At 41.4% G+C, this 72,089-nt stretch overlaps 5 protein-coding genes and 3 pseudogenes across 5 annotated transcripts; all 8 read right to left on the bottom strand.

Moving 5' to 3' along the window:
• Positions 1 to 4,006: 4,006 nt before the first annotated feature.
• Positions 4,007 to 5,097, bottom strand: LOC149452531 (olfactory receptor 5P81-like). The gene has a single exon (XM_089689189.1). It carries the CDS (start codon positions 5,095 to 5,097, stop codon positions 4,156 to 4,158), a length of 942 nt encoding a protein of 313 aa, XP_089545315.1. The 3' UTR covers positions 4,007 to 4,155.
• An 8,244-nt stretch (positions 5,098 to 13,341) lies between these two features.
• Positions 13,342 to 13,457, bottom strand: LOC149452530 (U2 spliceosomal RNA; annotated as a pseudogene).
• Positions 13,458 to 18,440: 4,983 nt separating this feature from the next.
• On the bottom strand, positions 18,441 to 19,571 carry LOC149452529 (olfactory receptor 5P81-like). The gene has a single exon (XM_089689188.1). It carries the CDS (start codon positions 19,529 to 19,531, stop codon positions 18,590 to 18,592), a length of 942 nt encoding a protein of 313 aa, XP_089545314.1. The 5' UTR covers positions 19,532 to 19,571; the 3' UTR covers positions 18,441 to 18,589.
• An 8,204-nt stretch (positions 19,572 to 27,775) lies between these two features.
• LOC149452528 (U2 spliceosomal RNA) lies at positions 27,776 to 27,891 on the bottom strand (annotated as a pseudogene).
• A 4,983-nt stretch (positions 27,892 to 32,874) lies between these two features.
• LOC149452527 (olfactory receptor 5P81-like) lies at positions 32,875 to 33,965 on the bottom strand. The gene has a single exon (XM_089689187.1). It carries the CDS (start codon positions 33,963 to 33,965, stop codon positions 33,024 to 33,026), a length of 942 nt encoding a protein of 313 aa, XP_089545313.1. The 3' UTR covers positions 32,875 to 33,023.
• Positions 33,966 to 42,209: 8,244 nt separating this feature from the next.
• LOC149452526 (U2 spliceosomal RNA) lies at positions 42,210 to 42,325 on the bottom strand (annotated as a pseudogene).
• A 5,746-nt stretch (positions 42,326 to 48,071) lies between these two features.
• Positions 48,072 to 49,013, bottom strand: LOC149452525 (olfactory receptor 5P81-like). The gene has a single exon (XM_089689252.1). It carries the CDS (start codon positions 49,011 to 49,013, stop codon positions 48,072 to 48,074), a length of 942 nt encoding a protein of 313 aa, XP_089545378.1.
• Positions 49,014 to 61,034: 12,021 nt separating this feature from the next.
• LOC149452524 (olfactory receptor 5P81-like) lies at positions 61,035 to 61,976 on the bottom strand. Its single transcript, XM_089689251.1, has one exon. It carries the CDS (start codon positions 61,974 to 61,976, stop codon positions 61,035 to 61,037), a length of 942 nt encoding a protein of 313 aa, XP_089545377.1.
• Positions 61,977 to 72,089: the final 10,113 nt, after the last annotated feature.

Here is a 72,089-nt window from a genome sequence, read left to right as displayed (position 1 = left end):
AATGAGCATTCACACCTCAAATTCATCATGAAGACCCCCTGCCAGGTGGCCTTAATGACTCCCTCCACCAGACACCTTTCACATCCTTGGAAACAAAAGAAATGTTAATGAGCAACTCACACCTAGCTAATGTCAACACATAATGCCATCTCTGCATCTACTCTCTGTATTTCTCTGAAACAGTCTGAAATAGTTAATAATTTACCACTTTTAAGTGCATTCTGGGCATTTGGGAGCTTCTCCTGTGCTTATCTTTAAAAAATGCTTCTAAACTCAAACGCACATAAACGCATTATGCAAACGTGGCTAAACAGACTTTTTTTACCTATGTTTTCCAGCAGTCAGTTTCCATTGTTCAGAACTGTCCCATGTACATGGGGCCTTATAATTAATTGTTTTGACACATTTCTTTTGAATGGGGAGGTCATAGTTCTATTTTAAGTGCATATGATGCAAGAAACGCATGTAAGGCAGCCCATACATTATACACTTTTTTTCTTTCAACCAACATGTTGATGTGCATGAGGAAATTCCTCCTGCTGTGGAATTGTATTCTGACACCGGGGTGACTTACCCACCATCGGGAATACAATGATCAATATTGCTGACTATAGGTACTGATCATTTGGGAAATACCCAGCAGGCTGGTTGTACGTAAGTCAATTGATAGATCTACTTGTGTACAACCAGCCTGCCCATACATGGATCAAAATTCAGCCAGTCCCTGCTGAACCAGATGCATTTTGATTTATCTATTGCAATATATGTTCTGATCTAAGAACATCAATGGCAGTAGATGTTCTTAGATGTTCTAAATTCTTAAATAATTTATCAGTGATATATGTAGGTAGGTAGGTAGGTTTCTAGGGTGTATTTTGTCTAGTTTTGTATAGTGTGGTCACAAGCTTAACAGGAGACTGATAGGAAAAACATAGCAGCTTTTCTGCTTAACATAAAGCTACAATTGCAAAATGAGAGATCCTGTGTGGCTCAAGTGATTCTGCTGCTGTGATTGGCTCCTCTGTATCCAGGTGACCTTGAAAGATTCTTGGTGAACAGGAATGACCAATGCAGATCAGCAGCATGAAAATGGATGCAGTTCCAGCCAATTACAGGGAGAGGTGGCCCTGAGAATGCTGGGTGCTAGTATTTATATTCAGTGAGCATATGTCATCTGGGTTCCTCTTCCTTAGAAAAGGGAGTTACAGCCAGGGGAGGCAGCTATCTCCATGTCTCATGCTGCCAGGAGACCTCAGGTGGGCTCAGGAGGGCCAGAATGCTTAAACCCAGGGTGTTTCTGAGAGCTGACTGAGGGTGATGTCTACAGATTCTGTCTGACATTACGAAGGAAGTTAACCTGCAGCAAGGACCTTGTGAGTACGGACTGTTCTATATGGTGCTGGGACTTCTGCTGTTTATCCCCCCTTAATACCCATATAGTCAGCTGAGGGGTGTAAGCTACAGTGGGGCAAAAAAGTATTTAGTTAGCCACCAATTGTGCAAGTTCTCCCACTTAAAAAGATGAGAGAGGCCTGTAATTGGCATCATAGGTAGACCTCAACTTTGAGAGACAAAATGAGAAAAACAAATCCAGACAATCACATTGGCTGATGTTGAAAGAATTTATTTGCAAAATATGGTGGAAAATAAGTATTTGGTCAATATCAAAGTTCATCTCAATACTTTGTTATATATCCTTTGTTGGCAATGACAGAGGTCAAATGTTTCCTGTAAGTCTTCACAAGGTTGGCACACACTGTTGCTGGTATGTTGGCCCATTCCTCCTCCATGCAGATCTCCTCTAGAGCAGTGATGTTTTGGGGCTGTCGCTGGGCAACACGGACTTTCAACTCCCTCCAAAGGTTTTCTATGGGGTTGAGATCTGGAGACTGGCTAGGCCACTCCAGGACCTTGAAATGCTTCTTACGAAGCCACTCTTTCGTTGACCGGGCGGTATGTTTGGGATCATTGTCATGTTGGAAGACCCAGCCACGTTTCATCTTCAATGCCCTTGCTGATGGAAGGAGGTTTGCACTCAAAATCTCACGATACATGGCACCATTCATTCTGTCCTGTACCCCTTTTTCCTGGTCCCTTTGCGGAGAAACAGCCCCAAAGCATGATGTTGCCACCCCATGCTTCACAGTAGGTATGGTGTTCTTTGGATGCAACTCAGCATTCTCTCTCCTCCAAACATGACGAGTTGTGTTTCTACCAAACAGTTCTATTTTGGTTTAATCTGACCATATGACATTCTCCCAATCCTCTTCTGGATCATCCAAATGCTCTCTAGCAAACTTCAGACGGGCCCGGACATGTACTGGCTTAAGCAGGGGGACACGTCTGGCACTGAGTCCCTGGCGGCGTAGTGTGTTACTGGTGGTAGCCTTTGTTACGTTGGTCCCAGCTCTCTGCAGGTCATTCACTAGGTCCCCCCGTGTGGTCCTGGGATTTTTGCTCACCATTCTTGTGATCATTTTGACCCCACAGGGTGAGATCTTGCGTGGAGCCCCAGATCGAGGGAGATTATCAGTGGTCTTGTATGTCTTCCATTTTCTAATTATTGCTCCCACAGTTGATTTGTTCACACCAAGCTGCTTGCCTATTGCAGATTCAGTCTTCCCAGCCTTGTGCAGGTCTACAATTTTGTTTCTGGTGTCCTTCGACAGCTCTTTGGTCTTCACCATAGTGGAGTTTGGAGTGTGACTGTTTGAGGTTGTGGACAGGTGTCTTTTATACTGATAACAAGTTCAAACAGGTGCCATTGATACAGGTAATGAGTGCAGAACAGAGGAGCCTCTCAAAGAAGAAGGTACAGGTCTGTGAGAGCCAGAAATCTTGCTTGTTTGTAGGTGACCAAATACTTATTTTCCACCATAATTTGCAAATAAATTCTTTCCAAATCAGTCAATGTGATTGTCTGGATTTTTTTTCTCATTTTGTCTTTCATAGTTGAGGTCTACCTATGATGCCAATTACAGGCCTCTCTCATCTTTGTAAGTGGGAGAACTTGCACAATTGGTGGCTGACTAAATACTTTTTTGCCCCACTGTAGATGGTACATCCACTGGTATTCAGAAGAGAAACTGTTCACTAAGTTTGCATATCTACAGAGGGACTTTGTTCCATTCTTGTATAGTCTGCTACACAGTTCCACTTTAAGAAAGCTGTCCTCAATTGTGAATAATTTGCTTAAGATTATCCATATCCCTTCCCCGTCCCAGTTCCAAAGCAAAATAAAACCACAAAAAAAGACAACCCCTAGACTGATCATTGGAGTAACGAGCAAAAGTTGTGTGCACCTGGCTATAGGAAAAGTGGTGTGCTTGGCTGCGGGAGAAGATCTAGGGGAAGCCTAGGCAAGATACAAGAGGCTCCTACGGGGGTAACACTACACACATCATATCTTTCTTGGAGCCATAATGGGGTTTACTAAAGTCTAAAACTTTGGAGACCATGGTGTTTATTCACTCAAGGAAAACAAGCCATTTTTAGTTTGTAAGGGAAGTTGTGTGGTGCAAGGCTCTTGCACATGATTGGATGATGGAAGCCAGCAGAGTGTCATCCCATTCTCTAAAATCCCTCCCTTGGACAGTTTCAACTCCCTTGAGCAGTTGATTTCCCTTTTGTAAATTAACCACAAAATCTCTCCTCCCCCAGGTAAAGCTATTCAGTGTTTTAGTACCTACAAGAAAGAACGTAAGATGCAGGAAGTATATTGAAAGTAAGACATAGACCTTCAAGTCAAAACAATTTACCTAGAGATGTCTGTTCATGGACCACAGGCTAGGATGGGAATATTGAAAGAGTTTGGAACAGAGGGAATAGAAGGAAAGTTGCGCTGAAAATTATATTTGGTTAATTCTATAATTATAACAAAAATATCTACTAATTGAAAACACACATCTAGTCTTTGCAATACATGTACAGTATAAAATGATTTATTCAAACATAACTATAGATCTGACTCCTCAGTAGACTTGGCAGCCAGTTATAGTTGGCCTGTAGTATGGACCTCCAAAACATTTCCAAGTCAAAGCATGAATATGTGTCAGGCAGTCTTTATTACCCACATGTGGTCTACCATCATTCCAGAAGGGTGACCTTATAGTATTTCTATTTCTGTGTCTGTTCCTTAAATATACAATTGCTTTATTACATAAAAAAAGTCCTAAAAGTAGAAATCATTTTTTGCAGAGCTCTCTTGATCTCATGGTTTCTCAGGCTATATATGATTGGATTCATCAATGGAGACACCACCATGTACAGGAGAGACCTATATTTGTTCATGCTGGTTGAACTGTCATCAGATGGTGCCACATAAACAATGATCAATGTTCCATAATAAGCACAAACCATGGCCAAATGTGAACTACAAGTGGAGAAGGCTTTCCTTCGCCCAGAAGTTGACGATATCTTCAGAATAGTGACTGAAATACAAATGTAAGTTATAATAATAAAAGCAAATGGTAAAAATATTGTAACAATGGAAACAAAAAAGTCTTGGAGCATCAAAGCAGAAATGTCGGATGTGGACAATTCAACCAGTGGTCCAAAATCACAGAAATAGTGGTCTATAGAATTTAAACCACAGTAATTGAATTGAAATACCACAACTATTTCACTTGACACTAAAATAATAACCAAGAAACAAAAGCCGATGATCAACTGGGAAAAAACATGAGAGTTCATAATGGATGAATAGCGTAAGGGATTGCAGATAGCCAAATACCGATCGTAGGACATGACAGCAATAAGAAAACTTTGTGAACAGCTGCAAGTAGCAATAAAATAAAGTTGAGTAATGCAACCAGCCAGTGATACTCTTCCTTCATCTTTAATAATGACCTCCAGAGTCATCGGGACCACACACGTGGTCACTAGGACATCAGATGTAGCCAAGTGCTTGAGAAGGAAAAACATCGGAATTTTTAGGTGGTCAACAGTTGCCACTAATGTTATTATTAATAAATTCCCACTTAGTATCATTATGTATGCTAGAAGAAACACCATAAACAGCAGAATCCTAAATTTATAAAGACCTCGAAATCCAAGTAGTTTAATTTGTGTGACCTGAGTCTGGTTGATCTCACACATTCTTTAATTTGAAGAATATTTAAAGACACCAACAATATTTTCTTTTTTTGTTTTTTAAAAGTCCCAAAATAGAATATTACTACAGTATTTTCACGTTTCTAAATGCACACTCTCCTATTATTTGGCAAAGTATTAAAAGATAAAGGTAATGGGTTTTCCCCCTGAAAAATAGGTAATAAAAGATTTTTAGGATAATTTGACTTAAAACAAAACACAGAATAATTAAGCCTCTTGACCTTACTTAATAAAAAAAAAAAATAAATAAAAAAATAAATAATTATAGTTTTAAACTAATAAAATACTGACTTTGAAAATAACAAAAAAAGTTTTAAATTTAAACCAGAGGAAAAAAATAAACATGACATTTTTTTTACTGTTGATAACACTGGTAAACATATCTGATATAAATGTTTTTCAATGTGTGACATAATGTTAGACCAGACTTCAGGTGTTATACACATGGGTATGGCTTAAAGATAAAAGTAATACCCAACTATTGTAGTGGTAGAGTAGTGAGGGGTGAAACACCCGTCAGATCTTTGCCCACACTGGGACGGTCACCCTTTCTATTTGTCCTGGTGAGTAAAATTGATGGAAAAATTCAAAATGTTGAGTTGCCACCAGAACAGGAATAGAGGAGAAATCATCCACTGGGGGACACTTGTTCAGGTGACAACTAAGAGAAGTTTTCCTTAATATATAGATATTTTCTCTAACGTACTGTTGTGTCTATAAGAAAGGAATTAAAATTTCTTGAATGGGAGACAGCATAAAAATCTGACCGTGGTTTTACCATTCTGTACTCTATTGAAAATGGAAAAATGGCTTTTGATATACTTCAGTCTTGTCTGGATAGAAAAATTCAATTCCAGAGAGCAGAGAGTCTTGGGACAAGCCTTGGCTGTAAGATTATAAGGCAGGATAGGAGTAAGGTGTTTTCAGAGCAGATATTGTGCTGGAAGTATTATGTGGAATAACTAAGTTTTTGGGAGGCTTTGTAGGCTAGATGCTTATCATAGTCACACTAAAGCTGGCCATAGACAATGTTATTTTCTGTCCTGCAGGAAAGAAGATAGCTCAATTCTCCCATCAACACAGTCAATGCTAATGGGGGAATGCCTCCCGTGGAGTTATTGTGTTCTCCAAGAAGGGGAGGGTGGGGAGCCATTCCTGCCATGAGAACACAGTGATTATCCCCAGTAGTTATAGTCACTGGAAATATATAACAATGAAAAGTTTGCACCGCAGGCAAAAACAAAATAAACCAAAGATAAGGAAACACAGAGCTTCCTGAAGATGTTCAGTTACAGACTAAACTAGTTGAGGCAGTGTTCCCCGGCCAGCTGATACATCACATTCCATCCCTGGAGCCCAAGCCAGCTTCTGGTCATGGGACATCTTAACCATAAGCGCTGTATGTACCTAGTGCTGGTCCTTAGGCACATATACATGTGAGTGCAGTGTAATTGTTAGGTTTTATATGTTTTAATAAAGTCAGCTGCTTTGTGCAATAAACCTAATCCCTGATACGGCTTTTTTGAGTGGCGGTGTATTGCATTGGAAAGAATCGCATCCTGGTACATGTGAATGGTCAAGTTGGTGACAAGACATGCAGTGGGTCCAACCAAAAAAAGCACAGTAAGACCTATCTAATTGTCAGGAATGGACTTGCCAATAGTGGTGGGACTTACCTGCCTTGTGGGCTGCAGTACCAGGGCTGGCCAGCGGGTGCTCTCAACAACCAAAGGTTCACTTCGGCAATTAGCCATCACTTGGGGCTTATTGCAGGTGTATTTAAGGGATGGCCAGACCTGCAGTCTGTGCCTTGGTGTGTGTTTTTCCATGGGCCCCTGTACCTTGTAACCTGCATTCCTTTTCCTGTTCCTGTTTCTGCCTGACTTGTTGCCGACCCTGCCTGATCCTGACCTCTGCTGACTTCTCCTGTTTTATCCTTGGCTTGTGACCCTGACCATTCTCTCCACCTGCTCCTCCTGTACCTACCTGCCCGATAGTTATCGACCCGGCCTGCCTGACTACGTTGTGCTCTATATGTGTATGTACCTGGGTATCTATACCAGTTTAGGTTTGGGTTTGTTTCACCTTGTTGTATGTATTTGTGTTAGCTTGGGGTTTGGTGCACTGTGTTTGTTTGTATTGTTAGTCTTAATAAATTGTCTTATTTCTACCATATCTGGAGCCTGTGTTTCCCTGTGTCAGTCCACACACTTCTGGTCACACCCGCATCCCTGACACTAGTAATAGAAGGTCCATCCATTGTGATCAGTGCAAACATATGTGAGGTCACCTGGAGCACCTGAAAGTGATCACCAGTTTATCTGTTACTAATGGCACCAGCACCTGCTCACCTGTCTTTTGGTTTTAAGCAACTGTTATTTGAATAGGACTTATCGATACATCGGACATTAGTTGTATTTTCTGGTGCTGTTTATTTATTTATTTATTGCACTTTTACATGTGGAAACTCTATAGTAACCTTGATTCACATTATTGGCATATGCTCATTCATAGGAGTCATTGGTAATAATCTTATGAAAAATTCAAAAGGCTGGTTGTACCCAGGTTGTAGATTGAATTGGGTACAATCAGCCTGCCCATAGATGGTTCAAATCTCGGCAGGTCCCTGCTGGACCAGCTAAGATCAAAATCATCTATGGCCAGCTTAAACCACTAGTAATCAAATTATTCTGCTAGTGCTCTGTAGTTTATATTCAGATCCCTAGATTTTTTTTAGAATTCTTGAGTTACATAACAAATACAATTCTAGAGGAGGAATAGATGAGAAGTTGAGTCCCTTAGCAATACCAAAAACTTTACTTACGGTACAATATGTTTCTCCTAAAACAGATGAGGATGACAGTAAACATTTTTCAGTCCTAGTTGCATTAATCTGCAATCTGTGCCATCAAACTATAGAATTGCCTGATCTTTACCCTTATTTATAGTGATAGACGTGACAGGGGAAATAATACTCTCCATATCCCTTGAGTATACAAATGAAGGAAATACATGCCTGTTCTTACTTATAATTAACATTTGTTCCCTGTAAACTGTTTTATCAAGCAGATCATTATTTTGTGAGTTTAATGAAAAGTATTTTCATCCAAGATCCTGTCAGTAACAGCCCATTCTGTTACAGGCCAATCTCAGAATTAGCTGCAACATTGTCAGTAAGCCAACTGGCCAGGAATTGTCCTTGACAATAGGATGTCACCTACAGAAAAGCAGGAAAGAAAGTCTCAGGCAGAGTTTGAGTTTGCACATTGTCTTCATTTAGTTAATGCATTGTCTTTACTGTAGTTATTCTTTGAGTTCTCCCAATTAGATTCAAAGCTGCTGGTAAGGTTGAATCAGATTAGTGGCTAAGAGTTAGTAACAGGGGCGGACTGACCATTTGGAAACTTGGGTACTGCCCAAGGGCCTGGGGTCAGTAAGGGGCCCCATGAGATGCCCCTGGTACCCTTTTCATAGGCTTTTTTGAGTTTGGGCAAGGACACAGGGGCCCCATGATTCCCTATTGCCCGGAGGCCCCATGAGTTGTCAGTCCACCCCTGGTTAGTAAGTACAGTTTTTTAGTAAGAGTGCGTTGATACATCAAGTATAAGTGGTAGGAGCTAGTTGAGACCAACTCCGTAGATTAAAAATGATGCATGTTTCCAAATGCACAGAATATAACAAGCTATTACTATTCACATCTATGGTAAAAAACACCATAGATTGTTTATCTAGGAAATGTTGCCTAGTGCAGGGATGAACAACACTGGAGATCTACCTGAACAACATGGAGGTGATCAAAGATCACCAGGGTACAATTCTATTTTTTTGTTAAGGAGATATACTAACATAATCTCAAAGTAAGGAATGTTTGAAGAAAACTTAGAAAGTTATAATAATAAAAGCGTCACTGTAAAAATATAGATGTGTCCTACATGTTTAGCTTCAGTGAGAAACTTGACTTTATTTCATTTACAATAATGCTAGATTTGGCTTGGATCTGAACTGGCTAGCTTGGCAGATTTCTGACCTGGCTGGCTGGGCTAAGTTCTGGGTTTTCTGGTTGGCTGTTCTGAGTTCTGCCCTGGCGCACTGGTTTGAGTTCTGTCCTGGTTGGCTGCACTATGTTTGCGTTTTGTCCTAGTTGACTGGTTTGAATCTCAGCTTGGCTAGCTGGCTGGGATGTGTCCTGGCCTGGCTGGCTGCACTGCAATCTGGTCTGGTTGGCTGGGCTGAGTTCTGACCAGACTGGCTAGCTAGCTGGGCTGTATTTTCACTGGGCTGTCTTGATGAAGTTCTGGCCTGGCTGGCTAAGCTGCATTGTTATTATTATTACTCAGGATTTATATAGGGGCAACAGTTTGAGCAGTGCTTTATGACATGACTGGACTGAGTTCTGGCCTGGCTGGCTGTCTGTTTTGTGTTCTGGTCTGGCTCACTGGTTTAAGTTCTGTCCTGGCTCACTGATTTCAGTTTTGGCCTGTCTGGTTAGGCTGAGTTCTGGCTTGGCTGGCTGTTTTGTGTTCTGATTTGGCTGATTGGTTTGAGTTACGGCCTTGTTAACTGGTTTCAATTTTGGTTTGACTGGCTAGACTGAGTTCTGTCTTGTCTCGCTGGGCTGGATTCTGGTCTGGCTGACTGACTGGACTGAGTTCTGGCTTGGCTGTCTGGTTGGCTGTTTTTGGTTCTGGTCTGGCCTGGCTCACTGGTTTGAGTTCTGTATTGGTTGGCTGGACTGTGTTCTAGCCTGGCTGATTGGTTTGAGTTGTGGCTTGGTTAACTGGTTTCAGTTTTGGCCTGGCTAGCTGAGTTGCTTTCTGGCTCGGCTGGCTGGGCTGAATTCTAGCTATACTAACTGGTTGGACTGAAATCTGACTTGTCTAGCTGGGCTATGTTCTGGCTGGACTGAATTCTGGCCTGGCTGGCTGAGCTGAGTTCTGGTCTCACAGGCTGGGCAGAATTCTGTCCTGTATGGCTGGCTGTTTTGAGTTCTGGCCTGGCTCACTGGTTTGAGGTCTGACCTGGTTGGCTGGGATGTGTTCTCGCTTGGCTAATTGGTTTGAGTTCTGGTATAGTTAACTGGTTTTAATTTTGGCTTGGTTGGATGGGATGAGGCCTGGCCTGGCTGGAGGGGCTGAGTTCTGGCCAGCCAAGCCTGCCAATTGACTTCTGTACAACCAACCAGTTATAACTGGAAGCATTGATCAGTGTATTCTGATGTCTTGGAAGTCTCCCCACTCTCAGGGGATCAGCAGGAGTGATTCCCCAATCCACCTTGAATGTGTGGATGGGGGAATCAGGTCGTTCTTTTCATTTATCTTCTGGATGAACAAAAAAAAAGGACTGTACGGACTGCCTTAGTCAGTGATGTCCCCGGCTGGTTTATTTCCAATACGATTCATCTCTTCTTTGCTTGTTATGGAACAATCTTTATAATGCATTATCTATAATATAATATATAGAGTCAGAGGTTAATCGACAGCCCCTTGATGGCATCCCTTGTGATAAAACATGTCAGCCAGGAGTAGCCTCTGATGTCATTCAGCCCACTCAGAGAAGCAACAGCACCATTGAATTTGTTGGATACTTTTTCTTTCTTTGTGAATACCTCTTTTTTTTTTTTTTTATAAAATAGTGGTTTTATACAGTACTTTTACTAGAGAGCCTCTTTTTCTTTCTAACTGTTGCTGGGCAAATTCTCACATATTTGCTGAGATTGATGTGAATTTTCAAGGAAAACTAGCCCACACCTCTGTAGTTGATTTCTGGTTTCTAGCCTATTGAATACACTGAAGACCTCATATTTACAGGGGTCAGACACATCTGGCAAGAACCTGGTGCATGTATAGATGGCAGTGTACTGGAGTGAGCACAAGTGTGGAAGATATTGTGGCACAATTTTCACCTACAATTTTCAAAGCTATTTCACAGAACTAATGAACATTTTTGGTGGTTTAATCTTGATGGAATATTTGTTTGTTGATCTGTTCATTTGAGTCACAGGTCAACAGGAATGATTCTGTTTATGGATTTAAAATGATAGCAGAATACTATAATTAAAGGAATTTGTCTAAGGTGTTGTGTTTACTCACTTTAACCTCTTTATAGTAAGGAGTGTCAGGAATTGGATCACCTGTTGGTGGCACTGTGGTTCCCAGTACTGAACAGAGTAGTCTTGGTGTCCACAAGTGGGTGTCTCCCACTAGCCAGCAGATCCCGTCAATTAGTACCCTCCTTATTCTGGTTGCTGAGAGGGTATTTAGCCCCTTTTCTGGCTCCCCATAGCATATCTGCATATTACACTGTGTGCCAATCTTCCTGACACTGTTCCTGTACCAGACAAATGCCTCAAATGCCTGAACTTTTGCGTGATCAGCCCCCTGTTCAGCAGGAGGCAGAAATCACACTAGCCAGCAGATCCCGTCAATTAGTACCCTTCTTATTCTGGTTGTTGAGAGGGTATTTAGCCCCTTTTCTAGCTCTTCATGGCATATCTGCATATTACACGGTGTGCCAATCTTTCTGACACTGTTTCTGTACCAGACAAATGCCTCAAATGCCTGAACTTTTGCGTGATCAGCCCCCTGTTCACCAGGAAGGAAGAAATCACATGTAGAAGAAGCATTTTTCCTGCTTCTACATAGGACAGCTTCTCATTGTCACTTGTTTGCTAAGGAAGCAGCAGATGTAGACAGTTTTCGAAATTGGAGGTTAATAATGGCAGCTTTTGAATTCTCATAACACAGCTTTTCTCCGCAGGCAGGTAAGGTGAAGGCAGAAAAAAAGTGTTATGGTTAGCAAGCAGGGGCGGACTGACAACTCATGGGGCCCCTGTGCAATAGGGGATCATGGGGCCCCTGTGTTTTCGCCCACACCCAAAAAAGCCTATGAAAAAGCCAATGAAAGATACTAGGGGCATCTCATGGGGCCCCCTACTGACCCGGGCCCTCGGGCAGTGCCCGAGTGCACGAATGGTCAGTCCGCCCCTGTTAGCAAGTATTTAGCAGACTTCATTTATACAACTTGGCTTGGAGATGGGGGATCGCTATATAGTCAAATGTTTATTATGTTGTCCAATTAAGTGTGTCGCTAAACTTTAATGGCAGACTAAAGGATTTACCTAAAGTATCTGCAGACCTGAAAGGCTTAAAGGCCAAATACAGAAGAGAGCCCAACAGGCAGTGCCTTATCATTGTCAGCTTGCAACAAGAAGTGCAGTTACCGACAGGATCTCCAGCTAAGAATTGTTTTTGCAAAAGAGTCACAAATTTTGATTTAGAAAACTGTATAAAGTGAGCCATTATGTCTTGTTTTCTTTGGTTAGGACAAATTGCATTGGCGGACAGTGGTTTTGGGAGTACACCTAATAGAGGTTCTTTGATGTATTTAATTTTTTTTTTTTAAGTCCGCAAACGTGCAAACCAGAACGAAAAACCCGTAAGTGATAAGTGATCACAAAAAAAGTGCAAGTGCGAACACCACACGAAAAAGTGCACTTAGGGGTGTGCTTTTGCCCTTCCCCCGAAGGGGATGGACCACTACCCTGATTCCCCGGGGCACGAAGCTCCTGACAGGGACAAGGTTCCCATTTGGTCCTCCTGGCCAAAAGGCCTGGTGGACCACCGTTCCTTGTGTCCAGCCGAAGCCGGACACCCAGTACTTGGTCAGGAGGCTCTCCCGAAGAGAAAACTCCCTAGGGATCAGGGGAGGAAGGAACCAAAAGGCCACACATCCTCCCCCTAGACTTCAGGGAAGGCCCGAGGACCCACACCCTCCATCCTGTGAAAAACACACACAAAAGCAAGAAAAAGTGACAAAGAGTGAATAAATTGAATAAATAGAAAATAAAAAAGTGGTACCGTGCCAAATTGTGCACAGACCAGGCCCTGAGGCCTGTAGCAAAAATTGCCCTGGTCCTAGCCAAAAGGCCTGGTCCTGAGGGCGCTGTGCAAAAAGAGTGTAAAAACAGTGACCTTGTGCCATCTTCACACAGTGGGGTCCCACACCCAGGTGTTACTAGTGGCACCCCTGAGGGTGTCTACTCAGGGGGCACTGAGTTTGCGGACTTTCTGCCTTCCCAGCCCCTGGCCAGACAAGGTAGATCCGTCCAAATCAGGAGGCACTGGGTCCTTCCGGTCTCCTTGGGGGAATTACTCCCAGGACCCCAGCTACGTGTGGGCATCCCGGTTTCTGTCCCCCCGGTACTAGCCTTCCAGGCCCCCATCATAACAGTGAGGGTACTATACAACAGACATCCCCGCAAAGCTAGAATGGCCGGGAGCACCCCCACTGGACACTGATAAGAACAGATACTACACTTGATCTTAGCCAAAAGGCAGAGAAGCGATGATGTATTTAATTGTTAGGGCAGATGGTGGTAACAGGGTCTCTTTAACTCTTTCCCACCCAGCCCCAGCCCCAACCTGAGACCCAGCAATCTTTTAACAGGGTCTATACTTGCACTCTTAATACAGAAACCTCGGCTACCAAACCAAAGTGATGGGGACAGGTTAAAAGTTAAAAAAGAGTAAGGAGTATTATGTGATGCAAAAGCCTCATAAAGTACTGGCTGGGCCAAGTCCCCCATCATTTGTGCTTCACATCTTAACTCTCCCAGGCACTGCAGATCACAAAAGCAGCATTGCTAATCCAGGAAACAGTGGGCAGGATTAGGTGTGGCCAGGTGCTGATTAACAAGCTACAGGCTTGTGAAGCATTAGTGACAGTGCTGATAGCCATGGCCCCAGCAACATCTTCTTATCTGACTATAGTGCAATCATGCATAGCCTACACAAATGTGGCAACTGTGCTCTGAACATAGTTGCAGTGCAGCATCATTCCCACACCATCGTAGGAAGCTATATACTTAGGGCCCATGTACACTGAAGCTGATAAACTCACTTTTGGAGCTGTTCAGCATTTTTTTTCAGCAGCCCCTGAACTCTCCCTAATGTGTTCCTGTGTGTCCATGTACAAATCGTTGTTTACAGTTGTTTACAGGCAGTTGAGTTTACAGTCATTTTTTTTAACACAACAAACTTGCGTTCAGACGTCGATTTTATCAGCGTTTCAAATGCGAAACGCTTGTAAATGCTAGTAAACGCGGCAAATCGCGATTATAAGCGTTTGAATTTTTTTTTTACTCTTTTAGTTCCCGATGCTGTCCAGAACCTTTTTTATCATGAAAAAATGCATGCAAAGCATTTTCAATGTGCTCAGATGGACAAAACACTGAACACAGGATGTTCCTACCAAGCTTGTCACACATTGTAATGACCAATTCACACCTCAGACCTCTCCCACCCTTGGAAACACAAGATATGTTAATGAGCATTCACACCTCAAATTTATCATGAAGACCCCCTGCCAGGTGGCCTTAATGACTCCCTCCACCAGACACCTTTCCCATCCTTGGAAACAAAAGAAATGTTAATGAGCAACTCACACCTAGCTAATGTCAACACATAATGCCATCTCTGCATCTACTCTCTGTATTTCTCTGAAACAGTCTGAAATAGTTAATAATTTACCACTTTTAAGTGCATTCTGGGCATTTGGGAGCTTCTCCTGTGCTTATCTTTAAAAAATGCTTCTAAACTCAAACGCACATAAACGCATTATGCAAACGTGGCTAAACAGACTTTTTTTACCTATGTTTTCCAGCAGTCAGTTTCCATTGTTCAGAACTGTCCCATGTACATGGGGCCTTATAATTAATTGTTTTGACACATTTCTTTTGAATGGGGAGGTCATAGTTCTATTTTAAGTGCATATGATGCAAGAAACGCATGTAAGGCAGCCCATACATTATACACTTTTTTTCTTTCAACCAACATGTTGATGTGCATGAGGAAATTCCTCCTGCTGTGGAATTGTATTCTGACACCGGGGTGACTTACCCACCATCGGGAATACAATGATCAATATTGCTGACTATAGGTACTGATCATTTGGGAAATACCCAGCAGGCTGGTTGTACGTAAGTCAATTGATAGATCTACTTGTGTACAACCAGCCTGCCCATACATGGATCAAAATTCAGCCAGTCCCTGCTGAACCAGATGCATTTTGATTTATCTATTGCAATATATGTTCTGATCTAAGAACATCAATGGCAGTAGATGTTCTTAGATGTTCTAAATTCTTAAATAATTTATCAGTGATATATGTAGGTAGGTAGGTAGGTTTCTAGGGTGTATTTTGTCTAGTTTTGTATAGTGTGGTCACAAGCTTAACAGGAGACTGATAGGAAAAACATAGCAGCTTTTCTGCTTAACATAAAGCTACAATTGCAAAATGAGAGATCCTGTGTGGCTCACAGTGATTCTGCTGCTGTGATTGGCTCCTCTGTATCCAGGTGACCTTGAAAGATTCTTGGTGAACAGGAATGACCAATGCAGATCAGCAGCATGAAAATGGATGCAGTTCCAGCCAATTACAGGGAGAGGTGGCCCTGAGAATGCTGGGTGCTAGTATTTATATTCAGTGAGCATATGTCATCTGGGTTCCTCTTCCTTAGAAAAGGGAGTTACAGCCAGGGGAGGCAGCTATCTCCATGTCTCATGCTGCCAGGAGACCTCAGGTGGGCTCAGGAGGGCCAGAATGCTTAAACCCAGGGTGTTTCTGAGAGCTGACTGAGGGTGATGTCTACAGATCCTGTCTGACATTACGAAGGAAGTTAACCTGCAGCAAGGACCTTGTGAGTACGGACTGTTCTATATGGTGCTGGGACTTCTGCTGTTTATCCCCCCTTAATACCCATATAGTCAGCTGAGGGGTGTAAGCTACAGTGGGGCAAAAAAGTATTTAGTTAGCCACCAATTGTGCAAGTTCTCCCACTTAAAAAGATGAGAGAGGCCTGTAATTGGCATCATAGGTAGACCTCAACTTTGAGAGACAAAATGAGAAAAACAAATCCAGACAATCACATTGGCTGATGTTGAAAGAATTTATTTGCAAAATATGGTGGAAAATAAGTATTTGGTCAATATCAAAGTTCATCTCAATACTTTGTTATATATCCTTTGTTGGCAATGACAGAGGTCAAATGTTTCCTGTAAGTCTTCACAAGGTTGGCACACACTGTTGCTGGTATGTTGGCCCATTCCTCCTCCATGCAGATCTCCTCTAGAGCAGTGATGTTTTGGGGCTGTCGCTGGGCAACACGGACTTTCAACTCCCTCCAAAGGTTTTCTATGGGGTTGAGATCTGGAGACTGGCTAGGCCACTCCAGGACCTTGAAATGCTTCTTACGAAGCCACTCTTTCGTTGACCGGGCGGTATGTTTGGGATCATTGTCATGTTGGAAGACCCAGCCACGTTTCATCTTCAATGCCCTTGCTGATGGAAGGAGGTTTGCACTCAAAATCTCACGATACATGGCCCATTCATTCTGTCCTGTACCCCTTTTTCCTGGTCCCTTTGCGGAGAAACAGCCCCAAAGCATGATGTTGCCACCCCATGCTTCACAGTAGGTATGGTGTTCTTTGGATGCAACTCAGCATTCTCTCTCCTCCAAACATGACGAGTTGTGTTTCTACCAAACAGTTCTATTTTGGTTTAATCTGACCATATGACATTCTCCCAATCCTCTTCTGGATCATCCAAATGCTCTCTAGCAAACTTCAGACGGGCCCGGACATGTACTGGCTTAAGCAGGGGGACACGTCTGGCACTGAGTCCCTGGCGGCGTAGTGTGTTACTGGTGGTAGCCTTTGTTACGTTGGTCCCAGCTCTCTGCAGGTCATTCACTAGGTCCCCCCGTGTGGTCCTGGGATTTTTGCTCACCATTCTTGTGATCATTTTGACCCCACAGGGTGAGATCTTGCGTGGAGCCCCAGATCGAGGGAGATTATCAGTGGTCTTGTATGTCTTCCATTTTCTAATTATTGCTCCCACAGTTGATTTGTTCACACCAAGCTGCTTGCCTATTGCAGATTCAGTCTTCCCAGCCTTGTGCAGGTCTACAATTTTGTTTCTGGTGTCCTTCGACAGCTCTTTGGTCTTCACCATAGTGGAGTTTGGAGTGTGACTGTTTGAGGTTGTGGACAGGTGTCTTTTATACTGATAACAAGTTCAAACAGGTGCCATTGATACAGGTAATGAGTGCAGAACAGAGGAGCCTCTCAAAGAAGAAGGTACAGGTCTGTGAGAGCCAGAAATCTTGCTTGTTTGTAGGTGACCAAATACTTATTTTCCACCATAATTTGCAAATAAATTCTTTCCAAATCAGTCAATGTGATTGTCTGGATTTTTTTTCTCATTTTGTCTTTCATAGTTGAGGTCTACCTATGATGCCAATTACAGGCCTCTCTCATCTTTGTAAGTGGGAGAACTTGCACAATTGGTGGCTGACTAAATACTTTTTTGCCCCACTGTAGATGGTACATCCACTGGTATTCAGAAGAGAAACTGTTCACTAAGTTTGCATATCTACAGAGGGACTTTGTTCCATTCTTGTATAGTCTGCTACACAGTTCCACTTTAAGAAAGCTGTCCTCAATTGTGAATAATTTGCTTAAGATTATCCATATCCCTTCCCCGTCCCAGTTCCAAAGCAAAATAAAACCACAAAAAAAGACAACCCCTAGACTGATCATTGGAGTAACGAGCAAAAGTTGTGTGCACCTGGCTATAGGAAAAGTGGTGTGCTTGGCTGCGGGAGAAGATCTAGGGGAAGCCTAGGCAAGATACAAGAGGCTCCTACGGGGGTAACACTACACACATCATATCTTTCTTGGAGCCATAATGGGGTTTACTAAAGTCTAAAACTTTGGAGACCATGGTGTTTATTCACTCAAGGAAAACAAGCCATTTTTAGTTTGTAAGGGAAGTTGTGTGGTGCAAGGCTCTTGCACATGATTGGATGATGGAAGCCAGCAGAGTGTCATCCCATTCTCTAAAATCCCTCCCTTGGACAGTTTCAACTCCCTTGAGCAGTTGATTTCCCTTTTGTAAATTAACCACAAAATCTCTCCTCCCCCAGGTAAAGCTATTCAGTGTTTTAGTACCTACAAGAAAGAACGTAAGATGCAGGAAGTATATTGAAAGTAAGACATAGACCTTCAAGTCAAAACAATGTACCTAGAGATGTCTGTTCATGGACCACAGGCTAGGATGGGAATATTGAAAGAGTTTGGAACAGAGGGAATAGAAGGAAAGTTGCGCTGAAAATTATATTTGGTTAATTCTATAATTATAACAAAAATATCTACTAATTGAAAACACACATCTAGTCTTTGCAATACATGTACAGTATAAAATGATTTATTCAAACATAACTATAGATCTGACTCCTCAGTAGACTTGGCAGCCAGTTATAGTTGGCCTGTAGTATGGACCTCCAAAACATTTCCAAGTCAAAGCATGAATATGTGTCAGGCAGTCTTTATTACCCACATGTGGTCTACCATCATTCCAGAAGGGTGACCTTATAGTATTTCTATTTCTGTGTCTGTTCCTTAAATATACAATTGCTTTATTACATAAAAAAAGTCCTAAAAGTAGAAATCATTTTTTGCAGAGCTCTCTTGATCTCATGGTTTCTCAGGCTATATATGATTGGATTCATCAATGGAGACACCACCATGTACAGGAGAGACCTATATTTGTTCATGCTGGTTGAACTGTCATCAGATGGTGCCACATAAACAATGATCAATGTTCCATAATAAGCACAAACCATGGCCAAATGTGAACTACAAGTGGAGAAGGCTTTCCTTCGCCCAGAAGTTGACGATATCTTCAGAATAGTGACTGAAATACAAATGTAAGTTATAATAATAAAAGCAAATGGTAAAAATATTGTAACAATGGAAACAAAAAAGTCTTGGAGCATCAAAGCAGAAATGTCGGATGTGGACAATTCAACCAGTGGTCCAAAATCACAGAAATAGTGATCTATAGAATTTAAACCACAGTAATTGAATTGAAATACCACAACTATTTCACTTGACACTAAAATAATAACCAAGAAACAAAAGCCGATGATCAACTGGGAAAAAACATGAGAGTTCATAATGGATGAATAGCGTAAGGGATTGCAGATAGCCAAATACCGATCGTAGGACATGACAGCAATAAGAAAACTTTGTGAACAGCTGCAAGTAGCAATAAAATAAAGTTGAGTAATGCAACCAGCCAGTGATACTCTTCCTTCATCTTTAATAATGACCTCCAGAGTCATCGGGACCACACACGTGGTCAGTAGGACATCAGATGTAGCCAAGTGCTTGAGAAGGAAGAACATCGGAATTTTTAGGTGGTCAACAGTTGCCACTAATGTTATTATTAATAAATTCCCACTTAGTATCATTATGTATGCCAGAAGAAACACCATAAACAGCAGAATCCTAAATTTATAAAGACCTCGAAATCCAAGTAGTTTAATTTGTGTGACCTGAGTCTGGTTGATCTCACACATTCTTTAATTTGAAGAATATTTAAAGACACCAACAATATTTTCTTTTTTTGTTTTTTAAAAGTCCCAAAATAGAATATTACTACAGTATTTTCACGTTTCTAAATGCACACTCTCCTATTATTTGGCAAAGTATTAAAAGATAAAGGTAATGGGTTTTCCCCCTGAAAAATAGGTAATAAAAGATTTTTAGGATAATTTGACTTAAAACAAAACACAGAATAATTAAGCCTCTTGACCTTACTTAATAAAAAAAAAAAATAAATAAAAAAATAAATAATTATAGTTTTAAACTAATAAAATACTGACTTTGAAAATAACAAAAAAAGTTTTAAATTTAAACCAGAGGAAAAAAATAAACATGACATTTTTTTTACTGTTGATAACACTGGTAAACATATCTGATATAAATGTTTTTCAATGTGTGACATAATGTTAGACCAGACTTCAGGTGTTATACACATGGGTATGGCTTAAAGATAAAAGTAATACCCAACTATTGTAGTGGTAGAGTAGTGAGGGGTGAAACACCCGTCAGATCTTTGCCCACACTGGGACGGTCACCCTTTCTATTTGTCCTGGTGAGTAAAATTGATGGAAAAATTCAAAATGTTGAGTTGCCACCAGAACAGGAATAGAGGAGAAATCATCCACTGGGGGACACTTGTTCAGGTGACAACTAAGAGAAGTTTTCCTTAATATATAGATATTTTCTCTAACGTACTGTTGTGTCTATAAGAAAGGAATTAAAATTTCTTGAATGGGAGACAGCATAAAAATCTGACCGTGGTTTTACCATTCTGTACTCTATTGAAAATGGAAAAATGGCTTTTGATATACTTCAGTCTTGTCTGGATAGAAAAATTCAATTCCAGAGAGCAGAGAGTCTTGGGACAAGCCTTGGCTGTAAGATTATAAGGCAGGATAGGAGTAAGGTGTTTTCAGAGCAGATATTGTGCTGGAAGTATTATGTGGAATAACTAAGTTTTTGGGAGGCTTTGTAGGCTAGATGCTTATCATAGTCACACTAAAGCTGGCCATAGACAATGTTATTTTCTGTCCTGCAGGAAAGAAGATAGCTCAATTCTCCCATCAACACAGTCAATGCTAATGGGGGAATGCCTCCCGTGGAGTTATTGTGTTCTCCAAGAAGGGGAGGGTGGGGAGCCATTCCTGCCATGAGAACACAGTGTTTATCCCCAGTAGTTATAGTCACTGGAAATATATAACAATGAAAAGTTTGCACCGCAGGCAAAAACAAAATAAACCAAAGATAAGGAAACACAGAGCTTCCTGAAGATGTTCAGTTACAGACTAAACTAGTTGAGGCAGTGTTCCCCGGCCAGCTGATACATCACATTCCATCCCTGGAGCCCAAGCCAGCTTCTGGTCATGGGACATCTTAACCATAAGCGCTGTATGTACCTAGTGCTGGTCCTTAGGCACATATACATGTGAGTGCAGTGTAATTGTTAGGTTTTATATGTTTTAATAAAGTCAGCTGCTTTGTGCAATAAACCTAATCCCTGATACGGCTTTTTTGAGTGGCGGTGTATTGCATTGGAAAGAATCGCATCCTGGTACATGTGAATGGTCAAGTTGGTGACAAGACATGCAGTGGGTCCAACCAAAAAAAGCACAGTAAGACCTATCTAATTGTCAGGAATGGACTTGCCAATAGTGGTGGGACTTACCTGCCTTGTGGGCTGCAGTACCAGGGCTGGCCAGCGGGTGCTCTCAACAACCAAAGGTTCACTTCGGCAATTAGCCATCACTTGGGGCTTATTGCAGGTGTATTTAAGGGATGGCCAGACCTGCAGTCTGTGCCTTGGTGTGTGTTTTTCCATGGGCCCCTGTACCTTGTAACCTGCATTCCTTTTCCTGTTCCTGTTTCTGCCTGACTTGTTGCCGACCCTGCCTGATCCTGACCTCTGCTGACTTCTCCTGTTTTATCCTTGGCTTGTGACCCTGACCATTCTCTCCACCTGCTCCTCCTGTACCTACCTGCCCGATAGTTATCGACCCGGCCTGCCTGACTACGTTGTGCTCTATATGTGTATGTACCTGGGTATCTATACCAGTTTAGGTTTGGGTTTGTTTCACCTTGTTGTATGTATTTGTGTTAGCTTGGGGTTTGGTGCACTGTGTTTGTTTGTATTGTTAGTCTTAATAAATTGTCTTATTTCTACCATATCTGGAGCCTGTGTTTCCCTGTGTCAGTCCACACACTTCTGGTCACACCTGCATCCCTGACACTAGTAATAGAAGGTCCATCCATTGTGATCAGTGCAAACATATGTGAGGTCACCTGGAGCACCTGAAAGTGATCACCAGTTTATCTGTTACTAATGGCACCAGCACCTGCTCACCTGTCTTTTGGTTTTAAGCAACTGTTATTTGAATAGGACTTATCGATACATCGGACATTAGTTGTATTTTCTGGTGCTGTTTATTTATTTATTTATTGCACTTTTACATGTGGAAACTCTATAGTAACCTTGATTCACATTATTGGCATATGCTCATTCATAGGAGTCATTGGTAATAATCTTATGAAAAATTCAACAGGCTGGTTGTACCCAGGTTGTAGATTGAATTGGGTACAATCAGCCTGCCCATAGATGGTTCAAATCTCGGCAGGTCCCTGCTGGACCAGCTAAGATCAAAATCATCTATGGCCAGCTTAAACCACTAGTAATCAAATTATTCTGCTAGTGCTCTGTAGTTTATATTCAGATCCCTAGATTTTTTTTAGAATTCTTGAGTTACATAACAAATACAATTCTAGAGGAGGAATAGATGAGAAGTTGAGTCCCTTAGCAATACCAAAAACTTTACTTACGGTACAATATGTTTCTCCTAAAACAGATGAGGATGACAGTAAACATTTTTCAGTCCTAGTTGCATTAATCTGCAATCTGTGCCATCAAACTATAGAATTGCCTGATCTTTACCCTTATTTATAGTGATAGACGTGACAGGGGAAATAATACTCTCCATATCCCTTGAGTATACAAATGAAGGAAATACATGCCTGTTCTTACTTATAATTAACATTTGTTCCCTGTAAACTGTTTTATCAAGCAGATCATTATTTTGTGAGTTTAATGAAAAGTATTTTCATCCAAGATCCTGTCAGTAACAGCCCATTCTGTTACAGGCCAATCTCAGAATTAGCTGCAACATTGTCAGTAAGCCAACTGGCCAGGAATTGTCCTTGACAATAGGATGTCACCTACAGAAAAGCAGGAAAGAAAGTCTCAGGCAGAGTTTGAGTTTGCACATTGTCTTCATTTAGTTAATGCATTGTCTTTACTGTAGTTATTCTTTGAGTTCTCCCAATTAGATTCAAAGCTGCTGGTAAGGTTGAATCAGATTAGTGGCTAAGAGTTAGTAACAGGGGCGGACTGACCATTTGGAAACTTGGGTACTGCCCAAGGGCCTGGGGTCAGTAAGGGGCCCCATGAGATGCCCCTGGTACCCTTTTCATAGGCTTTTTTGAGTTTGGGCAAGGACACAGGGGCCCCATGATTCCCTATTGCCCGGAGGCCCCATGAGTTGTCAGTCCACCCCTGGTTAGTAAGTACAGTTTTTTAGTAAGAGTGCGTTGATACATCAAGTATAAGTGGTAGGAGCTAGTTGAGACCAACTCCGTAGATTAAAAATGATGCATGTTTCCAAATGCACAGAATATAACAAGCTATTACTATTCACATCTATGGTAAAAAACACCATAGATTGTTTATCTAGGAAATGTTGCCTAGTGCAGGGATGAACAACACTGGAGATCTACCTGAACAACATGGAGGTGATCAAAGATCACCAGGGTACAATTCTATTTTTTTGTTAAGGAGATATACTAACATAATCTCAAAGTAAGGAATGTTTGAAGAAAACTTAGAAAGTTATAATAATAAAAGCGTCACTGTAAAAATATAGATGTGTCCTACATGTTTAGCTTCAGTGAGAAACTTGACTTTATTTCATTTACAATAATGCTAGATTTGGCTTGGATCTGAACTGGCTAGCTTGGCAGATTTCTGACCTGGCTGGCTGGGCTAAGTTCTGGGTTTTCTGGTTGGCTGTTCTGAGTTCTGCCCTGGCGCACTGGTTTGAGTTCTGTCCTGGTTGGCTGCACTATGTTTGCGTTTTGTCCTAGTTGACTGGTTTGAATCTCAGCTTGGCTAGCTGGCTGGGATGTGTCCTGGCCTGGCTGGCTGCACTGCAATCTGGTCTGGTTGGCTGGGCTGAGTTCTGACCAGACTGGCTAGCTAGCTGGGCTGTATTTTCACTGGGCTGTCTTGATGAAGTTCTGGCCTGGCTGGCTAAGCTGCATTGTTATTATTATTACTCAGGATTTATATAGGGGCAACAGTTTGAGCAGTGCTTTATGACATGACTGGACTGAGTTCTGGCCTGGCTGGCTGTCTGTTTTGTGTTCTGGTCTGGCTCACTGGTTTAAGTTCTGTCCTGGCTCACTGATTTCAGTTTTGGCCTGTCTGGTTAGGCTGAGTTCTGGCTTGGCTGGCTGTTTTGTGTTCTGATTTGGCTGATTGGTTTGAGTTACGGCCTTGTTAACTGGTTTCAATTTTGGTTTGACTGGCTAGACTGAGTTCTGTCTTGTCTCGCTGGGCTGGATTCTGGTCTGGCTGACTGACTGGACTGAGTTCTGGCTTGGCTGTCTGGTTGGCTGTTTTTGGTTCTGGTCTGGCCTGGCTCACTGGTTTGAGTTCTGTATTGGTTGGCTGGACTGTGTTCTAGCCTGGCTGATTGGTTTGAGTTGTGGCTTGGTTAACTGGTTTCAGTTTTGGCCTGGCTAGCTGAGTTGCTTTCTGGCTCGGCTGGCTGGGCTGAATTCTAGCTATACTAACTGGTTGGACTGAAATCTGACTTGTCTAGCTGGGCTATGTTCTGGCTGGACTGAATTCTGGCCTGGCTGGCTGAGCTGAGTTCTGGTCTCACAGGCTGGGCAGAATTCTGTCCTGTATGGCTGGCTGTTTTGAGTTCTGGCCTGGCTCACTGGTTTGAGGTCTGACCTGGTTGGCTGGGATGTGTTCTCGCTTGGCTAATTGGTTTGAGTTCTGGTATAGTTAACTGGTTTTAATTTTGGCTTGGTTGGATGGGATGAGGCCTGGCCTGGCTGGAGGGGCTGAGTTCTGGCCAGCCAAGCCTGCCAATTGACTTCTGTACAACCAACCAGTTATAACTGGAAGCATTGATCAGTGTATTCTGATGTCTTGGAAGTCTCCCCACTCTCAGGGGATCAGCAGGAGTGATTCCCCAATCCACCTTGAATGTGTGGATGGGGGAATCAGGTCGTTCTTTTCATTTATCTTCTGGATGAACAAAAAAAAAGGACTGTACGGACTGCCTTAGTCAGTGATGTCCCCGGCTGGTTTATTTCCAATACGATTCATCTCTTCTTTGCTTGTTATGGAACAATCTTTATAATGCATTATCTATAATATAATATATAGAGTCAGAGGTTAATCGACAGCCCCTTGATGGCATCCCTTGTGATAAAACATGTCAGCCAGGAGTAGCCTCTGATGTCATTCAGCCCACTCAGAGAAGCAACAGCACCATTGAATTTGTTGGATACTTTTTCTTTCTTTGTGAATACCTCTTTTTTTTTTTTTTTATAAAATAGTGGTTTTATACAGTACTTTTACTAGAGAGCCTCTTTTTCTTTCTAACTGTTGCTGGGCAAATTCTCACATATTTGCTGAGATTGATGTGAATTTTCAAGGAAAACTAGCCCACACCTCTGTAGTTGATTTCTGGTTTCTAGCCTATTGAATACACTGAAGACCTCATATTTACAGGGGTCAGACACATCTGGCAAGAACCTGGTGCATGTATAGATGGCAGTGTACTGGAGTGAGCACAAGTGTGGAAGATATTGTGGCACAATTTTCACCTACAATTTTCAAAGCTATTTCACAGAACTAATGAACATTTTTGGTGGTTTAATCTTGATGGAATATTTGTTTGTTGATCTGTTCATTTGAGTCACAGGTCAACAGGAATGATTCTGTTTATGGATTTAAAATGATAGCAGAATACTATAATTAAAGGAATTTGTCTAAGGTGTTGTGTTTACTCACTTTAACCTCTTTATAGTAAGGAGTGTCAGGAATTGGATCACCTGTTGGTGGCACTGTGGTTCCCAGTACTGAACAGAGTAGTCTTGGTGTCCACAAGTGGGTGTCTCCCACTAGCCAGCAGATCCCGTCAATTAGTACCCTCCTTATTCTGGTTGCTGAGAGGGTATTTAGCCCCTTTTCTGGCTCCCCATAGCATATCTGCATATTACACTGTGTGCCAATCTTCCTGACACTGTTCCTGTACCAGACAAATGCCTCAAATGCCTGAACTTTTGCGTGATCAGCCCCCTGTTCAGCAGGAGGCAGAAATCACACTAGCCAGCAGATCCCGTCAATTAGTACCCTTCTTATTCTGGTTGTTGAGAGGGTATTTAGCCCCTTTTCTAGCTCTTCATGGCATATCTGCATATTACACGGTGTGCCAATCTTTCTGACACTGTTTCTGTACCAGACAAATGCCTCAAATGCCTGAACTTTTGCGTGATCAGCCCCCTGTTCACCAGGAAGGAAGAAATCACATGTAGAAGAAGCATTTTTCCTGCTTCTACATAGGACAGCTTCTCATTGTCACTTGTTTGCTAAGGAAGCAGCAGATGTAGACAGTTTTCGAAATTGGAGGTTAATAATGGCAGCTTTTGAATTCTCATAACACAGCTTTTCTCCGCAGGCAGGTAAGGTGAAGGCAGAAAAAAAGTGTTATGGTTAGCAAGCAGGGGCGGACTGACAACTCATGGGGCCCCTGTGCAATAGGGGATCATGGGGCCCCTGTGTTTTCGCCCACACCCAAAAAAGCCTATGAAAAAGCCAATGAAAGATACTAGGGGCATCTCATGGGGCCCCCTACTGACCCGGGCCCTCGGGCAGTGCCCGAGTGCACGAATGGTCAGTCCGCCCCTGTTAGCAAGTATTTAGCAGACTTCATTTATACAACTTGGCTTGGAGATGGGGGATCGCTATATAGTCAAATGTTTATTATGTTGTCCAATTAAGTGTGTCGCTAAACTTTAATGGCAGACTAAAGGATTTACCTAAAGTATCTGCAGACCTGAAAGGCTTAAAGGCCAAATACAGAAGAGAGCCCAACAGGCAGTGCCTTATCATTGTCAGCTTGCAACAAGAAGTGCAGTTACCGACAGGATCTCCAGCTAAGAATTGTTTTTGCAAAAGAGTCACAAATTTTGATTTAGAAAACTGTATAAAGTGAGCCATTATGTCTTGTTTTCTTTGGTTAGGACAAATTGCATTGGCGGACAGTGGTTTTGGGAGTACACCTAATAGAGGTTCTTTGATGTATTTAATTTTTTTTTTTTAAGTCCGCAAACGTGCAAACCAGAACGAAAAACCCGTAAGTGATAAGTGATCACAAAAAAAGTGCAAGTGCGAACACCACACGAAAAAGTGCACTTAGGGGTGTGCTTTTGCCCTTCCCCCGAAGGGGATGGACCACTACCCTGATTCCCCGGGGCACGAAGCTCCTGACAGGGACAAGGTTCCCATTTGGTCCTCCTGGCCAAAAGGCCTGGTGGACCACCGTTCCTTGTGTCCAGCCGAAGCCGGACACCCAGTACTTGGTCAGGAGGCTCTCCCGAAGAGAAAACTCCCTAGGGATCAGGGGAGGAAGGAACCAAAAGGCCACACATCCTCCCCCTAGACTTCAGGGAAGGCCCGAGGACCCACACCCTCCATCCTGTGAAAAACACACACAAAAGCAAGAAAAAGTGACAAAGAGTGAATAAATTGAATAAATAGAAAATAAAAAAGTGGTACCGTGCCAAATTGTGCACAGACCAGGCCCTGAGGCCTGTAGCAAAAATTGCCCTGGTCCTAGCCAAAAGGCCTGGTCCTGAGGGCGCTGTGCAAAAAGAGTGTAAAAACAGTGACCTTGTGCCATCTTCACACAGTGGGGTCCCACACCCAGGTGTTACTAGTGGCACCCCTGAGGGTGTCTACTCAGGGGGCACTGAGTTTGCGGACTTTCTGCCTTCCCAGCCCCTGGCCAGACAAGGTAGATCCGTCCAAATCAGGAGGCACTGGGTCCTTCCGGTCTCCTTGGGGGAATTACTCCCAGGACCCCAGCTACGTGTGGGCATCCCGGTTTCTGTCCCCCCGGTACTAGCCTTCCAGGCCCCCATCATAACAGTGAGGGTACTATACAACAGACATCCCCGCAAAGCTAGAATGGCCGGGAGCACCCCCACTGGACACTGATAAGAACAGATACTACACTTGATCTTAGCCAAAAGGCAGAGAAGCGATGATGTATTTAATTGTTAGGGCAGATGGTGGTAACAGGGTCTCTTTAACTCTTTCCCACCCAGCCCCAGCCCCAACCTGAGACCCAGCAATCTTTTAACAGGGTCTATACTTGCACTCTTAATACAGAAACCTCGGCTACCAAACCAAAGTGATGGGGACAGGTTAAAAGTTAAAAAAGAGTAAGGAGTATTATGTGATGCAAAAGCCTCATAAAGTACTGGCTGGGCCAAGTCCCCCATCATTTGTGCTTCACATCTTAACTCTCCCAGGCACTGCAGATCACAAAAGCAGCATTGCTAATCCAGGAAACAGTGGGCAGGATTAGGTGTGGCCAGGTGCTGATTAACAAGCTACAGGCTTGTGAAGCATTAGTGACAGTGCTGATAGCCATGGCCCCAGCAACATCTTCTTATCTGACTATAGTGCAATCATGCATAGCCTACACAAATGTGGCAACTGTGCTCTGAACATAGTTGCAGTGCAGCATCATTCCCACACCATCGTAGGAAGCTATATACTTAGGGCCCATGTACACTGAAGCTGATAAACTCACTTTTGGAGCTGTTCAGCATTTTTTTTCAGCAGCCCCTGAACTCTCCCTAATGTGTTCCTGTGTGTCCATGTACAAATCGTTGTTTACAGTTGTTTACAGGCAGTTGAGTTTACAGTCATTTTTTTTAACACAACAAACTTGCGTTCAGACGTCGATTTTATCAGCGTTTCAAATGCGAAACGCTTGTAAATGCTAGTAAACGCGGCAAATCGCGATTATAAGCGTTTGAATTTTTTTTTTACTCTTTTAGTTCCCGATGCTGTCCAGAACCTTTTTTATCATGAAAAAATGCATGCAAAGCATTTTCAATGTGCTCAGATGGACAAAACACTGAACACAGGATGTTCCTACCAAGCTTGTCACACATTGTAATGACCAATTCACACCTCAGACCTCTCCCACCCTTGGAAACACAAGATATGTTAATGAGCATTCACACCTCAAATTTATCATGAAGACCCCCTGCCAGGTGGCCTTAATGACTCCCTCCACCAGACACCTTTCCCATCCTTGGAAACAAAAGAAATGTTAATGAGCAACTCACACCTAGCTAATGTCAACACATAATGCCATCTCTGCATCTACTCTCTGTATTTCTCTGAAACAGTCTGAAATAGTTAATAATTTACCACTTTTAAGTGCATTCTGGGCATTTGGGAGCTTCTCCTGTGCTTATCTTTAAAAAATGCTTCTAAACTCAAACGCACATAAACGCATTATGCAAACGTGGCTAAACAGACTTTTTTTACCTATGTTTTCCAGCAGTCAGTTTCCATTGTTCAGAACTGTCCCATGTACATGGGGCCTTATAATTAATTGTTTTGACACATTTCTTTTGAATGGGGAGGTCATAGTTCTATTTTAAGTGCATATGATGCAAGAAACGCATGTAAGGCAGCCCATACATTATACACTTTTTTTCTTTCAACCAACATGTTGATGTGCATGAGGAAATTCCTCCTGCTGTGGAATTGTATTCTGACACCGGGGTGACTTACCCACCATCGGGAATACAATGATCAATATTGCTGACTATAGGTACTGATCATTTGGGAAATACCCAGCAGGCTGGTTGTACGTAAGTCAATTGATAGATCTACTTGTGTACAACCAGCCTGCCCATACATGGATCAAAATTCAGCCAGTCCCTGCTGAACCAGATGCATTTTGATTTATCTATTGCAATATATGTTCTGATCTAAGAACATCAATGGCAGTAGATGTTCTTAGATGTTCTAAATTCTTAAATAATTTATCAGTGATATATGTAGGTAGGTAGGTAGGTTTCTAGGGTGTATTTTGTCTAGTTTTGTATAGTGTGGTCACAAGCTTAACAGGAGACTGATAGGAAAAACATAGCAGCTTTTCTGCTTAACATAAAGCTACAATTGCAAAATGAGAGATCCTGTGTGGCTCACAGTGATTCTGCTGCTGTGATTGGCTCCTCTGTATCCAGGTGACCTTGAAAGATTCTTGGTGAACAGGAATGACCAATGCAGATCAGCAGCATGAAAATGGATGCAGTTCCAGCCAATTACAGGGAGAGGTGGCCCTGAGAATGCTGGGTGCTAGTATTTATATTCAGTGAGCATATGTCATCTGGGTTCCTCTTCCTTAGAAAAGGGAGTTACAGCCAGGGGAGGCAGCTATCTCCATGTCTCATGCTGCCAGGAGACCTCAGGTGGGCTCAGGAGGGCCAGAATGCTTAAACCCAGGGTGTTTCTGAGAGCTGACTGAGGGTGATGTCTACAGATCCTGTCTGACATTACGAAGGAAGTTAACCTGCAGCAAGGACCTTGTGAGTACGGACTGTTCTATATGGTGCTGGGACTTCTGCTGTTTATCCCCCCTTAATACCCATATAGTCAGCTGAGGGGTGTAAGCTACAGTGGGGCAAAAAAGTATTTAGTTAGCCACCAATTGTGCAAGTTCTCCCACTTAAAAAGATGAGAGAGGCCTGTAATTGGCATCATAGGTAGACCTCAACTTTGAGAGACAAAATGAGAAAAACAAATCCAGACAATCACATTGGCTGATGTTGAAAGAATTTATTTGCAAAATATGGTGGAAAATAAGTATTTGGTCAATATCAAAGTTCATCTCAATACTTTGTTATATATCCTTTGTTGGCAATGACAGAGGTCAAATGTTTCCTGTAAGTCTTCACAAGGTTGGCACACACTGTTGCTGGTATGTTGGCCCATTCCTCCTCCATGCAGATCTCCTCTAGAGCAGTGATGTTTTGGGGCTGTCGCTGGGCAACACGGACTTTCAACTCCCTCCAAAGGTTTTCTATGGGGTTGAGATCTGGAGACTGGCTAGGCCACTCCAGGACCTTGAAATGCTTCTTACGAAGCCACTCTTTCGTTGACCGGGCGGTATGTTTGGGATCATTGTCATGTTGGAAGACCCAGCCACGTTTCATCTTCAATGCCCTTGCTGATGGAAGGAGGTTTGCACTCAAAATCTCACGATACATGGCCCATTCATTCTGTCCTGTACCCCTTTTTCCTGGTCCCTTTGCGGAGAAACAGCCCCAAAGCATGATGTTGCCACCCCATGCTTCACAGTAGGTATGGTGTTCTTTGGATGCAACTCAGCATTCTCTCTCCTCCAAACATGACGAGTTGTGTTTCTACCAAACAGTTCTATTTTGGTTTAATCTGACCATATGACATTCTCCCAATCCTCTTCTGGATCATCCAAATGCTCTCTAGCAAACTTCAGACGGGCCCGGACATGTACTGGCTTAAGCAGGGGGACACGTCTGGCACTGAGTCCCTGGCGGCGTAGTGTGTTACTGGTGGTAGCCTTTGTTACGTTGGTCCCAGCTCTCTGCAGGTCATTCACTAGGTCCCCCCGTGTGGTCCTGGGATTTTTGCTCACCATTCTTGTGATCATTTTGACCCCACAGGGTGAGATCTTGCGTGGAGCCCCAGATCGAGGGAGATTATCAGTGGTCTTGTATGTCTTCCATTTTCTAATTATTGCTCCCACAGTTGATTTGTTCACACCAAGCTGCTTGCCTATTGCAGATTCAGTCTTCCCAGCCTTGTGCAGGTCTACAATTTTGTTTCTGGTGTCCTTCGACAGCTCTTTGGTCTTCACCATAGTGGAGTTTGGAGTGTGACTGTTTGAGGTTGTGGACAGGTGTCTTTTATACTGATAACAAGTTCAAACAGGTGCCATTGATACAGGTAATGAGTGCAGAACAGAGGAGCCTCTCAAAGAAGAAGGTACAGGTCTGTGAGAGCCAGAAATCTTGCTTGTTTGTAGGTGACCAAATACTTATTTTCCACCATAATTTGCAAATAAATTCTTTCCAAATCAGTCAATGTGATTGTCTGGATTTTTTTTCTCATTTTGTCTTTCATAGTTGAGGTCTACCTATGATGCCAATTACAGGCCTCTCTCATCTTTGTAAGTGGGAGAACTTGCACAATTGGTGGCTGACTAAATACTTTTTTGCCCCACTGTAGATGGTACATCCACTGGTATTCAGAAGAGAAACTGTTCACTAAGTTTGCATATCTACAGAGGGACTTTGTTCCATTCTTGTATAGTCTGCTACACAGTTCCACTTTAAGAAAGCTGTCCTCAATTGTGAATAATTTGCTTAAGATTATCCATATCCCTTCCCCGTCCCAGTTCCAAAGCAAAATAAAACCACAAAAAAAGACAACCCCTAGACTGATCATTGGAGTAACGAGCAAAAGTTGTGTGCACCTGGCTATAGGAAAAGTGGTGTGCTTGGCTGCGGGAGAAGATCTAGGGGAAGCCTAGGCAAGATACAAGAGGCTCCTACGGGGGTAACACTACACACATCATATCTTTCTTGGAGCCATAATGGGGTTTACTAAAGTCTAAAACTTTGGAGACCATGGTGTTTATTCACTCAAGGAAAACAAGCCATTTTTAGTTTGTAAGGGAAGTTGTGTGGTGCAAGGCTCTTGCACATGATTGGATGATGGAAGCCAGCAGAGTGTCATCCCATTCTCTAAAATCCCTCCCTTGGACAGTTTCAACTCCCTTGAGCAGTTGATTTCCCTTTTGTAAATTAACCACAAAATCTCTCCTCCCCCAGGTAAAGCTATTCAGTGTTTTAGTACCTACAAGAAAGAACGTAAGATGCAGGAAGTATATTGAAAGTAAGACATAGACCTTCAAGTCAAAACAATGTACCTAGAGATGTCTGTTCATGGACCACAGGCTAGGATGGGAATATTGAAAGAGTTTGGAACAGAGGGAATAGAAGGAAAGTTGCGCTGAAAATTATATTTGGTTAATTCTATAATTATAACAAAAATATCTACTAATTGAAAACACACATCTAGTCTTTGCAATACATGTACAGTATAAAATGATTTATTCAAACATAACTATAGATCTGACTCCTCAGTAGACTTGGCAGCCAGTTATAGTTGGCCTGTAGTATGGACCTCCAAAACATTTCCAAGTCAAAGCATGAATATGTGTCAGGCAGTCTTTATTACCCACATGTGGTCTACCATCATTCCAGAAGGGTGACCTTATAGTATTTCTATTTCTGTGTCTGTTCCTTAAATATACAATTGCTTTATTACATAAAAAAAGTCCTAAAAGTAGAAATCATTTTTTGCAGAGCTCTCTTGATCTCATGGTTTCTCAGGCTATATATGATTGGATTCATCAATGGAGACACCACCATGTACAGGAGAGACCTATATTTGTTCATGCTGGTTGAACTGTCATCAGATGGTGCCACATAAACAATGATCAATGTTCCATAATAAGCACAAACCATGGCCAAATGTGAACTACAAGTGGAGAAGGCTTTCCTTCGCCCAGAAGTTGACGATATCTTCAGAATAGTGACTGAAATACAAATGTAAGTTATAATAATAAAAGCAAATGGTAAAAATATTGTAACAATGGAAACAAAAAAGTCTTGGAGCATCAAAGCAGAAATGTCGGATGTGGACAATTCAACCAGTGGTCCAAAATCACAGAAATAGTGATCTATAGAATTTAAACCACAGTAATTGAATTGAAATACCACAACTATTTCACTTGACACTAAAATAATAACCAAGAAACAAAAGCCGATGATCAACTGGGAAAAAACATGAGAGTTCATAATGGATGAATAGCGTAAGGGATTGCAGATAGCCAAATACCGATCGTAGGACATGACAGCAATAAGAAAACTTTGTGAACAGCTGCAAGTAGCAATAAAATAAAGTTGAGTAATGCAACCAGCCAGTGATACTCTTCCTTCATCTTTAATAATGACCTCCAGAGTCATCGGGACCACACACGTGGTCAGTAGGACATCAGATGTAGCCAAGTGCTTGAGAAGGAAGAACATCGGAATTTTTAGGTGGTCAACAGTTGCCACTAATGTTATTATTAATAAATTCCCACTTAGTATCATTATGTATGCCAGAAGAAACACCATAAACAGCAGAATCCTAAATTTATAAAGACCTCGAAATCCAAGTAGTTTAATTTGTGTGACCTGAGTCTGGTTGATCTCACACATTCTTTAATTTGAAGAATATTTAAAGACACCAACAATATTTTCTTTTTTTGTTTTTTAAAAGTCCCAAAATAGAATATTACTACAGTATTTTCACGTTTCTAAATGCACACTCTCCTATTATTTGGCAAAGTATTAAAAGATAAAGGTAATGGGTTTTCCCCCTGAAAAATAGGTAATAAAAGATTTTTAGGATAATTTGACTTAAAACAAAACACAGAATAATTAAGCCTCTTGACCTTACTTAATAAAAAAAAAAAATAAATAAAAAAATAAATAATTATAGTTTTAAACTAATAAAATACTGACTTTGAAAATAACAAAAAAAGTTTTAAATTTAAACCAGAGGAAAAAAATAAACATGACATTTTTTTTACTGTTGATAACACTGGTAAACATATCTGATATAAATGTTTTTCAATGTGTGACATAATGTTAGACCAGACTTCAGGTGTTATACACATGGGTATGGCTTAAAGATAAAAGTAATACCCAACTATTGTAGTGGTAGAGTAGTGAGGGGTGAAACACCCGTCAGATCTTTGCCCACACTGGGACGGTCACCCTTTCTATTTGTCCTGGTGAGTAAAATTGATGGAAAAATTCAAAATGTTGAGTTGCCACCAGAACAGGAATAGAGGAGAAATCATCCACTGGGGGACACTTGTTCAGGTGACAACTAAGAGAAGTTTTCCTTAATATATAGATATTTTCTCTAACGTACTGTTGTGTCTATAAGAAAGGAATTAAAATTTCTTGAATGGGAGACAGCATAAAAATCTGACCGTGGTTTTACCATTCTGTACTCTATTGAAAATGGAAAAATGGCTTTTGATATACTTCAGTCTTGTCTGGATAGAAAAATTCAATTCCAGAGAGCAGAGAGTCTTGGGACAAGCCTTGGCTGTAAGATTATAAGGCAGGATAGGAGTAAGGTGTTTTCAGAGCAGATATTGTGCTGGAAGTATTATGTGGAATAACTAAGTTTTTGGGAGGCTTTGTAGGCTAGATGCTTATCATAGTCACACTAAAGATGGCCATAGACAATGTTATTTTCTGTCCTGCAGGAAAGAAGATAGCTCAATTCTCCCATCAACACAGTCAATGCTAATGGGGGAATGCCTCCCGTGGAGTTATTGTGTTCTCCAAGAAGGGGAGGGTGGGGAGCCATTCCTGCCATGAGAACACAGTGTTTATCCCCAGTAGTTATAGTCACTGGAAATATATAACAATGAAAAGTTTGCACCGCAGGCAAAAACAAAATAAACCAAAGATAAGGAAACACAGAGCTTCCTGAAGATGTTCAGTTACAGACTAAACTAGTTGAGGCAGTGTTCCCCGGCCAGCTGATACATCACATTCCATCCCTGGAGCCCAAGCCAGCTTCTGGTCATGGGACATCTTAACCATAAGCGCTGTATGTACCTAGTGCTGGTCCTTAGGCACATATACATGTGAGTGCAGTGTAATTGTTAGGTTTTATATGTTTTAATAAAGTCAGCTGCTTTGTGCAATAAACCTAATCCCTGATACGGCTTTTTTGAGTGGCGGTGTATTGCATTGGAAAGAATCGCATCCTGGTACATGTGAATGGTCAAGTTGGTGACAAGACATGCAGTGGGTCCAACCAAAAAAAGCACAGTAAGACCTATCTAATTGTCAGGAATGGACTTGCCAATAGTGGTGGGACTTACCTGCCTTGTGGGCTGCAGTACCAGGGCTGGCCAGCGGGTGCTCTCAACAACCAAAGGTTCACTTCGGCAATTAGCCATCACTTGGGGCTTATTGCAGGTGTATTTAAGGGATGGCCAGACCTGCAGTCTGTGCCTTGGTGTGTGTTTTTCCATGGGCCCCTGTACCTTGTAACCTGCATTCCTTTTCCTGTTCCTGTTTCTGCCTGACTTGTTGCCGACCCTGCCTGATCCTGACCTCTGCTGACTTCTCCTGTTTTATCCTTGGCTTGTGACCCTGACCATTCTCTCCACCTGCTCCTCCTGTACCTACCTGCCCGATAGTTATCGACCCGGCCTGCCTGACTACGTTGTGCTCTATATGTGTATGTACCTGGGTATCTATACCAGTTTAGGTTTGGGTTTGTTTCACCTTGTTGTATGTATTTGTGTTAGCTTGGGGTTTGGTGCACTGTGTTTGTTTGTATTGTTAGTCTTAATAAATTGTCTTATTTCTACCATATCTGGAGCCTGTGTTTCCCTGTGTCAGTCCACACACTTCTGGTCACACCCGCATCCCTGACACTAGTAATAGAAGGTCCATCCATTGTGATCAGTGCAAACATATGTGAGGTCACCTGGAGCACCTGAAAGTGATCACCAGTTTATCTGTTACTAATGGCACCAGCACCTGCTCACCTGTCTTTTGGTTTTAAGCAACTGTTATTGGAATGGGACTTATCGATACATCGGACATTAGTTGTATTTTCTGGTGCTGTTTATTTATTTATTTATTGCACTTTTACATGTGGAAACTCTATAGTAACCTTGATTCACATTATTGGCATATGCTCATTCATAGGAGTCATTGGTAATAATCTTATGAAAAATTCAACAGGCTGGTTGTACCCAGGTTGTAGATTGAATTGGGTACAATCAGCCTGCCCATAGATGGTTCAAATCTCGGCAGGTCCCTGCTGGACCAGCTAAGATCAAAATCATCTATGGCCAGCTTAAACCACTAGTAATCAAATTATTCTGCTAGTGCTCTGTAGTTTATATTCAGATCCCTAGATTTTTTTTAGAATTCTTGAGTTACATAACAAATACAATTCTAGAGGAGGAATAGATGAGAAGTTGAGTCCCTTAGCAATACCAAAAACTTTACTTACGGTACAATATGTTTCTCCTAAAACAGATGAGGATGGCAGTAAACATTTTTCAGTCCTAGTTGCATTAATCTGCAATCTGTGCCATCAAACTATAGAATTGCCTGATCTTTACCCTTATTTATAGTGATAGAAGTGACAGGGGAAATAATACTCTCCATATCCCTTGAGTATACAAATGAAGGAAATACATGCCTGTTCTTACTTATAATTAACATTTGTTCCCTGTAAACTGTTTTATCAAGCAGATCATTATTTTGTGAGTTTAATGAAAAGTATTTTCATCCAAGATCCTGTCAGTAACAGCCCATTCTGTTACAGGCCAATCTCAGAATTAGCTGCAACATTGTCAGTAAGCCAACTGGCCAGGAATTGTCCTTGACAATAGGATGTCACCTACAGAAAAGCAGGAAAGAAAGTCTCAGGCAGAGTTTGAGTTTGCACATTGTCTTCATTTAGTTAATGCATTGTCTTTACTGTAGTTATTCTTTGAGTTCTCCCAATTAGATTCAAAGCTGCTGGTAAGGTTGAATCAGATTAGTGGCTAAGAGTTAGTAACAGGGGCGGACTGACCATTTGGAAACTTGGGTACTGCCCAAGGGCCTGGGGTCAGTAAGGGGCCCCATGAGATGCCCCTGGTACCCTTTTCATAGGCTTTTTTGAGTTTGGGCAAGGACACAGGGGCCCCATGATTCCCTATTGCCCGGAGGCCCCATGAGTTGTCAGTCCACCCCTGGTTAGTAAGTACAGTTTTTTAGTAAGAGTGCGTTGATACATCAAGTATAAGTGGTAGGAGCTAGTTGAGACCAACTCCGTAGATTAAAAATGATGCATGTTTCCAAATGCACAGAATATAACAAGCTATTACTATTCACATCTATGGTAAAAAACACCATAGATTGTTTATCTAGGAAATGTTGCCTAGTGCAGGGATGAACAACACTGGAGATCTACCTGAACAACATGGAGGTGATCAAAGATCACCAGGGTACAATTCTATTTTTTTGTTAAGGAGATATACTAACATAATCTCAAAGTAAGGAATGTTTGAAGAAAACTTAGAAAGTTATAATAATAAAAGCGTCACTGTAAAAATATAGATGTGTCCTACATGTTTAGCTTCAGTGAGAAACTTGACTTTATTTCATTTACAATAATGCTAGATTTGGCTTGGATCTGAACTGGCTAGCTTGGCAGATTTCTGACCTGGCTGGCTGGGCTAAGTTCTGGGTTTTCTGGTTGGCTGTTCTGAGTTCTGCCCTGGCGCACTGGTTTGAGTTCTGTCCTGGTTGGCTGCACTATGTTTGCGTTTTGTCCTAGTTGACTGGTTTGAATCTCAGCTTGGCTAGCTGGCTGGGATGTGTCCTGGCCTGGCTGGCTGCACTGCAATCTGGTCTGGTTGGCTGGGCTGAGTTCTGACCAGACTGGCTAGCTAGCTAGGCTGTATTTTCACTGGGCTGTCTTGATGAAGTTCTGGCCTGGCTGGCTAAGCTGCATTGTTATTATTATTACTCAGGATTTATATAGGGGCAACAGTTTGAGCAGTGCTTTATGACATGACTGGACTGAGTTCTGGCCTGGCTGGCTGTCTGTTTTGTGTTCTGGTCTGGCTCACTGGTTTAAGTTCTGTCCTGGCTCACTGATTTCAGTTTTGGCCTGTCTGGTTAGGCTGAGTTCTGGCTTGGCTGGCTGTTTTGTGTTCTGATTTGGCTGATTGGTTTGAGTTACGGCCTTGTTAACTGGTTTCAATTTTGGTTTGACTGGCTAGACTGAGTTCTGTCTTGTCTCGCTGGGCTGAATTCTGGTCTGGCTGACTGACTGGACTGAGTTCTGGCTTGGCTGTCTGGTTGGCTGTTTTTGGTTCTGGTCTGGCCTGGCTCACTGGTTTGAGTTCTGTATTGGTTGGCTGGACTGTGTTCTAGCCTGGCTGATTGGTTTGAGTTGTGGCTTGGTTAACTGGTTTCAGTTTTGGCCTGGCTAGCTGAGTTGCTTTCTGGCTCGGCTGGCTGGGCTGAATTCTAGCTATACTAACTGGTTGGACTGAAATCTGACTTGTCTAGCTGGGCTATGTTCTGGCTGGACTGAATTCTGGCCTGGCTGGCTGAGCTGAGTTCTGGTCTCACAGGCTGGGCAGAATTCTGTCCTGTATGGCTGGCTGTTTTGAGTTCTGGCCTGGCTCACTGGTTTGAGGTCTGACCTGGTTGGCTGGGATGTGTTCTCGCTTGGCTAATTGGTTTGAGTTCTGGTATAGTTAACTGGTTTTAATTTTGGCTTGGTTGGATGGGATGAGGCCTGGCCTGGCTGGAGGGGCTGAGTTCTGGCCAGCCAAGCCTGCCAATTGACTTCTGTACAACCAACCAGTTATAACTGGAAGCATTGATCAGTGTATTCTGATGTCTTGGAAGTCTCCCCACTCTCAGGGGATCAGCAGGAGTGATTCCCCAATCCACCTTGAATGTGTGGATGGGGGAATCAGGTCGTTCTTTTCATTTATCTTCTGGATGAACAAAAAAAAAGGACTGTACGGACTGCCTTAGTCAGTGATGTCCCCGGCTGGTTTATTTCCAATACGATTCATCTCTTCTTTGCTTGTTATGGAACAATCTTTATAATGCATTATCTATAATATAATATATAGAGTCAGAGGTTAATCGACAGCCCCTTGATGGCATCCCTTGTGATAAAACATGTCAGCCAGGAGTAGCCTCTGATGTCATTCAGCCCACTCAGAGAAGCAACAGCACCATTGAATTTGTTGGATACTTTTTCTTTCTTTGTGAATACCTCTTTTTTTTTTTTTTTATAAAATAGTGGTTTTATACAGTACTTTTACTAGAGAGCCTCTTTTTCTTTCTAACTGTTGCTGGGCAAATTCTCACATATTTGCTGAGATTGATGTGAATTTTCAAGGAAAACTAGCCCACACCTCTGTAGTTGATTTCTGGTTTCTAGCCTATTGAATACACTGAAGACCTCATATTTACAGGGGTCAGACACATCTGGCAAGAACCTGGTGCATGTATAGATGGCAGTGTACTGGAGTGAGCACAAGTGTGGAAGATATTGTGGCACAATTTTCACCTACAATTTTCAAAGCTATTTCACAGAACTAATGAACATTTTTGGTGGTTTAATCTTGATGGAATATTTGTTTGTTGATCTGTTCATTTGAGTCACAGGTCAACAGGAATGATTCTGTTTATGGATTTAAAATGATAGCAGAATACTATAATTAAAGGAATTTGTCTAAGGTGTTGTGTTTACTCACTTTAACCTCTTTATAGTAAGGAGTGTCAGGAATTGGATCACCTGTTGGTGGCACTGTGGTTCCCAGTACTGAACAGAGTAGTCTTGGTGTCCACAAGTGGGTGTCTCCCACTAGCCAGCAGATCCCGTCAATTAGTACCCTCCTTATTCTGGTTGCTGAGAGGGTATTTAGCCCCTTTTCTGGCTCCCCATAGCATATCTGCATATTACACTGTGTGCCAATCTTCCTGACACTGTTCCTGTACCAGACAAATGCCTCAAATGCCTGAACTTTTGCGTGATCAGCCCCCTGTTCAGCAGGAGGCAGAAATCACACTAGCCAGCAGATCCCGTCAATTAGTACCCTTCTTATTCTGGTTGTTGAGAGGGTATTTAGCCCCTTTTCTAGCTCTTCATGGCATATCTGCATATTACACGGTGTGCCAATCTTTCTGACACTGTTTCTGTACCAGACAAATGCCTCAAATGCCTGAACTTTTGCGTGATCAGCCCCCTGTTCACCAGGAAGGAAGAAATCACATGTAGAAGAAGCATTTTTCCTGCTTCTACATAGGACAGCTTCTCATTGTCACTTGTTTGCTAAGGAAGCAGCAGATGTAGACAGTTTTCGAAATTGGAGGTTAATAATGGCAGCTTTTGAATTCTCATAACACAGCTTTTCTCCGCAGGCAGGTAAGGTGAAGGCAGAAAAAAAGTGTTATGGTTAGCAAGCAGGGGCGGACTGACAACTCATGGGGCCCCTGTGCAATAGGGGATCATGGGGCCCCTGTGTTTTCGCCCACACCCAAAAAAGCCTATGAAAAAGCCAATGAAAGATACTAGGGGCATCTCATGGGGCCCCCTACTGACCCGGGCCCTCGGGCAGTGCCCGAGTGCACGAATGGTCAGTCCGCCCCTGTTAGCAAGTATTTAGCAGACTTCATTTATACAACTTGGCTTGGAGATGGGGGATCGCTATATAGTCAAATGTTTATTATGTTGTCCAATTAAGTGTGTCGCTAAACTTTAATGGCAGACTAAAGGATTTACCTAAAGTATCTGCAGACCTGAAAGGCTTAAAGGCCAAATACAGAAGAGAGCCCAACAGGCAGTGCCTTATCATTGTCAGCTTGCAACAAGAAGTGCAGTTACCGACAGGATCTCCAGCTAAGAATTGTTTTTGCAAAAGAGTCACAAATTTTGATTTAGAAAACTGTATAAAGTGAGCCATTATGTCTTGTTTTCTTTGGTTAGGACAAATTGCATTGGCGGACAGTGGTTTTGGGAGTACACCTAATAGAGGTTCTTTGATGTATTTAATTTTTTTTTTTTAAGTCCGCAAACGTGCAAACCAGAACGAAAAACCCGTAAGTGATAAGTGATCACAAAAAAAGTGCAAGTGCGAACACCACACGAAAAAGTGCACTTAGGGGTGTGCTTTTGCCCTTCCCCCGAAGGGGATGGACCACTACCCTGATTCCCCGGGGCACGAAGCTCCTGACAGGGACAAGGTTCCCATTTGGTCCTCCTGGCCAAAAGGCCTGGTGGACCACCGTTCCTTGTGTCCAGCCGAAGCCGGACACCCAGTACTTGGTCAGGAGGCTCTCCCGAAGAGAAAACTCCCTAGGGATCAGGGGAGGAAGGAACCAAAAGGCCACACATCCTCCCCCTAGACTTCAGGGAAGGCCCGAGGACCCACACCCTCCATCCTGTGAAAAACACACACAAAAGCAAGAAAAAGTGACAAAGAGTGAATAAATTGAATAAATAGAAAATAAAAAAGTGGTACCGTGCCAAATTGTGCACAGACCAGGCCCTGAGGCCTGTAGCAAAAATTGCCCTGGTCCTAGCCAAAAGGCCTGGTCCTGAGGGCGCTGTGCAAAAAGAGTGTAAAAACAGTGACCTTGTGCCATCTTCACACAGTGGGGTCCCACACCCAGGTGTTACTAGTGGCACCCCTGAGGGTGTCTACTCAGGGGGCACTGAGTTTGCGGACTTTCTGCCTTCCCAGCCCCTGGCCAGACAAGGTAGATCCGTCCAAATCAGGAGGCACTGGGTCCTTCCGGTCTCCTTGGGGGAATTACTCCCAGGACCCCAGCTACGTGTGGGCATCCCGGTTTCTGTCCCCCCGGTACTAGCCTTCCAGGCCCCCATCATAACAGTGAGGGTACTATACAACAGACATCCCCGCAAAGCTAGAATGGCCGGGAGCACCCCCACTGGACACTGATAAGAACAGATACTACACTTGATCTTAGCCAAAAGGCAGAGAAGCGATGATGTATTTAATTGTTAGGGCAGATGGTGGTAACAGGGTCTCTTTAACTCTTTCCCACCCAGCCCCAGCCCCAACCTGAGACCCAGCAATCTTTTAACAGGGTCTATACTTGCACTCTTAATACAGAAACCTCGGCTACCAAACCAAAGTGATGGGGACGGGTTAAAAGTTAAAAAAGAGTAAGGAGTATTATGTGATGCAAAAGCCTCATAAAGTACTGGCTGGGCCAAGTCCCCCATCATTTGTGCTTCACATCTTAACTCTCCCAGGCACTGCAGATCACAAAAGCAGCATTGCTAATCCAGGAAACAGTGGGCAGGATTAGGTGTGGCCAGGTGCTGATTAACAAGCTACAGGCTTGTGAAGCATTAGTGACAGTGCTGATAGCCATGGCCCCAGCAACATCTTCTTATCTGACTATAGTGCAATCATGCATAGCCTACACAAATGTGGCAACTGTGCTCTGAACACAGTTGCAGTGCAGCATCATTCCCACACCATCGTAGGAAGCTATATACTTAGGGCCCATGTACACTGAAGCTGATAAACTCACTTTTGGAGCTGTTCAGCATTTTTTTTCAGCAGCCCCTGAACTCTCCCTAATGTGTTCCTGTGTGTCCATGTACAAATCGTTGTTTACAGTTGTTTACAGGCAGTTGAGTTTACAGTCATTTTTTTTAACACAACAAACTTGCGTTCAGACGTCGATTTTATCAGCGTTTCAAATGCGAAACGCTTGTAAATGCTAGTAAACGCGGCAAATCGCGATTATAAGCGTTTGAATTTTTTTTTTACTCTTTTAGTTCCCGATGCTGTCCAGAACCTTTTTTATCATGAAAAAATGCATGCAAAGCATTTTCAATGTGCTCAGATGGACAAAACACTGAACACAGGATGTTCCTACCAAGCTTGTCACACATTGTAATGACCAATTCACACCTCAGACCTCTCCCACCCTTGGAAACACAAGATATGTTAATGAGCATTCACACCTCAAATTTATCATGAAGACCCCCTGCCAGGTGGCCTTAATGACTCCCTCCACCAGACACCTTTCCCATCCTTGGAAACAAAAGAAATGTTAATGAGCAACTCACACCTAGCTAATGTCAACACATAATGCCATCTCTGCATCTACTCTCTGTATTTCTCTGAAACAGTCTGAAATAGTTAATAATTTACCACTTTTAAGTGCATTCTGGGCATTTGGGAGCTTCTCCTGTGCTTATCTTTAAAAATGCTTCTAAACTCAAACGCACATAAACGCATTATGCAAACGTGGCTAAACAGACTTTTTTTACCTATGTTTTCCAGCAGTCAGTTTCCATTGTTCAGAACTGTCCCATGTACATGGGGCCTTATAATTAATTGTTTTGACACATTTCTTTTGAATGGGGAGGTCATAGTTCTATTTTAAGTGCATATGATGCAAGAAACGCATGTAAGGCAGCCCATACATTATACACTTTTTTTCTTTCAACCAACATGTTGATGTGCATGAGGAAATTCCTCCTGCTGTGGAATTGTATTCTGACACCGGGGTGACTTACCCACCATCGGGAATACAATGATCAATATTGCTGACTATAGGTACTGATCATTTGGGAAATACCCAGCAGGCTGGTTGTATGTAAGTCAATTGATAGATCTACTTGTGTACAACCAGCCTGCCCATACATGGATCAAAATTCAGCCAGTCCCTGCTGAACCAGATGCATTTTGATTTATCTATTGCAATATATGTTCTGATCTAAGAACATCAATGGCAGTAGATGTTCTTAGATGTTCTAAATTCTTAAATAATTTATCAGTGATATATGTAGGTAGGTAGGTAGGTTTCTAGGGTGTATTTTGTCTAGTTTTGTATAGTGTGGTCACAAGCTTAACAGGAGACTGATAGGAAAAACATAGCAGCTTTTCTGCTTAACATAAAGCTACAATTGCTAAATGAGAGATCCTGTGTGGCTCACAGTGCTTCTGCTGCTGTGATTGGCTCCTCTGTATCCAGGTGACCTTGAAAGATTCTTGGTGAACAGGAATGACCAATGCAGATCAGCAGCATGAAAATGGATGCAGTTCCAGCCAATTACAGGGAGAGGTGGCCCTGAGAATGCTGGGTGCTAGTATTTATATTCAGTGAGCATATGTCATCTGGGTTCTTCTTCCTTAGAAAAGGGAGTTACAGCCAGGGGAGGCAGCTATCTCCATGTCTCATGCTGCCAGGAGACCTCAGGTGGGCTCAGGAGGGCCAGAATGCTTAAACCCAGGGTGTTTCTGAGAGCTGACTGAGGGTGATGTCTACAGATTCTGTCTGACATTACGAAGGAAGTTAACCTGCAGCAAGGACCTTGTGAGTACGGACTGTTCTATATGGTGCTGGGACTTCTGCTGTTTATCCCCCCTTAATACCCATATAGTCAGCTGAGGGGTGTAAGCTACAGTGGGGCAAAAAAGTATTTAGTCATCCACCAATTGTGCAAGTTCTCCCACTTACAAAGATGAGAGAGGCCTGTAATTGGCATCATAGGTAGACCTCAACTATGAGAGACAAAATGAGAAAAAAAATCCAATCACATTGGCTGATATGGAAAGAATTTATTTGCAAATTATGGTGGAAAATAAGTATTTGGCCAATATCAAAAGTTCATCTCAATACTTTGTTATATATCCTTTGTTGGCAATGACAGAGGTCAGACGTTTCCTGCAAGTCTTCACAAGGTTGGCACACACTGTTGCTGGTATGTTGGCCCATTCCTCCATGCAGATCTCCTCTAGAGCAATGATGTTTTGGGGCTGTCGCTGGGCAACAAGGACTTTCAACTCCCTCCAAAGGTTTTCTATGGGGTTGAGATCTGGAGACTGGCTAGGCCATTCCAGGATCTTGAAATGCTTCTTACGGAGCCACTCTTTCGTTTGGGATCATTGTCATGTTGGAAGACCCAGCCACGTTTCATCTTCAATACCCTTGCTGATGGAAGGAGGTTTGCACTCAAAATCTCACGATACATGGCCCTATTCATTCTGTCCTGTACATGGATCATTCGTCCTGGTCCCTTTGTGGAGAAATAGCCCCAAAGCATGATGTTGCCACCCCCATGCTTCACAGTAGGTATGGTGTTCTTTGGATGCAACTCAGCATTCTCTCTCCTCCAAACACGACAAGTTGTGTTTCTACCAAACAGTTCTATTTTGGTTTCATCTGAGCATATGACATTCTCCCAATCCTATTCTGGATCATCCAAATGCTCTCTAGCAAACTTCAGATGGGCCCGGACATGTACTGGCTTAAGCAGGGGGACACGTCTGGCACTGCAAGATCTGAGTCCCTGGCGGCATAGTGTGTTACTGGTGGTAGCCTTTGTTACGTGGGTCCCAGCTCTCTGCAGGTCATTCACTAGGTCCCCTGTGTGGTCCTGTGATTTTTGCTCACCGTTCTTGTGATCATTTTGACCCCACGGGGTGAGATCTTGCGTGGAGCCCCAGATCGAGGGAGATTATCAGTGGTCTTGTATGTCTTCCATTTTCTAATTATTGCTCCCACAGTTGATTTGTTCACACCAAGCTGCTTGCCTATTGCAGATTCAGTCTTCCCAGCCTTGTGCAGGTCTACAATTTTGTTTCTGGTGTCCTTCGACAGCTCTTTGGTCTTCATCATAGTGGAGTTTGGAGTGTGACTGTTTGAGGTTGTGGACAGGTGTCTTTTATACTGATAACAAGTTCAAACAGGTGCCATTGATACAGGTAATGAGTGCAGGACAGAGGAGCCTCTTAAAGAAGAAGGTACAGGTCTGTGAGAGCCAGAAATCTTGCTTGTTTGTAGGTGACCAAATACTTATTTTCCACCATAATTTGCAAATAAATTCTTTCCAAATCAGCCAATGTGATTGTCTGGATTTGTTTTCTCATTTTGTCTCTCATAGTTGAGGTCTACCTATGATGCCAATTACAGGCCTCTCTCATCTTTGTAAGTGGGAGAACTTGCACAATTGGTGGCTGACTAAATACTTTTTTGCCCCACTGTAGATGGTATCCCACTGGTATCCAGAAGAGAAACTGTTCACTAAGTTTGCATATCTACAGAGGGACTTTGTTCCATTCTTGTACAGTCTGCTACACAGTTCCACTTTAAGAAAGCTGTCCTCAACTGTGAATAATTTGCTTAAGAGTACCCATATCCCTTCCCCATCCCAGTTCCAAAGCAAAATAAAACCACAAAAAAAGACAACCCCTAGACTGATCATTGGAGTAACGAGCAAAAGTTGTGTGCACCTGGCTATAGGAAAAGTGGTGTGCTTGGCTGCGGGAGAAGATCTAGGGGAAGCCTAGGCAAGATACAAGAGGCTCCTACGGGGGTAACACTACACACATCATATCTTTCTTGGAGCCATAATGGGGTTTACTAAAGTCTAAAACTTTGGAGACCATGGTGTTTATTCACTCAAGGAAAACAAGCCATTTTTAGTTTGTAAGAGAAGTTGCGTGGTGCAAGACTCTTGCACATGATTGGATGATAGAAGCCAGCAGAGTTTCATCCCATTCTCTAAAATCCCTCTGTCAGGAATGGACTGGCCAGCAATGGTGGGACTCACCTGCCTTATGAGCTGCAGTACCAGGGCTGGCCAGCGGGTGCTCCCAGCAATCAGAGACTCAACCTTGCAGCCAGCTAAACACCTGGAACTGATTATACTGGTGTATTTAAGGGATGGCCAGACCTGCAGACTCTGCCTTGGTGTGTGTTTTTCCTGGGCCCTGTATCTTGTTCCTGCATCCTGTTCCTGTTCCTGTCTTGTTGCTGACCCGGCTTGATTCTGACCTCTGCTGACTTCTCCTGTTCTGATCCCTGGCTTGTGACCCCGACCATTCTCTGCCTGACCCCCTGTACCTACCTGCCTGTTAGTTGCTGTACCCTGCTCGTGACCTGACTACTCTCTGCCTGCTCCTCCTGTTCCTACCTGCCCGTTTGTTATTGACCCGACCTGCCTGATGACGCATTGCATTGTATGTATTATCTGTGGGTGGTTTGGTTCGTTTGCACTGTGTTATGTTTTAGTATTGCACTGCGTTTATGTTTGTATTGTTAGTCTTGAATAAATTATATTGTTTATAACTTATCTGAAGCCTGCATTTCCCTGCGTCATTCACATACCTCTGGTCATACCCTGGAGCCCTGACACCCTCCCTTGGACAGTTTCAACTCCTGTGAGCAGTTGATTTCCCTTTAGTAAATTAACCACAAAATCTCTCCTCCCCCAGGTAAAGCTATTCGGTGTTTTAGTACCTACAAGAAAGAATGTAAGATGCAGGAAATATATTGAAGGCAGGACATAGACCTTCAAGTCAAAACAATGTACCTAGAGATGTCTGTTCATGGACCACAGGCTAGGATGGGAATATTGAAAGAGTTTGGAACAGAGGGGATAGAAGGAAAGTTGCGCTGAAAATTATATTTGGTTAATTCTATAATTATAACAAAAATATCTACTAATTGAAAACACACATCTAGTCTGCAATACATGTACAGTATAAAATGATTTATTCAAACATAACTATAGATCTGACTCCTCAGTAGACTTGGCAGCCAGTTATAGTTGGCCTGTAGTATGGACCTCCAAAACTTTTCCAAGTCAAAGCATGAATATGTGTCAGGCAGTCTTTATTACCCACATGTGTTCTACCATCATTCCAGAAGGGTGACCTTATAGTATTTTTATTTCTGTGTCTGTTCCTTACATATACAATTTCTTTATTACATAAAAAAAGTCCTAAAAGTAGAAATCATTTTTTGCAGAGCTCTCTTGATCTCATGGTTTCTCAGGCTATATATGATTGGATTCATCAATGGAGACACCACCATGTACAGGAGAGACCTATATTTGTTCAAGCTGGTTGAACTGTTATCATATGGTGCCACATAAACAATGATCAATGTTCCATAATAAGCACAAACCATGGCCAAATGTGAACTACAAGTGGAGAAGGCTTTCCTTCGCCCAGAAGTTGAAGATACCTTCAGAATAGTGACTGAAATACAAATGTAAGTTATAATAATAAAAGCAAATGGTAAAAATATTGTAACAATGGAAACAAAAAAGTCTTGAAGCATCAAAGCAGAAGTGTCAGAGGTGGACAATTCAACCAGTGGTCCAAAATCACAGAAATAGTGATCTATAGAATCTAGACCACAATAATTAAATTGAAATACCACAACTATTTCACTTGACACTAAAATAATGACCAAGAAACATAACACGATGATCAACTGGGAAAAAACATGGGAGTTCATAAGGGATGAATAGCGTAAGGGATTGCAGATAGCCAAATACCGATCGTAGGACATGACCGCAATAAGAAAACTTTGTGAATAGCTACAAATACCAAAAAAATAAAGTTGAGTAATGCAGCCAGCCAGTGATACTTCTCCTTCATCTTTGATAATGACCTCCAGAGTCATTGGGATCACACACGTGGTCATTAGGACATCAGATGTAGCCAAGTGCTTGAGAAGGAAAAACATTGGAATTTTTAGGTGGTCAACAGTTGCCACTAAAGTTATTATTAAACAGTTCCCACTTAGTATCATTATGTATGTTAGAAAGAACACTATGAACAGCAGAATCCTGAATTTATAAAGGCCTCGAAATCCAAGCAGTTTAATTTGTGTGACCTGAGTCTGGTTGAACTCACACATTCTTTATTTTTAGGAATATTCAAAGACACTAAAAATGTGTTTTGTTCCTGGAAAACGGAATAAGAAAAAATTCCACAATAGAACATAATTACAGGATTTTTAAATTTCTAGTCTCACATACTCTTTTTATTAAAAAAACATACAAATATTTAAAGATCATGGTAATACACCTTTCTCCTGAAAAATAGGTAGTAATAATAATAATACCATAAATAAATACAAAGGTTTTAACATTTTTAAGTGAATTTGACATAAAATAAAACACAATAATTGAGCCTCTCGCCTTTCCTTAAAAAAAGATACAAAAGAATAAACAAAAAAAATTCTTCATTCAGAAAGTATTCAAACCCCATTCACTTTTTCTTTCAATTTTGTTATATTGCAGCCTGATACTTCAATTGGTAAAATTAATTTGTTTCTCCTTAATTTACACTCGGAACCCCATAATGGCAAAGCAAAACAGAATTTTAGAAATGTTTGCAAATTTTTGAAAAATGAAAAACTGAATGATCACATTGGCATAAGTATTCTGACCCTTTGCAACAACACATGAAATTTAGCTCAGGTGCCTCCTGTTTCTCTTGATAGTTGCTGAGAGTTTTCTGCACTTTCATTGGAGTCCACCTATGGAAAATTAAAATGATTGTACATGATTGGAAAGGCACACACCTCTCTATTAAAGGCCTCACAGTGGTCAATGCATACTGTATTAGAACAAAAGCCATGCGATCGAAGGAATTGCCTGCAGAGCTCAGAGTGAGGTTTACTGCAAGGCACAGAGCTGGGGAAGGCTACAAAATTTGTTGTGCTGCATGGATGGTTCACAAGAGCACAACTGCCTCCAAAAATTCTCAAATAGATGAAGTTTTGCACAACCAGGACTCTTTCAAAAGCTGGTTGCCCAACCAGCTGAGCAATCGGCAGAGAAGGGCCTTAGTAAGAGAGGTGACCAAGAACCCGAAGATCTTTCTGACTGAGCTCCAGGGATCCTGTGTGGAGATGGGACAAATTTCCAGAAGGACAACCATCACTGCAGCCCTTCATCGATCTGGGCCTTGTGGCAGAGTGGCTAGACAGAAGCCTTTCCTCAGTGCAAAACAGTGAAAACCCGCTTTGAGTTTGCAAAAAAGCTTCCATCTAGCCACTTCTTGGTCACCACTCTTCCTTTAGCCCTTCTCCCCCAATTGCTTAGATTGGCTGACCAACCAACTTTTGGAAGAGTCCTGGTTGTGCCAAACATCTTCCATTTGAGAATTATGGAGACCACTGTGCTCTTGGGAACCAAATTTGTTTGTAGCCTTCCCCAGATCTGAACCTTACAATACCCTGTCTCTGAGCTCTGCAGGACATTCCTTTGACCTCATGGCTTTTGTTCTAATACAGTATGCATTGTCAGCTGTGACATACGTATGTCACAAAGTTCAGGTGTTACGCACTCAGCCACGATATAGGAAACTATAAAACTGGCTACTGAGCACCCACAGCTCCACAGGAAATAACACCAGGAGTGATGTAAATCAATACATAAACAAACAGTCCCATGACTAGTGCTGGGAGACAGTCATACAATAAATGTCCATATTATTGTCGCTCCACTTCCTTAAACTGAACCTCTCCAAAACCGAGTTTCTTGTCTTCCCCCCAGCCCGGACACCACCCCCCATTGACTTCTCCATCACACCCAACAACGCCACCATCAAACCCGCCCCGCAGGCCAGAGTACTTGGTGTCATTCTGGACTCCAACCTATCCTTCCAGCCCCAAGTCCAATCTTTAACAAACTCGTGCAGACTCCACCTCTTCAACATCACCAAAATCCGCACGTTCCTAACCCCAGAAACCACTAAACAGCTCATCCACTCCCTCATCATATCACGACTCGACTACTGCAACTCCCTCCTCACTGGCCTGCCTCGCCGCTGGCTATCCCCGCTTCAGTCGATCCTGAATACGGCTGCCAGACTCATTCACCTTTCCAATCGCTCAATCTCTGCCACCCCCCTCTGCCAATCCCTCCACTGGCTTCCGATTGCGCAACAGATCAAATTCAAAATCCTAACACTGACGTACAAAGCCGTCCACCATACTGCCCCAAACTACATCACTGACCTAATATCCAAGTACCACCCAGCACGCACACTCCGCTCCTCACAAGACCTCCTTCTCTCTAGTTCCCTGGTCTCCTCCTCCCATGCCCGCCTCCAGGACTTCTCCAGGGTGTCACCCATCCTCTGGAACTCCCTGCCCCAACCCATCAGATTATCACCTACTCTCCTCTTCCTTAGGCGCACCCTGAAAACCCATCTCTTCAGGGAAGCCTACCCCACCCCCTGCTAATGTGCCAAGCTCCTCCACTCTTCCTACCACTCCATCCCCCACAGCTATCTCCTCCTGTACCACTATACCCTCCCTCCTAGATTGTAAGCTCCAAAGAGCAGGGCCCTCGATCCCCTCATGTTTTGCATTGTATTGGTATTGTTCTGTCACATGTTCTGTCCCCCTTTGTAATGTACAGCGCTGAGCGAACTATTGGCGCTTTATAAATACTGTATAATAATAATTATTATATTGACATTTATGTTTTGATTGATCCCCAGCGCTAGCTATTAGACTGTTTGTTTATGTATTGTCAGTTGTGAGGCATTTAACAGAGAGGTGTGTGCCTTTGGAAATCATGTCCAATCAATTTAATTTTAGCACAGGTGGACTCCAAAGAAGGTGTAGAAACATCTCAGCAACTATCAAGAGACAGAAAACGCATGTGAGCTAAAGTGTTGTTGCAAAGGGTTTGAATATTTGTGCCAAGGTGCTATTTCAGTTTTTCCTTTTTTAAAAAAATTGGAAACATTTCTAAAATTCTGCTTTCACTTTGTCATTATGGGATACTGAGTGTAGAATAATGAGAAAAAAATGAATTTAAACAATTGTAGTATCAGGCTGCAACATAACAAAATTGGAAAAAGAGAAGGAAGTCTGAATACTTTCTGAATGCACTGTATATACAGTAGCAGTTTAGTAGTTTCACCCAGTCAGCAGGAAGTCCCCATCCTTTTGTTTTCTATTAGTGGGCCCAGGAGATCAGACATGTCCTTTGGGCAATGGGATTTTTTTCATCAGGTGTTGTTCATGATCAACCTAGATCTGCATTGCTGAATGATGTGGTTGATGATGGATTTAGACAGCAGGACTTTTTTTTTGTAATAAAGGACTTGTCTGAAACTGGATAAGTGTGCTTATTTATTTTTCACTTTTCTGTGTGAATAAGTAGCGGTATTATATACTCTTTACTTATTCAGTACAGCTAGAGGCCTCCTTTTTGTTAAAAGGGGTTTCCAGATTTTAATAAGCCCCCTGCCTACTGACCCCCACAGCTACTGGGACAAGGCTGTAGGAAAGAGACCCTTGTCTTCCACACATCCATATTGAGGGCATTTGACCTGGTATGGTTCAGGAGGAGGGCCCACATGCTCATCCCCTTCCTTTTCTGCATATGTGAACAAGAGTCTGGCATGGAATTGGGGGAAACTCACACTGTTTTTCTTCTTTTTTTTTTGCATGGGGTACCCATTGACATTTTTACCAGACCTTCATTAAGGATAAAAGTCTAATATGCATTTTTGGTGGGATCCTTACGCTGTGTTTTGGTGTGGGTCCCTTTTAAGATCTGTACCAGATTCTCATATAGGATAACGGTCTAGTATAGATGAAAAGAATCCCCAGCTATTTTTTTAGCCAGTTCCCGCCCCGCCTATAGTCAAATGATGGCTGGGAGGGACTGCTCTAGGCCTGTGTGATTGTCAAATGATGTCCTCCGGAGAACGCACCTCGCCCCAGCTTTTATTTAACCACTTGCCATCCAGCATATGTACTATATGTGTAAATCCTGAATGGCAAACAGTTATACCAAGATCATGGCTGAAGCTGCAGCCATGATCCTAGTATTATAAACAAACACTTAGTGCGCATCTGTCCTTGTATACCAGTTCAATGTGCACATATGATACCTTCTATATAAAAAAAAATCAACAAACTATATAATAAATAACTGCAGTCCACCATATGAAAAGTCCACCATACGAAAAGTAAACATAAGTTTCCACACTGATTCAATTCAATCTTGAAAAAAAATGGAATTCACCCATGATTCCTTCACCAAATGAATAATCAGCCTGGTACCAGTAGTATTGAACTCACTTCCAGAGATCAATACATGCTCATATGCTCACACATTGCACTAATCTCCCTGGTAGGATACTCTCATTGCCTCCTCCGTATAATATATCAGAACTCAGAAGGAATCTCCCTATATAGTAGACAGATAATCCCTCCAAAGGAGAAGATCAAGAGGCCCCAATGGTGTTATAACATAAAACCAATATACTCACAAAAGATGAGGAATATAAGAGAACATATACAACAAAATTCGAAGCCTCGCGTGTCAACGTGTGTGTGATGTCACCGCAAGGCCCTGCCCAACACGTTTCACCACCAATCGGCATCTGCAGGGGTATGGGGCACGACTCTAGTATTTTTTTTAGAGCTGGCAATCAGCTTTAATGTAAAAGTGATCTAGCTGCCTTACAACCAGTTGATCATTTTTACAGGGCTTGGAAGCATCCTCCCTCTCCTGTTCCACCAGGGAGTATTGGACCGCTGTACGCAGTTGGGTTGGCTGCCCACAGAGGAAATAGAGATTGTGTTGTGTCTATAGGACAGGAAGTTAAAACTCTTGAATTGGAGACAAAAAGCAAAAAACCTAAAAACATGACAATGGTTTTAAATAGTCTTTACTCTATCTGTACTGAAAAAAATGGTGACGTGCTTAAATCTTAGCTAGTTAAAAAAAAAACAGTTCCTAAAAATGGACAAACTGGAGACAAGTCTTGTATGCAAGATTATAAGGGAGGTCAGAAGTCAGTTGTTTGCCAAACAGAAATTCAATTCAGAGCAACATCTGGAATGTCAGGAGCATGTAGCGCTCCTGTTCCATGAAAGCTGCTGGTCTCATTCCAGCATTCTAGTTTAGGCTGCAAGACATTCTCTTTGTCTGTCTGTCTGTCTGTCTGTCTGTCTGTCCACCTGCAAGATGATTGATGTGGCCAGTCTCTGGGTGGAGACCAAAACTGATTTAGGCCAGCCAAGCCTGCAGTCTCATGCTTGTGATGCAAGCTCCCAGTTCATCTGCCCTGCTCTGCTATTTGTACGATCGGAACTTGGACTATTCTCTGAACTCTGCTTGCCTCTTTGACTATGGATTTGACCCTGACTACCCTGAACCCTGCCTGCCATGTACATGGACTGTCATTGAACCACCCTGCCTGTCTGCCAACGGCAAGTACCTGTTTTCTTTGCTCAGTTAACACCTGCCCCGGAGTGGTGGACAGGCACTATATCATTGTGTTTAAGACCTAGGGGCAACCAAGTACTGGTAGGCCTTCTTGGCTTGTGTGAAATGGGGCAGCTATAGGTGAAGAACTCCGTAGCCAGCTATAGTGCCTGACCACCTGCGTTAGGGGTAGGGGTGACACGGATTGAGGACATTTCTCAGAAGTTTAGATCAAAGAAAGCTTTGTATCTTAGATGCTGATTAAGGCCATGCTAAAATTGGGCACAGTGGTGAGGGGTTGACTCCCATCAGGATCTAACTGCTGTAGCATGTAGAAATTCACTTTCTCTGTTTATCCAGGTGACTACTGTTACTAGAATTGAAAGAGAAAACCTGAAATGTTGATTTGTCACTTGAATAGGCCTAGAGCAAAATTCTTCCAATGAGGACACTTGTTGAGAAGACAACGAAGATAGTTTTCCCTTATTTTGGTGAAATTTTATATCTCTTCCTGCTTGTCTGTCAGACAGGTAGTTAAAAGAAATCTCCGTGTTGCAGACAACGGTTTTAGCCATTGTTTAGTCAATCAAAAATTAAAAAAAAAGTTCAACTTTACATACAATTTAAAACAATTGCTGCCTTACCATTATCACATAATATCACATTGGAGGTCTATTCTCTGAAAAATGTCTTGGTGGCTCCTTGTTTCTGTATAATTAAGACAAAATAAATATTTCCATTATTTGAAGCAATATTCGTGATAGCAGGTTTTGTTGCCTTTCAAATATACAATCTATATTCAGAGTCCTAGATATTTTTCTGAACTCTTTGAGTTATATAAGAAATACAATTCTGGAGGAGGAATGGATCAGAAGGCAAACCACATAGCTATACTAAAAGCTTTACTTACAATATTTTTGTCTCAATACAGTTGATAATAAAAGCAAACATTTTTCAGTTATGATTGCATTCATCCACAAGCTGTGCCATCAACCTATGTATATAATTGCCTGGTCATTACCCTTCTATATAGTGGGAGAAGTAACAGGGGAAATAATGCTCTCTATATCCCTTGAGTATACAAATGAAGAAAACCAATGCTTGTGCCTGCTTTTAATTAATGTTTGCTCACCGTATACTGTTTTATTAAGCAAATCATTAATTTGTGAGTCTGTTGGAAAGTTTCTTAACTGGAGATCCTGTCAGTAATGGCACATTACATTGCAGATTACAGGGATTATTTCCTTAGGGCAGAAGTAGGTGATCTTGGAGAGGTGGAGATTTATCTAAACAGTGTGAAATAAATAAAAAATCACCAAGATTGCAGCATAGAGATAAGCAAGGGGCTTTTAAAAAGTAAGGAAAGTTTGAAGAAAAATTAATTAATAAAATGATGATGATGATAATAATAATATTAAATGTCACTGTAAAAATATAAACATGTGCTACATATTTCACTTCAGTGGGAAGCTTGACATTACATTCATTACCAGTTTTGCTAGGCTAGGCTTGGATCTTGACAGGCTGGCTGGGCTGATTTCTGGCTCTGTTGGTTTAGTGGCTTCAGTTCTGGCCTGGATGACTGATTTGGGGTTCTGGCTTAGCTGGCTGGGCTGGATTCTGGCCTCACTGGTTGGGCTGGGTTATAGTCTAGCTGGCTGGACTGGGTTATGGCCTAGGTGGTTGGGCTGGGTTATAGTCTAGCTGGCTGGACTGGGTTATGGCCTAGGTGGCTGGGCTTGGTTATAGCCTAGCTGACTGAGCTGAGATCTGGCCTCACTGGTTGTGCTGTGTTATGGCCTAGCTGGCTGGGCTTTGGCCTAGCTGACTGAGCTGAGATCTGGCCTCACTGGTTGTGCTGTGTTATGGCCTAGCTGGCTGGGCTGGGTTCTGACTGAGCTGAGTTCTGGTCTCACTGGTTGTGCTGTGTTATGGCCTAGCTGACTGGGCTCTGACTGAGCTGAGTTCTGGTCTCATTGGTTGTGCTGTGTTATGGCCTAGGTGGCTGGGCTGGGTTCTGACTAAACTGAGTTCTGGTCTCACTGGTTGTGCTGTATTATGGCCTAGCTGGCTGGGCTGAGTTCTGACTGAGCTGAGTTCTGGTCTCACTGGTTGTGCTGTGTTGTGGCCTAGCTGGCTGGACTGGGTTCTGGCTTAGCTGGTTGGCCTGGGTTCTGGCCTAGCTGGGTGGACTGGGTTCTGGCCTAGCTGGTTGGGCTGAGTTCTGGTGTGGTTGACTGAGATGAGTTCTAGCTTCACTGGCTGTGCTAAGTTCTGGCTTTGCTGGCTGAATTGAGTTCTGTCCTGGCTGGCTGGGTTTAACTTGCCAAAGCAGAATACATATTGGTTGGTATAGTGCAGGGGTCAGAAGTAAATATGACACATTTCAGAGGTCAGCAGTAAGTAATACACAGTGAAGGAGTCAGGAGTATGAAAGGCAGAGTAATGGGGTAAAAAGTACGCAACACAGAGTTCAGAAGTCAGTAGCATGTAACACAGTGTGCAATTAATAGAGTGATGGGGTCAGGGATATGTAATGCAAAGTGAAGGAGTCAGCAGTAAAAAATGCAGAATTCAGAAGTCTGTATTATGTACAGTAAAGAAGAGTGCAGGGGTCAGGATGAAGTAATGCAGAGTACAGGGGTCAGAAGTAAACCTAGAGTTTAGAGGTCAGAGGCTAGAATGAGAGTATAGATGTTAGTAGCATGTAATGAGCGCAGGCACCGTACCGTAAAGTGCAAAGGTCAGTAGTATGTACCATAGATTTCATTAATTGGCTATGTACAGTATACAGTGTGTATGGCCCAGACTCTGATATGTTCCCTGTGCCTAACCGCCAGTTTCCCTTTGTATACAGCACTCACCCTCTCCACTGCGTAGGTTCTCCCCTGTGCCACCAATATATTTCCCCTGCCCCCCAGTGCCACTACTATGCCCCCCTTTTTCCTCTCTCTCCAGTGCAGTGCAGGAAAGTGGAGTTCTGCTCTTTGCTGGTGCCCACACATTCTATATACAAGATCCTGGAATGGATATAAATGGAGGATCGCGGGGACCATCATTGCAGGACAGGTAACTAGGTTTAACCACTTATACCCCCTTCTTGCCCAGGCCAATTTTCAGCTTGCAGTGCTCTCATACTTTGAAGGACAATTACTTAGTCATGCAGCACTGTACCCATATGGCTGGTATTTTTAAACCAGGTTAGTGAAGTAGCTGGAGGCCTAGTTGTGGATGGCTTTGTAAGTACTCCCAATATAGGTTGTTTGGCTGTGTTTGTTAGGGTGTAAGTTGGTAACAAGGTTTCTTTAACCCCTTCCCATCCATCCGCAGTGTCCCTGCAATGGGGCCTTTACACCCAAAGGACAGGAAGGAATTCCTGGTGACCTGACCACCGTCATTGGCAGTTACAATGTTCACATGTTAAGGAGCTAATCCCCAGTTCCCGATCATTACTAGAGACCAGGTCTATGACAGCTCAGTCACTGTGCTGAGACAGAAACCTCAGCTATCCATGGTTACATGTGTGTGGCAGGTGGACCTAAAAACTCAGCCTCACATTTGTGTTGTGTAGGTGACAATAGGTTAACCAAAGAAATGGGGTGGGTAAAAGTTCAAAAACATAGGAGTAAGAGGTGAGGGGTAAAGAAGAACATCAGTACACAGACAAGTTTGATGCTCCTGTCATTACAGTCAGATTAAAAGAATATGTATACCCAATGTTTCTGATTCCAGATACAGTATATGCCTGCTGTACCGTGTACTTGTATGAAAAAGTATCCTGTTCTCTTTGTTTTCCTTCCTTTGTGTGAAATCCCTGGTGTTCCTGCCAGTCCCTCTGATTTCCTATTAAAGACTGACCACATTAAGCGGAACACAGGGTGTCCAGTTCTCCAGCTGTGTTAGGAACTCAACAAGCTCTCCTCCAATGATCAAACTGCTCCTTGGCACACTTCTTCCCGTGCAGCCATTCACTGGGAAGATCAGTGTGCTGCTGTTTCTCCTCCCCCCAGCTCTTACTCAGCCAAGAACAGAGGGAATGTGATCACTTATAAGGAAGAGGATTGAAGGTATGGTTCACTGGGAAGATTAGTGTGCTTCTGTCCCCCCCCCCCCCCCCCAGCTCTTATGCAGCTAAGAACAGAGGGAATGTAATCACTTATAAGGAAGAGGATAAAATGTATGTATAATGTTAATTATATCTATACACAAATATGTTGCCTTTAATTTCTATTAATTTATTTAATTTCTACAGAAGCATGGACAAAGAGTTTTGGCCACAGTTCTGCATTTACCTGAGTTGTGCAAATAATTGTATCGCAATCTGATTTACTAAAGTCAAAAAATTTGGAGACAATATTATTCCTCTCCCAAGCTAAGCTACTGGGTGTTCTACTGATTACACAAAATAAAGGTGACCCAGGAAAATACTAGAGGCAGGTAGCTGGCCCTCAGATAAAAAACAACGTAACTGGAATTGTCTGTTCATAGACCACAGGCTAAGAACCAAACATTGCATGGATGGGGAGGAATAGAAGGAAAATCACAATGAAAACTACATTTTTTATAGTTATAACACAATTATTAGCACACAGGACATATTTCTAGTACATCTGAATATTATTTCTTTCAACATAATAATAGATTTAACTTTATGTATTCAGTATAAGACCCAGCAGCCAGTCCACACTGCGGACCTCCAGATCTTTTCCAAGTCAGGCTGTGAATATGTCAGTTGAGGAAAGTGGAAAAATAGCATTGGACCTGTATGATTATGTTATTGGTATTGCTCTTGATGAAAGAATTCTGGTTCCCAAGAAGCTGGCTTCTACACCCCAGTGGATCTCCATTGTCTCCTTGGCTTGTAGCCTAATTGAACAAAATGTAAATTGAAGTGGTGCACCTCTGGTAAAAGGTTCGGATATGATTTTTTTCTAATGAAAGCCACGGAGACAACCCAAAGAGTAGCCTAAGGGTTCTGGGGATCCTGTGGTATATTACCGTGAAAGAAATACAATTTAAGGTCCAGTTAAGTTCTAGTCCATTCACATTGTTTTCAATCAAGTCCTGATAAGAGGGGTGTTTTTTCATAACTGTATTTATTAATGTTTCCAAATTATACAAATATCCACATCGTCAACATACAGTAGATGATCAAAGTACAGGAAATAAAAAACATGAAACAGTCTACATGGGACCTGTGTACAAATAAAAAAGAAACTGCATTTGGACCACCAGAATAGGCATTGGTCAATGAAAGGACACATTTTGATAAATGAATGAAACATAATCATACACATAGGATACATATCAGCATTAATAAACGGATAAAAGATAAGGGTGGGGGAAGAAGGAGGCACACCATGGACCAAGTGCATAGGACTTACAAATAAGAAGAGCATTTCAGTTTTAGAAAGGAGCAAGGGAGATAGTTAGCCATAGTTATGGGATGGCGCAGGGGCGAAATGACCATTTGGAAACTCGGGCACTGCCCGAGGGCCCGGGGTCAGTAGGGGGCCCCATCGGATACCCCTGGTACCTTTTTCATAGGCTTTTTTGAGTTTGGGCAAGGACACAGGGGCCCCAGGATTCCCTATTGCCCAGGGGCCCCATGAGTTGTCAGTCCGCCCCTGGGATGGCGTTTTAACACTAAACTCTGATTCATCCCACGAATCCCAAATCTTGGTAAATTGAGGCATAGAATCATTCACTATTGCAGTAAGGTGTTCCATTCTACGAATGTCAGCTATGGTTCGTAACAATTGTGAGTAAGTCGGAGGTATTGGGGACAACCAACCTAAAAGTATGGTTAGTTTGGCAGCTAACAGAACAAATGTAGCCAATTTCTTAGCGTGATTAGAGATGCCTTGGAAGGGCAACCCTAATAAGTTATTGACTGGATCTAGAGGTAATGTAATGTCAAAGAGGTTTTGGAAGAGGGACTAAAAGAGATACAGAAATGACGAATGATGGGACAGTCCCAAAAAATGTGATTGTGAGTGCCTATATCACCATGGCATCTCTAACATAGTTTTGAAAGTGAAGAGGGGTGTTTTTGGACCCCAAAAACACTTTGGATACTCCTTGAATCACCCCCCCCCCCTACTTTTTTGGATTAAAGTCGTGTGTGGACATTTTAGCAGTAGTTACATAATTACATAGTTAGTCTGGCTGAAAAAAGACAAAACTCCATCCAATTCAAACATTAAAAAAAAAGTTATAATCCTACACCCACAGTTGATCCAGAGGAAGGCAAAAAAAAACCTCAGCAAAGCATGATCCATTTTGCTCCTGCAGGGAAAAAAAATCCTTCCTGATCTCCTGTGAGAGGGCAATCGGATATTCCCTGGATCAACTTTACCTATAAATGTTATATCCAGCTATATTCTGTGTATCTAAGAAAGAATCCAGGACTTTTTTTAAAGCAATCCACTGAGATGGCCAAAACCAACTCTTGAGGGAGTCTAATCCACATTGTCACAGCTCTCACTGTGAAGAAACCTTTCCGAGTTTGTAAATTTATTTTACTCCAGACATAAAGGGTGCCCCTTTGTCCTCAAGTGCATCAATTTACATTTCTATATAGATATGTGCCAAGCAGACTTAATTGCCCACATGCAATCTACTTTCATTCCATAAGATTGTCCTTATATCAGTTTTTTCTTCTCTGTCTATTCATTAAATATATTGTTGATTTATTATGTGCAAAAAGTTTTAAACGTAGCCATCATTTTTTGCAGAGCTCTCTTGATCTCATGGTTTCTCAAGCTATATATCATTGGATTCATCAATGGAGACACCACCATGTACAGGAGAGACCTATATTTGTTCATGTTGATTGAACTGTCATCAGGTGGTGCCACATACACAATGATTAATGCTCCATAATAAGCACAAACCACGGTCAAATGTGAACTACAAGTGGAGAAGGCTTTCCTTCGCCCAGAAGTTGAAGATATCTTCAGAATAGTGACCGAAATACAGGTATATGTTATAATAATAAAGGCAAATGGTAAAAATATTGTAACGATGGAAACAAAAAAGTCTTGAAGCATCAAAGCAGAAGTGTCAGAGGTGGACAATTCAACCAGTGGTCCAAAATCACAGAAATAGTGGTCTATAGAATCTAGACCACAATAATTAAATTGAAATACCACAACTATTTCACTGGACACTAAAATAATGACTAAGAAACATAACCAGATGATCAACTGGGAAAAAACATGGGAGTTCATAAGGGATGAATATCGTAATGGATTGCAAATAGCTAAATACCGATCGTAGGACATGACCGCAATAAGAAAACATTGTGAATAGCTGCAGATACCAAAAAAATAAAGTTGAGTGATGCAACCAGCCAGCGATACTCTTACGTCATCTTTAATTATAACCTCCAGAGTCATGGGGACCACACACGTGGTCATTAGGACATCAGATGTAGCCAAGTGCTTGAGAAGGAAGAACATCGGAATTTTTAGGTGGTCAACAGTTGCCACTAAGATTATTATTAAAAGGTTCCCACTTATTATCATTATGTATGTCAGAAGGAACACCATGAACAGCAGAATCCTAAATTTATAAAGACCTCGAAATCCAAGCAGTTTAATTTGTGTGACCTGAGTCTGGTTGATCTCACACATTCTTTACTTTGAAGAATAATTAAAGATACCAACAATGTGTTTGATGTTTTTCAAAAATGGAAAAAGATGAAGTTCCACAATAAAACAGAATTAAAGAATTTTCAAATTTCTGTAGTCTTACATACTTTTTTTTTAATTAATATTATTATTTTAAAAAATATTAAAATATCATGAGAAATAAATATGCAAATCGTGTTGCCCGCCACTAATATTGAATATGATATTCACACTGAAATATAAACATAGGATTAATGTGTATAATCCAAAATGATTTTCACAACAAAAATGAGTCCGATTTTAAATTGCGATCATGCGTGCTTATTTACCAAAAACAATCCGGGACTTGTGTTATTCACTAGCGAAAAATAAATAATATAAAATATAACAAGATTTAAAAAATAAGAACATATAAAAAATTATTCACTCAATGTATACCCTTCTTTTTACACCCTCAAAAAGTCAATACTTTCTCCCTAGAAAGTGCAATAATACATATAAAACCTTTTTGTGAATTACAAAAATAAGTGAAATAAATGTATTGATTTTAAACATATAATATACAATAAAGTCCCACTGATCAAAAAAGTGTCCAAAAAGAAAGTCCAAAATAGTGTCTCTCTTTTCATTCCGGTCCGGAAGTGACGAAACGCGTTAGAGGAGAGACGTCAAGACGCAAGTACCTAGACCGGAAGTGTCGCTGCGGCCATTTTGTTGGTTTTCAACACATGGTTTTCTATGGTGTTTGAGAGAAAAAGTTTGGAACCATGTCTGGAGCTGATAATTTTAAATTTCAATGTAAGTGACGAATAAAAGTTATCCCTATGCTTTGAATACTAGTCCTGAGACCCTTCTTATCTCTCTGAGGACCTTGGAAAAAACTTCTTTGAAGAGAATGTGGAGGAATATTTTTCCATAGTATTGTTTGAGCATTTCAATACTCATAGAGGGTAATAGTATTTAGTACTACTGTGTGTTGGTTGATGGTACACATTGAATTGCAGTGACCACAGAGTGCTCACAGTTCGATTTGTGTGATTATATGCACTATAAGAAAACAATTTGGAATTTTTTTTTTTTTTTTTGCACAAAAGTTTTTTTTGAAGTGTATTTTGGTTGCACGGGGTGATTATTGTTATTATTATTAAGGTAATGCACTAGATATTATATTTTTTACTTCGAGGTGCGTTTTGGATGAAACTGGAGCCAATCCTTTTGGATGAAAAGAGAGAAAAAAAAATTTGGGGGATATTTGTGGACACTATTTTGGACTTTCTTTTTGGACACTTTTTTGATCAGTGGGACTTTATTGTTTATTATATGTTTAAAATCAATTTATTTATTTTATTTATTTATTTCACTTATTTTTGTAATTCACAAAAAGGTTTTATATGTAATATAAAAAATTATATTTGAAAAAGTCCACAAAAACTTTAACTTGTGTGCTCCTTCACCATTGTGCGCTCACCTGACGTATATGACCAAACCGTTAAGTGAGGTCAAATACAGCTTGTGTCCCTTTAAATGGACTTAGAGATGAGTGGACATATATATCCCTGTCCCAGATGGATGGATGGATGAGTGGAGTGTTTGCCTTTTTCCAGCAGGGGGTCTCGCTGTTTCCCAGAGACCTGTTTTCCTGGAGTTGGATGGATGGATGGAGTAATCCCTCTTTCCTCTAGTGGGTCTCTTCCCTCCTTTCTGACTTATCTCTCCATGTGCATAGGTATCATGTAATTAAAGAATGTAATATAGTGCCTTATCTCCTTTAAAAGTATTTATTAGTAGTAATATATAGTGCACTCACATGATATACATAATATAAACTCTTTTTGTGTGCAATATATTGAATCCTCTGTGTTTGCCACACTTCTTATACTTGCTGTGTAATATTCCTTTAAGCGTTGTGACGTCAGAGCCCCTCCCCTACGCGTTACGCCACCGGGTCACGTGGTTTAATCAGGGGGAAAGTGAGGGGTAGGCGACCCACTTATATGTTTTTTAGGTTTTTTATGTATTTATTTACATTTAATAATTTATATTTCACTCACCAAATAAGATATTTATGCCCATATACCATAGTAGCTCACAAGTATCATGGTTTTATATTAAAATATCATGGCAATATTTTTTTATCCTGAAAAATAGATAATAATAATTAGAAAAACAAGAACAACAATAATAATAGATTAGTAGTCAAATAGTGTAGTAGTTTCATCCAGTCACCTGGGAGACCCTACCCCTTTGTTTACTTTTAGCAACAGGGTACGGGAGATTGTCCAATGTCCACCTGTCAGGCTTTTATTAGTGGTTTTGTCCCTACTGAGGTATATCACCCACTCCATTTGTTCTGGTGACCATTGTCACTGGGTCTGAAAGTGAGGTATAATTTCATATTTTCAGTTTTCACCTGAACATGGGGAGAAATTATGTAATGTTGACTTTTAATCTGGTGGTGACAACAAATAGTAGATTTCTTTTACTTTGGAGAGATTTTCTTGTACGCTCTGTTACAGTTGCAAGAAAAAGTATGAAAGTATGTTTTTTAAGGGCAGGACAGCTGTCAGCAACACATCCAATATCATCACACTGATTGGAGTCAAGGTTGGCTCACTCCTGGCTCCAATTAGCTCTGGGAGAAGTCATTAAGCGAGGGCCTCAGATACTTTTTCCTCCCTGCACTGTGAATTTTTACATGTTATGTGCAATTAAACCATGGCAACATCTAATGTTTGTGTAGTATTATGTTCAGCAGACTGTGTTCTTCTATTGTTGTGACTTAGATGACGTTCAGAGCACATTTTATGCCCAATTCATGCAAAACTCCACGTAATCCCAAGGGGTTCACATACTTTTTCTTGCAACTGTATGTGGAACAGGACAGGAAGTTAAATATTTTGAATGGGAGACAGCAAAACAAAATAACATGACAGTGGTTTTAAATATTCAATACTCTATCCGGAATAAAAACAAAATTGGTTTAGATATACTTAGTCTTAGCTGGTTAAAAAAAAACTAAAATCGAAAACTCAAGCCTTGACTGTAAGATTGCAAGGGAGGTCAGAAGTAAGTTGTTTGCCATGCAGAAATTGAACTCAGAGGAACATCTGGAATGAGGAGATTTTTCCAAAGCCTAGATCAGAGAAAGCGTAAGCCTAGTACATACCACCAGAATAGCATGCAAAAAATACCACTTTCATAGCGATCCTACGATAATTTGATCATTAGTTTTTCGAGAACCGATCATGACAATACCTCTGAAATGATCCGAAGGCACAAACATTAAATTTTTTCTCGTACAAAACCAGATTGTATGATTTTTGTTTAATCAGAACAGTTTTCAATACATTACATCAGTTCCGAAGTTGTATTCTGCCATACAAGAATTTTCGTAAGTTGAGTAACATTTTAATTTTTGGTAGGGAGACTAGCATGCAAAAAAAAAATGTTTGTCTGATATTATCATTGTGTGTACAAGGCTTTAATAGGTTAGCTGCTGATTAAAGTCATTACATCATTTCCGAAGTTGTATTCTGCTGTGTGAGAATTTTTGTAAATTGAATAACCTCTTCATTTTTGGTAGGGAGACTAGCTTGCAAAAAAAAAAAAATGTTCGTCTGATATTCTCATATTGTTTGAGGCTTAATAGGCTGATTAAAGTGGTGAGAGGTTAGATCCCATCAGTTTTTAATTGCTGTCTGTAGTGCCCTAATAGACATTACCTTCTCTGTTCATTCAGGCACCTATTGCTACTAGAACTGAAAGTGAAAATCCAAAATGTTGATTTGTCAATGGAATGGACTTAGGGAAGAATTCTTTCAATGAGGACAATTAACAGAGCTTTCCCTTATTTTTGTGAAATATCCTATCTTTTCCTGATTGTCTGTGCAACAGAAAGTAAAGTGAAATCTTCTCAACAAGACTCGTCCAAAAAAAAAAAAAAAATGGAAAGGGGTCTTAAACATTACCTATTCTAAAACTAGAAAAATAAAAGATCAGCTTTCTATACAATTGAAAACAATTGCTGTCTTACTATTACCACATATTATCACATTCTGAGCTGCCTTCTTTGGAAAGTGTCTAGGTGGCTTCTTGATTCTGTTGGGACAAATGCCATTTCTCTATTATTTGAAGCAATATTCGTGTTGGCGGGTTTTCTTGCCTTTCAAACCCACATGGAAGAAAAATATATTTGAAATATATTTTAAAAATATTCTTCCCAAATATATTGACATATATTTGAAATATTACAATTCTGGCCATATTCAATATATTTAAAATATATATATATATATATATATATATATATTTATATATGTATACACTGTATGTTGAGATTAGTTTTTATTACAAAATATATAAAAAATATTTTTTAAAAAATATATATGTTAAGTATATTCTTGATTTTGTTTACATATAAAAAAGTCATTTTAACATATATTTTTACATATATGAAGAATATACTTAAAATATATATATTTTCCAAAAATGTAGATTTGTATTTTTAAAGACATACAGTATATTTGAAAATGTATTTTCAAATGTACGTTGAAATGCATTTTTATTACAAAATATATGAAAAATATTTTTTAAAAATACATTTTCAAATATACTGTATGTCTTTAAAAATACAAATCTACATTTTTGGAATGCATTTATATGTAAAAAAAGAATATATTTAAAAGATATATATTTTTTATATATTTTGTGATGAAAACTCATTTCAACATACACTATATATATATATATATATATATATATATATATATATATATATATATATATATATATAAATATATATATATTTTGAAGTATATTGAATATTTCGAAAATTATAGTATTTCAAATATTTGTGACAATATTTGGGAAGAATATTTTTAAAATATATTTCAAATATATTTTTCTTCCATGTAGGGAGATCCAATCTATATCTAGATTCCTATATATTATTTTTTCTGATATCTTCAGTTTCATAAGAAATGCAACTCCTGAAGAGGCTTGGATCAGGTGACAAACCAGAAAGGTATACTAAAATTGTACTTACGATACAATGCTTTCATCTCAAAACAGATGAGGACCAAGTAAACTTTTGTCATGGTTGCATTCAGTACCATCAAACTATGTATATAATTTCCTGATCATTACACTTATTTATAGTGGTAGACGTGACAGGGGAAACAATGTTCTCTTTATCCCTGGAGTATACAAATAAAGAATACAAGTGTGTGTGCCGACTTTTAATTAATGTTTGCTCACTGTTTACTGTTTATTAAGCAAAATCATTATTTTGTGAGCCTGTTGCAAAGTTTCTTGCCTGGCGATCATGTCACTAATAGCATGTTCTATTGCAGATTGACAACCGCACTACTGTTTCATAATTAGCAGCAATGTTGTCAGCCATCTATATTGATATTATGAGGAACAACACCATAGATTATTGATCCATGGAAAATGAACTTGGGGCAGAAGTAGGTGACCTTGGAGAGGTGGTGATCTACCTAAACAATGTCAAAAATCACCAAGGTTGAGGCATGGAGATAACCTAACGAGGCCCTTTAAAAAATAAGGAAGGTTTGAAGAAAACTAAAAAAAAAATTATAAAAATTGTCAGTGTAAAAATAAAATGTATTTATTTAATATATTTATCTTCAGAGAGAAACCTGACATTACATTCATTACGGGTTTTGCTAGGTTTGGATCTTGGCTGGTAGGCTGGGTTGATTTCTGGCTTGGTTGGTTGGCTGGCTTGAGTTCTGGCCTGACTGACTGCTTTGAGTTTTGGTCTGACTGAACAATTTGTGGTTCTGGCCCAGCTGGCTGGGCTGAGTTCTGGTTTTGCTGACTGTTTTGAGTTCTAGCCAGGCTGAGCTGGGTTCTGGCCTAGATGGCTGGGCTGAGTTTTGGCCTCACTGGCTGGTCTGGGTTCTTGCCTGGCTGGCTGTGACGGTTTCTGGCCTGGCTGTGCTGGGTTCTGGCCTGGCTGGCTGTGCTGGGTTCTGGCCTGGCTGGCTGTGCTGGGTTCTGGCCTGGCTGGCTGTGCTGGGTTCTGGCCTAGCTGGCTGTGCTGGGTTCTGGCCTAGCTGGCTGAGCTGGGTTCTTACCTGGATGGCTGGGCTAAGTTCTGGCCTGGCTGTGCTGGGATATGTTTGCAGTTTCTGAAGGATGAAGGAATTGATACCATGAATGGCCCCCATGCTCCCTGATTTAAATCCAATAGAACACCTGTGGAATATCATGTTTCAGTCCATCTGCTAAAAGAAACCCCTTTGATCAATAATGAATATGTGCAAAAAAATTATGCATGTGCAAAAAATGCAAATATTGCCCTAAACAATGAGAAATATATATATAATGAAATGCAATACTCAATTAATTATTAATAAATAATACTAAAAAACGTGCAAATCATGTATGGTTATCACTCCACTTGTACCACCTGAGACGGTGATTAGGATTACGTGCTCCTAATTCTCATTTAGGCTGAAATATAAACGTCCCAATCTATGTAGATATATGAAAAGTCTAAAGTGATAGTAGACTGTGATGTTGCTTTCCTTCCACTAGATGGCCTCCCAGTTCCTTCCGAGTATGAGGGATGAGTGGATAGATATAGGTATCTCCCCTCGTGTGGTTTTGGGTCTGTCTCCTATTTCCTCTTCCTCCCCTTTGCTCCTCCGATTTAGGCCATGAAAAAGAAGAGAAATCCCCACATGGTGCTTATATCCTTTAAAAAGGTTTTAATGTGTCTCCTGACAATTGCACACTCACATTGCCAAAGATCAATACAAAGCGTTTTTTTAAAATTATGTGCCCGCGCACAAAGACAGTACTCGCCGTTCCTCTGATGTTGGCGTCGTGACGTCAGAGCCCCTCCCCTACGCGTTACGCCACAGGGTCACGTGGCTTCCTCAGGGGGATGTGATCACATCCCCCTGAGGAAGCCACGTGACCCTGTGGCGTAACGCGTAGGGGAGGGGCTCTGACGTCACGACGCCAACATCAGAGGAACGGCGAGTACTGTCTTTGTGCGCGGGCACATAATTTTAAAAAAACGCTTTGTATTGATCTTTGGCAATGTGAGTGTGCAATTGTCAGGAGACACATTAAAACCTTTTTAAAGGATATAAGCACCATGTGGGGATTTCTCTTCTTTTTCATGGCCTAAATCGGAGGAGCAAAGGGGAGGAAGAGGAAATAGGAGACAGACCCAAAACCACACGAGGGGAGATACCTATATCTATCCACTCATCCCTCATACTCGGAAGGAACTGGGAGGCCATCTAGTGGAAGGAAAGCAACATCACAGTCTACTATCACTTTAGACTTTTCATATATCTACATAGATTGGGACGTTTATATTTCAGCCTAAATGAGAATTAGGAGCACGTAATCCTAATCACCGTCTCAGGTGGTACAAGTGGAGTGATAACCATACATGATTTGCACGTTTTTTAGTATTATTTATTAATAATTAATTGAGTATTGCATTTCATTATATATATATTTCTCATTGTTTAGGGCTATATTTGCATTTTTTGCACATGCATAATTTTTTTGCACATATTCATTATTGATCAAAGAGGTTTCTCTTTGTTTACTTGATTTGTGGCACATTATATCATATATTTTATCATTATTATACACATTATTTTTAGTTATTTATTTTTATATTAATTATAGCACTGGGCACGTTTTACTTTATCCACATTACAGTATTATGAGATTATATTTATTTTATTTATTTATTTAATTTATCTCAAACATACGTCATAATATATTATATTATATATCACCAAACAATATTTTGAGGAGCGCAACACATACATTATTTTATTTTGTCTAATTTTCACACAATGTTTTGAGTATGTGTTTTATGTGTTGATGCACCACTTTATTTAAAATAATTAACCGAAAGCACCTTTTTTACACCATAGTAGCTCACAAGTATACACCTTTATAAAATCAGTCCATCTGCTGCCACCAGGTTGCACTTCAGACTGTCCAGGAGCTCTGTGATGCCCTGGTCCAGATCTGGAAGGAAATACCCCAGAACACCAACCGTGGTCTCATTAGGAGCCTCCTCTGATGTTGTCAGGCATGCATACAAGCACGTGGGGGCCATACAAACTACTGAGGACCATTTTGAGTTGCTGCAATTATATTTCAGCAAAATGGACTCGCTTGCTGCATAATTTTTTCTCTTTGATTTTTGGGGTGTCTTTGAATTCAGTCCTCTGTAGGTCGATCATTTTTATTAACATCAAATATTGGGGCACCCTTATGTTCCTAACACATTACCCAGTCCATATCAGTATAGATATCCAGCAGATTTTTTCCCGTTGAGATCTGATGGGTTTTCAAAGTGTTCCTCAGCTTGTTAAGTTAAGCTTTAGCAATAAAACCTGTAAACTGATTGGTTTTTATGAAGAAGTGCATGAGATTCTGAGGATAAAGGCATGTAGCAGAACACATTTTGGCCTAAATTTATGAAAAAAAATTAGATTTTTAAATTTTTCTCTTACAGAATATGTTTTACAAGAAACGTTTTTTTTTTTCTTTATACAATAAAAAAAACAGTGGTGATCAAATACCACAAAAGAAAGCTCTATTTGTGTAAAAAAAAATGTTATAAATTTAATTTGTGTATAGTGTTGCATGACCACGCAATTGATAGTAAAAGTGCCTCAGTGCTTAGGTAAGCTTAAGTGCAGCAAAAAATGGCCTGATCATGAAGGGGATAAAACCTTCTGGAGGTCAAGTGGTTAAGAGTGATCTGCTGGTGAACATGGGGGATGACATTGTTAATGGGGCAAAGGAAGAGGTGGAATCCTTGTGGCTGGAGCTCCAAAGGGAAGAAACAAAAGGGAAATTATTAGTGAGTGTGTGCTACGGGCCCCTGAACCTGAGGGATGAAGAGGAGGCCAATCCCCTTTTACAGTTAAGCGATGAAGCAGAGTAATTTTCAAGGGGGCCTTCAAATTACCCAGATATTGACTGGGCAGACAGAACTGCTCATCGATTTAAGGTTCATCATTTCGTAAATGTCTTGCATGACAATTTCAAGTGTCAATTGGTGGATGACCCAGCTAGAAATAAGGCACTGCTTGACCTACTAATTACACACAACACAGATCTGATTGTGGATGTGAAAGTAAAGGATAATTTGGGAAATAGAGATCACAGAGTAATTACATGAAAATAGACCACAAGAGACACATAGCGGAATAGAGTAAAAAGAATCCAATTTATATATATATATATATATATATATATATATACTGTATATTGTAAAAAGGCAAAGTAATTTCGTCCCCATAAAGCATAATCAGGACAAGTCACAGGGAGAAGGCTACTGTGCTAAATACTGTACATTCTTTTCCTTGGTTTTTACAAAAGAAAAGGAGGGGTATATTAGACAAGGCAGCACTGTCAGCAACACAGCACAGTGCATTGTACTTTTGTGGCTAACAGAAGCCAGTGTTCTAAAAAGACTAGAAAAACGTAATGTGAACAATCACCAGGACCAGATGGATTACACCTGAGAGTTCTCAAAGAACTTAGCCAGGTCATTGCTAGACTTTAAGGGCAGCTTATTGGCCAGAATTGCTCCAGCCAGGGACGTATCATGAAATCAGTGGGAGTGGTTAACATTGCGCTAATTGGGCAAAGCTTAAAAGGGATGTGGTTAAATACTGATGAGGCTACACTGAAGGGCACTTATGAGGCTGCACTGATGGGCGCTGATAAGGCTTCCAGCATATATTTGGAATTAGGAAAGAAGTTTTGATTAGTGGGAATTTGTTGATTAGGTGAATAGTTCCTTATTCATGTATCTTAATGTAACCTTGCTAGGAGCCTGTCTGGGTATTCCAAATGAAAAAAGCTGGAATCCTTTTCAGAAAGAGAGTGGGGGCACTGGTGCTCATTGGAGGAGAGGGGGGCACTGGAGCTCTGTGGAGGAGAAGGGGGCACTGGTGCTCTGCAAAGGGAAGGGGGCACTAGCACTCTGCAGAGGGAGAGGGGGAAACTGGCTCTCTATGGAGGAGAGGGGGAACTGGTACTCTGTGGAGGGAGGGGGCACTGACACTCTGTAGAGGGAGGGGCATGCTGGCACTT

This window comes from Staurois parvus, unplaced genomic scaffold (assembly GCF_062004578.1).
Source record: "Staurois parvus isolate SC_StPar_1 unplaced genomic scaffold, SC_StPar_1.0 ptg000470l, whole genome shotgun sequence".
In the NCBI taxonomy this organism is placed as follows: domain Eukaryota; kingdom Metazoa; phylum Chordata; class Amphibia; order Anura; family Ranidae; genus Staurois; species Staurois parvus.
Note: the sequence above shows the minus strand (reverse complement) of the source record. Positions and strands in the feature narration are given on the sequence as shown.

Excerpts from the sequence above, each read along its gene's own strand:
- LOC149452529 (XM_089689188.1), bottom strand. The coding sequence starts at position 19,531 with ATGTGTGAGATCAACCAGACTCAGGTCACACAAATTAAACTACTTGGA.
- LOC149452531 (XM_089689189.1), bottom strand. The coding sequence starts at position 5,097 with ATGTGTGAGATCAACCAGACTCAGGTCACACAAATTAAACTACTTGGA.
- LOC149452524 (XM_089689251.1), bottom strand. The coding sequence starts at position 61,976 with ATGTGTGAGATCAACCAGACTCAGGTCACACAAATTAAACTGCTTGGA.
- LOC149452525 (XM_089689252.1), bottom strand. The coding sequence starts at position 49,013 with ATGTGTGAGTTCAACCAGACTCAGGTCACACAAATTAAACTGCTTGGA.
- LOC149452527 (XM_089689187.1), bottom strand. The coding sequence starts at position 33,965 with ATGTGTGAGATCAACCAGACTCAGGTCACACAAATTAAACTACTTGGA.